General features: G+C 37.7%; 2 protein-coding genes and 1 pseudogene across 8 annotated transcripts; all 3 read right to left on the bottom strand.

Annotated features, from left to right (window-relative positions):
• Positions 1 to 24,794: 24,794 nt before the first annotated feature.
• Positions 24,795 to 29,307, bottom strand: LOC113732703 (uncharacterized; annotated as a pseudogene).
• A 13,687-nt stretch (positions 29,308 to 42,994) lies between these two features.
• On the bottom strand, positions 42,995 to 55,111 carry LOC113723668 (phytyl ester synthase 1, chloroplastic-like). Of its 4 annotated transcripts, XM_072080733.1 has the most exons (8): positions 54,402 to 55,111; positions 54,156 to 54,207; positions 52,424 to 52,479; positions 50,875 to 51,033; positions 50,665 to 50,769; positions 44,673 to 44,779; positions 43,459 to 43,581; positions 42,995 to 43,239 (listed from the first exon to the last, which is right to left on the bottom strand). In XM_072080733.1, exons 1-7 carry the CDS (start codon positions 54,829 to 54,831, stop codon positions 43,504 to 43,506), a joined length of 987 nt encoding a protein of 328 aa, XP_071936834.1. In that variant the 5' UTR covers positions 54,832 to 55,111; the 3' UTR covers positions 42,995 to 43,239; positions 43,459 to 43,503. The 4 variants fall into 4 exon arrangements, 3 of the variants coding, with proteins under 3 accessions (XP_071936834.1, XP_071936835.1, XP_071936833.1); XM_072080734.1 differs by lacking the exon at positions 50,665 to 50,769; XR_011840889.1 differs by lacking the exons at positions 42,995 to 43,239; positions 43,459 to 43,581; positions 44,673 to 44,779 and adding an exon at positions 48,715 to 49,015 and having other exon boundaries at positions 49,333 to 50,769; positions 54,402 to 55,110.
• Positions 55,112 to 56,637: 1,526 nt separating this feature from the next.
• LOC140003739 (uncharacterized) lies at positions 56,638 to 71,826 on the bottom strand. Of its 4 annotated transcripts, XM_072080729.1 has the most exons (20): positions 71,541 to 71,803; positions 68,627 to 68,736; positions 67,766 to 67,924; positions 67,367 to 67,432; positions 67,179 to 67,268; positions 66,694 to 66,996; positions 66,414 to 66,511; positions 64,467 to 64,502; positions 63,409 to 63,529; positions 63,065 to 63,301; positions 61,859 to 61,954; positions 61,673 to 61,738; positions 61,425 to 61,463; positions 61,218 to 61,352; positions 60,412 to 60,773; positions 59,904 to 59,997; positions 59,019 to 59,207; positions 58,121 to 58,270; positions 57,878 to 57,967; positions 57,108 to 57,239 (listed from the first exon to the last, which is right to left on the bottom strand). In XM_072080729.1, the coding sequence occupies exons 2-18, from the start codon at positions 68,723 to 68,725 to the stop codon at positions 58,172 to 58,174; spliced, it is 2,289 nt and encodes a 762-aa protein (XP_071936830.1). In that variant the 5' UTR covers positions 68,726 to 68,736; positions 71,541 to 71,803; the 3' UTR covers positions 57,108 to 57,239; positions 57,878 to 57,967; positions 58,121 to 58,171. The 4 variants fall into 4 exon arrangements, with proteins under 4 accessions (XP_027107501.2, XP_071936830.1, XP_071936831.1 ...); XM_027251700.2 differs by lacking the exon at positions 57,878 to 57,967 and having other exon boundaries at positions 56,638 to 57,239; positions 71,541 to 71,826; XM_072080730.1 differs by lacking the exon at positions 57,878 to 57,967 and having other exon boundaries at positions 71,531 to 71,656.
• Between the last annotated feature and the right edge of the window lie 263 nt (positions 71,827 to 72,089).

The following is a 72,089-nucleotide window of genomic DNA, read 5'->3' as shown; positions in this document are numbered from 1 at the left end:
GGAAGGCAACAAGAAGCCTGTTCCTTCCCAAGGCTTGGGGGCTTATTGAGGGTGGTCATTTCGGCTCGGCTCCGCTAAGCAGACTCCGCCTCCTTTAATTCCACCTCTGCCTTGTCATGCCGACTAGAGGTGAATATGCTTGAGGGTCCAATATCCGTCCCGATCACCTTGGCTATTGCGGTGGCCACCATGATGTTCCACTGTGGCTGATAAGATAGCTAAAGTCAGGGCACAGACTGACACCTGCTAAGGGACAAGACGCCTGCTAGGACCTGTCTGGCACAGACCCACCAGGACAGACTGACCTGTCTGTCAGGTCCTAGGAAATTGAACCCAATTGTAATCCTCCCAATTGTCCCCTATAAATACAAGAACCTCACTCAGAAAAAGAGAAGGATAATACTCTGTAAGAAGCACTATACTTTTAAACTCTTTTACAACATCCCTCTTAATCTAGACTAACTAGATCGTCGGAGGTAAATCGGGGAACTTTACCCCACCTCTGATAATTTAGGCAGGTGACTTCCGTGGGGCCGTACTCGCTTCAGGAGAATTACTCCGGCGCTCAGGTACCGCCTGCTGAACCTGAAAATTACCTCTTTAATTGGCGCCGTCTGTGGGAAGCTGAAGACATTGAAGAATGAAGCCTAGGTGTTCTAGAAGCAAGAAGGTTCTCACTATTGGGGCTGAACTCAGTGCTACAGCCCAACAAGATGTTTCTGAAGGACAGGGGTCTCCTGAGACCCAGCCCACTAACGGAGAAGCTATGACCCGAATGGCTGAGTTCGTGGCTAAAAACCCCAACATCTTTGAAAAGTTGGGAAGATACTTCAAGAGGCAAGGCAAACAAAAGGCTGAATCTTCCAAGAGAAGATCCGAAGAATCCCCCGAGATCTTATTCGAGGAAGAGTTTGATGGGAAACATTCCTTTAGAAGCACCCCGAATCGAGCCTCATCTAAGGCTACTTCTAGAATAGCCTCTATCTCTAACGCTCTTTCACGGGGATTGTTAGGGAAACGAGTTTAGGAAGAACCTCGGCTCCCTGGAAGGTTAGAAATAGACTACATGAAAGTTTCGCCTTTCACGGATGACATCAACGAGAAGAGACTTCCCTCAAACTTCAAACTACCCGCCATACCATCTTATAATGGGCGAGGTGACCCTGAGGATCACATTCACGCGTTCATCTAGGCTTTTTCAATTAGACTGTATTCCCAACCCCGTTATCTGTCGAATTTTTCCGGTATTCCTACAGGGGACTGCTCGAAAATGATTCTGCGGTCAAGAACCTAGGAGCATCTCTACCCTGAGAGAATTGGTGGACAAATTTCTCCATCGATTTATATCCTTCCGGCCGACGGCGAAGAACTCGGCATATCTGCTAAATATACAGCAGAATCTGGGGGGATCCCTCCGTGCTTATGTGCAGAGGTTCCAGGAGGAGAGCGCGCAGATACCTTATCCCAACGAGCCGGTAACTATTGCCGCCTTCACCAATGGGCTTATTGTCAGAGTGTTTAATACCGGAGTGCACAAGAAATATCCTCGCACAGTCCGGGAGCTCTGGTAGAAGGTCGAAAAAGGGATACAGGCCGAAGACCTGAACCGAATAAAGAAAGAAGCTCAGGTAGTTCGCTTGGGACATGATTCAATCAACCCGAGGTGAAACTGGCTCTACTGGAGGCCTTCTGAGCCCCAACCGAGATCGAAAGGATCGCCGAATTATTTTTGACAGAATTGCTAAGAGCAAGTCAGCCATCCCTGATTCTGATCTCACCCCTCTAAACATCAACCGTTCTCACATCCTAGCGATCATGGAGCAAAATCACCTCAGACGTGTTCCTTCCCGAATGGCCGGAAGAAGGGAAAAGGGAAATTCTAACTTCTACTGCGCCTATCACTGGGACATCGGGTACGAAAATGAGGACTGTAATGATTTGAAGAAAGACATCGAGGATTTAATCAAGCGGGGGTACCTAAGGCAATTCATCCGCAGAAATGAGGAATGCAATAGGGATGACACCCGCCGTGATCTCCGAGGTAAACAACGCCGAGAAGATAAGCGGGGGTCGAGGAGTAGTTGTCGACCCCCTGAAGATCCTAGGGAGTCAAGGAGGCCTTTTCGAGATGGATCCCCTGGTTGTGGGTCAGGTTACAGGCCGAACATAGCCTAGATTATCAATACCATAGCTGGAGGTCCGATGGGAGGAGATAGTCAAAACTCCCGGAAGAGAACCTACAGGCAGGCTAATCCGGATCAGACCGAGGCAAGCTCTCGCCTTACGGAGACAATAACATATGGTCCAAATGACCCCGTTCCAACTGCCTCCAACAATCACGAGGCCTTGGTGATTGAGTTACTGACCAATAATTACATAATGAAGAAGGTGTACGTTGACCCCGAGAGTTCGGTAGACATCATGTACTACCGGATTTTTGAAAGTTTGAAGTTGACTAGGGATCAACTCGTACCTGTGAAGACTCTTCTAGTGGGATTCGGGGGACACGTTGTCTACTCGAAAGGGATGATTACGCTGACGGTGACAGTTAGAAGACACCCTCAGTTTAGAACCGTCCCTGTCAATTTTGTTGTTGTCAAATCTGATTCCCCGTACAACCTGCTTATGGGGCAGCCCACCTTGAATGCATTGCGGGTTGTGTACTCAACGTATCACCTAAGTTTCAAATTCCCCACGCCTGCAGGCATAGCTGAAATAAGCAGCGATGTCTACGCTGCACGAGAATGCTACCTCGCTACCCTGCAGGCCGCCTCTTCTTCAACGACCGGGCCGAAGACCGAGGGCACTAGATCTAACATTCTCTCGATAAACTGTATAGATCCTCGACACTCCGGGAAGCCTTAAAAGCTGGAGACTGGAGATGAGGTAGAAGAAGTTCCTCGGGATCCGTTAAACCCTGATCAGATCATCTGCATCGGCACCAACTTATTCGAACCTCTCTGAGGCGAGATGGTAACCTTGCTCAAAGAATATCAGGATGTCTTTACTTGGACCGTGCGAGCAGGTTATGGGGGTACCCCACCACCTCATGTTGCATGAGTTGAACGTGGACCCTAATGCAAAATCTGTTAAGCAAAAGAGGAGGCACTTCGGCTCCGACCGCAACAAAGCTGTAGCCGAAGAGGTGGATATGCTCCTGCCAGCTCGTATGATCAAAGAAGTGCAATATCCCACCTGCCTGTCTAATCCGATTATGGTTAAAAAAGACACAGGGGGATGGAGGATGTTCGTAGACTTCACTAATCTAAATAAAGCCTGCCCGAAAGGTTGTTACCCTCTGCCAAGGATCGATGCTCTGGTCGACTTGACAATGGGATACGAGATCCTCTGTTTCCTCGAAACTTTTAAAAGCTATCACCAGATGGGAATGAGTGAGGAGAACCAAGAAAAAATGACCTTTTAAACAGATTAGGGAATCTACTGTTGCACTACCATGCCCTTCGGATTAAAAAATGTCGGGACGACGTACCAGCGTTTGATCAATTAGGTGTTCAAGTCCCAGATATGCAGAAATGTTGAAGCCTACGTGGACGACACTCTCCTAAAAAGCAAGACCACTTCGAATTTTCTATTCGATGTAAGAGAGGTCCTCGAGATTCTCTGTGACACTAGAATGATACTCAACCCCAAGAAGTGCGTATTCGGTGTCATCTCGAAAAAATTCTTGGGATGCTATGTGTCACGCCGAGGTATAGAGACCAATCCTGATAAGGTGAAAGCCATCCAATAAATGTTTTCATCCCAAACTCTCCGAAATGTGCAAAGACTCATAGGCCGGTTGGCGGCTCCGAACTTGTGCTTGTCCCAATCTGCCACCAAGGCATTGCCTTTCTTCAAAGTATTGAAAAAGGTTGACAAATTCTCTTGGATCGAAGAATGCCAACAGGCTTTCGAACAAATGAAGGATTATCTGCACCACCTTCCCACCCTTACTTCGTCGAGGTCAGGAGAGACGCTTTACCTTTACCTCTCCGCTGTTGAAGAGGCGGTAAGCGCAGTGTTGATACAAGATGATGGTGCCCAAAGACTGATTTATTACGTCAGCCGAGTCCTCCGCGGACCAGAGACTCGGTACATCCGAACAGAAAAGCTCGTGTTAGGGCTAGTTCATGCGGCCCGGAGGTTGAAACCTTATTTTCTAGCTCATCCTATACGCTTGAGGACAGATCAGCCCATTAGGCAGATCCTGTCATGTCCCGAAGCTTCAGGATGCCTCACCAAGTGGGCCATCGAGTTGGGTATGATCTGACCTACAAACCTCGGACTACCATCAAGGCCCAGGCTCTGGCAGATTTCTTGGCCGATCTCACCTTTTCTATAAGCCAAGAAGCCATTCTAGATGACGTTGAGCTGCAAAAGTGGACTTTATATGTTGATAGGCCATCTAATAGTGATGGTAGTGGAGCTGGATTGCTCCCCGAAGACCCTCACGGAGAGACATGTTCATATGCTCTCCGATTTGATTTACCGCTTCCAACAATGAAACCGAATACGAAGCAGTCATCGCGGGCTTACAATTAGCTCGGCGGCTGGGTGCTCAGCGTATTTTAGTCCACAGCAATTCCCGACTCGTTGTGTGCCAAGTCCTGGGAAAATATGAGGCCAGAGAGGAAACCATGCAACGATACCTCTCTAAGGTCCATCAGTTGGAAGCTTATTTTAAATCCTTTGAAATCCAAAGGATATCGCGGTCCCAAAACTGGCGAGCTGATGCCTTGTCTAAGCTAACCTCCACCTCGTTCTCTGCGTTCAACAAGGCTGTCCTCGTGGAAGTTTTATCCGAGCGGGGCTACCTGGAAGACCAAATCTACCCAGTGAGCTCGGGGGACACCTGGATGAGTCCTCTAGTCAGATTGCTGGGTCATGATGTTCTTCCAGAAGACAAAGCCGAAGCGAGGAAATTCTAGCGCAAGGCGGTCCGATATGCACTCCGCGACGGCAACTTATACAAGAGGTCCTATTTCGGACCATGGTTACGGTGCATTACTATTGAAGAAGGGGAGAATGCCCTAAGGGACATAAACGAAGGATTATGCGGTGTGCACGTCGGCTACCGGATGTTAGTCAAGAAGGCCTTATTTCTTGGCTATTTTTGGCCAACCATCCGGCGGGATGCCTAACTTCTAGTCCTTTGCTGTCCTTCTTGTCAGCACCACGTCTCGAAGCATCACCAGCCAACTAATCTCATGATCCCCATCACATTCCCGTGGCCTTTTGAGAATGGGGGACTGTGGAAAAATCTGTATTTTTGGGAAGTAGAATATTGAGTAATAAAATCGTGTAAATTAGGAGAGATTAATGGAGAGAAATTCTATATAACTATAACTGTGCATTAGTTGTAGAGGAGCTAATTTGGTGTAAAATTTTATTCCTAGGATTAAGAATATAATTGTGTATAGTTTCCTAATATAGGCTGAAACCTGTTGTATATATTCTTTTGGATCAATGAAATAATTATTCCCCTTATTCATTATTTTCAAGTTGGTATCAGAGCATCTTTGCCTGATTTTTTTTTCATTTTTCCTCCTTGTTTTTTTTACATTGTCCCCTGTCCTTTCATCATGTCTGAAACATCATCAGACTCTACCATTAATCCTCAAACTACTGCCTCTTCATCCAAAAACAGAATCGAATCCTTGAAAACTAGGATCGATTCTTACTCAATTCAGATTACTATCATTTGGCTGAATGGAGATAATTTTGTCCGATGGTCACAAGCAATCCGGATGTATATCAGAGGTCGTGGCAAGATGGGGTATTTAACTGGTAAAACAAAGGCTCCAATAAGCACGGATCCTGCTTACACAACATGGGACGCGAAAAACTCCATGGTAATGACATGGCTTGTAAACTCAATGGAGGAAGATATCAGTTCTAACTACATGTGCTATTCAACGGCACAAGAGTTATGGAAAAATATCAATCAGATGTACTCTGATTTGAGAAATCAGTCCCGAATTTTCGAGTTGACTCTCAAAATTGGATATCTACGTTAAGGGGAAGACATTGTCACAAAATATTTCAATTCGCTTAAGCGAATATGGCAGGATTTGGATCTCTTCAACAGCTATGAGTGGAAATCAACAGAGGATTTTCAGCATCATAAAAAAATTGTTGAAGATAGCCGAATCTTTAAATTTCTAGCAGGGCTAAACGTTGAATTTGATGAAGTTAGAGGGAGAATTATTGGGAGACAACCTCTTCCTTCAATTGGTGAGGTGTTCTCAGAGGTTAGAACGGAGGAAAGCAGAAGAAATGTAATGCTGGGAAAGAAGGGTCCTGGAGTTGCTATTGCAGGATCGGCTTTAGAGGTTGCCTCATCCTTTAAAACATCAACTTATCAACGTAGAACAGGAGAAAAATCCAGTGAAAAACCACAGGTCTGGTGTGACTATTGTAATAAGTCTCATCACACTCGTGACACATGTTGGAAACTACACGGAAAACCTCCAAATTGGAAAAACAAAGGAGGAGAGAAGTCTGGAAGAGAAGTTCCTACTGCTAATGAAGCTGATACTGGCCCTTTCACCAAAGAACAAATGGAGCATCTTCTTATGCTACTGAAATCCAGTTCTACCTCATCTGACTTTCCTGATGCTTCTATGGCTCATACAGGTATTGGATCTAAGGCTCTATTCAATTCTTTTTTATCTAATTCCTCAACCTTTTCTGCTCCATGGATCATAGATTCTGGAGTCTCAGACCATATGACAAATTCATTTAAACACTTCCAATCATATACACCATGTTTTGAAAATAAAAAAATCAAGGTTGCAGATGGAGGTTTCTCTCCTGTTGCTGGAAAAGGTTCAATACAGACCTCAAAAAATATTAACCTGAAATCTGTTCTTCATGTTCCAAAATTGGCCTGCAATCTTTTATCAGTTAGTAAACTAACAAAAGATTCTAATTGTTTGGCTATTTTTTATAAATCTCATTGTGTTTTTCAAGACAAGAATTCGAGGATGACGATTTGCAGGGCTAGAATGATCAATGGCCTTTACTGTCTTGAGGATAATTCACCTAGTGCTCAAATTGCTCAAGAGTCTAGTAGTAATATTTCTGTATCTGCTTATGAACAAATAATGGTTTGGCATTACAGATTGGGTCATCCTAGTTTTATTTATCTAAAACATTCGTTTCCTTTGCTTTTTAAGAATGTGACCCTCCTAAAACTAAAATGTGAAAGTTGTTTGCTTGCTAAAAGTCAACGAAAATCTTATGTCCCAAGGCCTTATTTACCATCAAAACCATTTTATTTGTTTCACAGTGATGTTTGGGGACCCTCAAGGGTTACTACTGTTTCGGGAAAAGGTGGTTTGTAACGTTTATAGACGACCATACTCGTTTATGTTGGGTATACTTAATGCATAAGAAGTCAGAAGTAGCAACCATTTTTCAAAATTTCTATAACATGATAGAAAATCAATTTCAAACAAAAGCAAGTATTTTGCGGTCTGATAATGGAACAGAGTATTATAATAGTATCCTTGGAACATTTTTTGAAGAAAAATGAATCTTGCATCAGTCTTCTTGCACTGATACCCCCGAACAAAATGGAATTGCCAAGCATAAAAACAAACATCTGCTGGAAGTCGCTCGTGCCATGATGTTTTATATGAACTCACCAAAATATTTTTGGGGGGATGCTGTTTTAACAGTATCATACCTAATTAATAGGATGTCTTCTAAGGTCTTACAATATAGTACTCCTTTAGAGTGCTTTTAAAAAAACTTTCCTGAATCAAGAGTTAATTCAGATTTGCCTTTAAAAATATTTGGATGCACTGCTTATTTGCATATTCCAAAGAAATCTCGGTCCAAGTTGGATCCTAGGGCCGAAAAATATGTCTTTGTTGGTTATGCTCCAAATCAAAAAGGGTAGAAATTCTTTAATCCTCTCACACGAAAAGTCTTTGTCACTATGGATGCAACCTTTTTGGAAGGTCTTTCTTTCTTTAACAAACCTTTGATTCAGGGGGAGAATTCTAGTGAATCAAATTTTTGGGAAACTGAAGCTTTATCAAATATAATTTTTGAAACAGATAAGGAAACGAAGATCCCTCAATTTGATAGTGCAGAAACTGATATTGGTTTATTAGATATGGAAATATTACGACGAGAGAAAAATCGTTCCAATCTTGAGCCTGTGGTCTACACTAGGAAAAATACTTTTAAAAAGGGTGAAGGTCCATTGATGAGTCCAGCTCTTGTTCATGAGAAGTCCTCAAGTGAAGTCTGTCCAAATACATCAGTTAATATTTCACCTTTCTTTTCTTCTGCTGTTCCAGAATCTGACCCAGTTTTAAACTTTATTCTTCCTACTCAAGAATCTGATCTTGATCTTCCCATCGCCATTAGGAAAGGAACCCGTACTTGTACTAGACATCCAATTTCCAATATGTGTCCTATGATAACCTTTCTCCTAAATATAGAGCCTTTACCACTGAAATTTCAAAACTTGTGATTCCTAAAAACATTAAAGAAGCGTTGGATGATCAGAACTGGAAATCTGCAGTGTTTGAAGAGATGGAAGCATTGAGGAAGAATGATACGTGGGATGTGGTGGAGTTGCCTAGAGAGAAAAAGATTGTTGGGTGCAAATGGGTGTTTACAGTTAAAAACAAAGAAGATGGTACTGTAGAAAGGTACAAGGCTAGATTAGTTGCGAAGGGTTTTACACAAACCCATGGAATAGATTATCAAGAAACATTTGCCCCTGTTGCCAAGATAAATTCTATTCGAATCCTTTTATCTCTTACTATTAATGCAAATTGGCCATTGTACCAACTTGATGTGAAAAATGCCTTTCTTAATGGAGACCTAGAAGAGGAGGTGTTTATGAGTCTTCCTCCAGGTTTTGTAGACAAATATGGTGTTGGAAAAGTTTGCAAACTGAAAAAATCTCTTCATGGACTTAAACAATCACCAAGAGCTTGGTTTGAACGCTTCGACAAAACTGTTAAAAAATTTGGTTTCTTACAAATTCAGGCTGACCATACTTTGTTTTATAGGCATTCAAAAGAAGGTAAAGTTGTAATTTTAATTGTATACGTCGATGACATTATTTTAACAGGGGATGATTGTGGAGGATTAGAGAATTTAAAGAAGTTTTTGGCCAAGGAATTCGAAATCAAGGACTTGGGAAACTTAAAGTATTTTCTCAGGATGGAATTTGCACGATCCAAGGAGGGAATTGTTGTAAGTCAAAAGAAGTATGTGCTTGATTTGCTCAAAGAGACAGGTATGATGAGATGCAGGCCAGCTAAAACTCCCATGGACCCAAATTTGAAACTTTAACCAGCCAGTGCAGAGAAAGTAAGAGACAGAGAAAAGTTTCAAAGACTAGTTGGAAGACTTATTTATTTATCACACACTCGGCCTGACATAGCATTTCCAGTAAATATTGTTAGTCAGTTCATGCATTCACCGGGCCCAGAGCACTTTGAAGCAATTCATAGAATCCTAAGGTACCTAAAGGGAACACTTGGCAAAGGTATTTTCTTTAAGGCACGAGGACATCTTCAAGTTGAAGCCTATACCGATGCGGATTAGGTTGGATGTATAACAGATAGAAGATCAACTTCTAGATATTGTACGTATGTGGGAGGTAATTTGGTAATTTGGAGAAGTAAGAAGCAGAATGTTGTGGCAAGGAGCAGTGCAGAAGCAGAGTTTCGGGCTGTTGCTCAAGGTATTTGTGAAGTGATATGGATTAGAAGAATATTACAGGAGTTGAAGGTTTCAGAAGTACTTCCTATGAAATTGTATTGTGACAATAAAGCGGCTATTTCTATTGCTCACAATCCAGTTCTTTATGACCGAACGAAACATGTTGAAGTAGATAAGCACTTCATCAAAGAAAAAATAGAAGGAGGTGTAGTCTGCATGACCTATGTGCCAACTAGAGACCAAGTGGCAGATCTGCTTACAAAGAGTCTTCCCGAAAAACAGTTTGATTTGTTAGTAAGCAAGCTGGTGATGAAAGATATCTTCAAACCAGTTTGAGGGGGAGTGTGGGAAAATTTGTACTTTTGGGAAGTAGAATATTGAGTAATAAAATCGTGTAAATTAGGAGAGATTAGTGGAGAGAAATTCTATATAACTATAACTGTGTATTAGCTGTAGAAGAGCTAATTTGGTGTAAAATCTTATTCCTAGAATTAAGGATATAATTGTGTATAGTTTCCTAATATAGGCTGAAACCTATTGTATATATTCTTTTGGATCAATGAAACCTGTTGCATTACTGCCGAAGAAGGGGAGAATGTCCTAAGGGACATACACGAAGGATTATGCAGGATGCACGTCGGCTACCGGATGTTAGTCAAGAATGCCTTATTTCTTAGCTATTTTTGGCCAACCATCCGGCAGGATGCCCAATTTCTAGTCCTTTGCTATCCTTCTTGCCAGCACCACGCCTCGGAGCACCACCAGCCAATTAATCTCATAATCCCCATCACACCCCCGTAGCCTTTTGAGAATGGGGGACAGATATTATTGGGCCCTTCCCTCGTGCCGTAGGCGGCTATGCCTATGTGGTGGTGGCCGTTGATTATTTCACAAAATGGGTTGAAACCAAGCCCTTACGGATTATATCCGATCTGGCTGTTCTGAAATTCTTCTGGAAGTGTGTCGTCTATCGCTTCGGTCTCCCTCAGGTCATCATCTCGGACAATGGAAAGCAGTTTTCGGACAACCCTTTCAAGGCATGGTGCGAGAACCTGGGGATCAAACAACACTTTACCTCGGTAGGACATCCCCAAGCCAACGGACAAGCCGAGAATTTTAACCGAACCCTTCTCCACGACCTCAAAACTAGGCTGCACCGGCTCGGATCCTCTTGGGTGGATGAACTTTCCAGTGTACTGTGGTCCTACCGAACCACGCCGAGATCCGCTACTCAGGAAACTCCATTTTCTCTAACGTATGGATTTGAGACAGTGATCCCCGCTAAGTTCCTCACACCAGGTCCTCGTATGGCTGCTTTCTCTATCGAGACAAATGAAGAGGAGCAAAGAATGGATCTTGACCTTGCCGAGGAGAAAAGGGATGCTGCGGCAACTCGAGTTGCCGTGTACAAGAACATTCTGGCTAGCTATTATGACGCCCGTGTCAAACACCTCTGGTTCACCCCGAGAGACCTTGTCCTGCGCAAGAATTCAGTCAGTCGATCTGAGCCCCAGGACAAGTTAGTTCCGAGGTGGGAAGGACCGTACCTTGTAATCGAGACTAGTCAAAATGATTATTGTAAATTGGCTTACCGGGATGGTACTCTGGTACCCCGAACTTGGCATGCCGAGAATCTTAGATTGTATTATCCTTAAATTATTTATATTTCATGTCGAACTACTTGTGAAATACCTTTTATTTACCTAGTTATTTTCTTAGCATCACTGTCTCGTGTTGTTAAAGAAAACAAGGGGACAAGTAGGGGTGGAATGAGTGAAAGAGCAAGTAGAAATGAGAACAGAAGAAATGACTTCATTGAAAATATAACTATTACAAGAGTAGAAAAGTTCAAGTACAAGATGTCGAGGTGAGAGGATCTTCTAAGAACCCCTCGCCTCGACCGAACCCTCTCCCTCTCCGGCGCCGGTCACTCCTCCTGCCCCGTCGCCGAGCTCGCTACCTTCTAGATTTGGCTCGAAGTCAGCCATCTCGCTGTTGAACTCCTCTCGCACTTCAGCCAAGTTCTTCCCGGCCTGAATGCCCTCAACTATGCGATCACGCAACTCCTTAGCACCTCATTGTAGCTGTCTTTGTCCTTGAGCAAGTCCAGTTGTTCTGAAGTGAGATGTGGAGCAGCATCTTGGATAGTTGAGGTGTAGCCGAACATGAAACTCGGCAGGGTCACCTCGCAGAGGTCACGCGTGAAGGCCTCGGGGATGCAGAAGGTCTCCACAGCCGAGCTCCCAACCTTGTCAATGGCCTCCTTTGAAGACTGCTCCTCTTCAACACGTCGGTTCTTCTCTTCTTCTAACGCGGTCTTCAAAGAGTTCATCGTGGCCTCAGCTTGCTCCGCCTCGGCCACCTCGGTGTCTCATTGTTTGAGGGCCTGATCTCTCTCCGTCTCGGTCAACTTCAACTGTTTTTTCAACAGGGATACTTTGTCTAAGAGTTCAATTGAGGGCTGGTTCTCAACCATATTGGTGTACCTCTGCATCAGCTCGGAGAAAAAGACCGAAATAGAAATCCAGACCACTGGAGCACTTTGCATCAGCTCGTTAGAATTAAGCCTTGTGGCAAAGGTGTGGTCCCGGGGCAGACTGGAATAGACCAAAAGATGATGGGCTACCTTGGGGTCCTTGCAACAATCATTGACACTGATGTCCCACCCGGACACTAGTGCCAATCGGGGTGCTTTTTGTCTTCTCCAATGGGTTGGAATGGTACGTGGTACCGGTTCCAAAGGAATAACCCAGTGACCGACACCTCGGTGGTTTGAAACTGCTTACCCCGACTCGACGGAGGAGCGGCAATTGTTACACCTTTGGTAGCCACTCCTTCAGGAATGACCGAGGTTCTCGAGGTGTCCTCGGGAACAACTGTAACCGGTGTGCTGGCTGTGGCACCCGAGATACCTTTCTTCTTTTTTTGCTGGGCTCCCGAGGTCTCGGCTGGAGCCTTTCGTTTTGTTGCTTCTTGGCCACTGTTGCCACTCCCGAGGTGATGCGATCGGACACCTTCGTCACTGCACAAGGAAAAGGGATTACTACTTAGAATCAAGGGAAAGAAAATATTAAGTAATGAATTGAAAAATACAATATTTTTTGAGCCGAGTAGAGAAGTGGGGGGACGGTCTGGGCTGATGAGGGCTCGGCTGATCCCGCCGTCCACGACGACCGCCTCAGGGTAAGCCCATCTGTTGATCCTGAGACCCGACCCGAGGAGTTTGCGAAAACTCTCCTATTCATGCTGATCCGGGGGAGGATCCTTGGTCGAGGTAGGTGGCCTCCACCAAAATCCCTTGGGAAGTCCCCGGCGGGGTCGAAGACAAAATTTCGTTTCCACTCCTTTATTGAAGAAGGAGAGTCCGCCACCAACTTCGGCACGCTCTTGCTTCGGTTGCCGAAATAGAACCAACCCTTCTCGCTCCCGCTATTTTTGATAGTATAACAGCAACGGAAGAGGCTGGCCGTAGGAGTCAACTCCTGTTCTCGGCAGAGCATCTGGAACCCGACGGAGCAAGCTGTCCATTCCCCACTCGTATTACTTCCATTATTTGAATTTCTCTCACAGCCATTAGTATTAATCACCCCTTCTGGCTCTCGATTGTTTTGCAGTAGATCTAGCAGATTGCTGAGTATTTCCTCTTTTCTTAGAAGTTCCAAGACAATTTGAAAACTTATACTCGGTATTACCGCACCTCAGACATTTTCCTTGCTTTCTCCAGTACTCTGTCTCAGCGTGATTAATCTTGCCACAGTATCCACACGTTATGTGAGGAGTCACGGCCTGATCAGTTTAAGAATTTCCTTTGTATTTCTTTTCCAGTTCTACGTTCTTGCGTAGCAAATCAATTTTCTCCGCATATTCTTACTTCCACCGTCCTTCCTAATAATCAGTCAATTTCTTTTGAAATTCTAACTCATTTCGAAGAATGTCCATTTTCTTACGTATTTCTTCCAAATTTATCATCTTACCAGTTGATTTAAGTCAAATGCTAGCCTGTCAGGTAAATCAAAGGATCAAAGTGACTAACTATTCACAATGAAAATTCTTGTTATATTACTCTTTCATTCTTTGGCTTATAGGTTACCCCAAAATATAAATCTTAACTATTCTCTGCTTAATATGGATGAGCTCTTGAGACTCCATACGATTACTATCATTACTTACAAATATAATAAAATATGGAGACCTTATTTTTCATGCCCTAGTTCACTCTCTAATACTCATCTACAAAGTTACTCAAGAAGAAACCCTAACCTCTTACTTTCACTAGTGCCTCATTTCATCCCCTCAAACCAATCTACTATTTTGAGGTTAGACCCTCCGTGAAACTTAGATGGGCGAACTTCAAAATCGCTCTATCCTCACTCCTCTCTTGGTTTAGGTTGGTTGATTGGTTTAGGCCTTTGGTGTTCAACTAACCACTCAAAAATATCTATTATTCGGTTAATGGCAGTAGCCACTTGATTATCCTCTTCATTCGCTTGTCCTTGGCTCGGACCAGTTGCCAATCCTTGATCATCTCTATGGGTTTCGGGTTGCCTAACCCCACGCCCTCGGTCTCTTGCACCTCCACGGCCGTTCATAGTTTTAGGTATGTCTAAATGCAAATTAAAAACAATTATACGAGAGAACACTTAAAACAAAAGGTAACATGAGAAACATTTGAAATAAAACCAACTTACATATACTAGCATTTCAAGGTTCATACAATTAGCAAGCCATGGGCATTTACAAAAATATAGCATGCAGGTGCTACAAAAGTACATTTAGTCAAGCATGTCAAGAATAGATTCAAGTTCTTCAAAAGGTAGGTCACACCGTTAAACAAAATACAATGGTCTTTTGAACTAGCACCACCCCAACTAATCCCAGCTACAAAACTACTAAAGTAGACCAGATCACTAGCTTAGTGATTGGCAGAGCTAGAAGTCTCTGTTACTTCAATAGGATTATTCTCACTTTCAGCACCAGGAGTTTTCCTCTTTCTTTTTTTTTCCGTCACGTATCTTGCCATTCACCACTTGTTCGACCAAGGTACACATCCAGCCATCGACTTATTCGTCCAGTTTCTAATTTCGTATACTACCCTAACAAGTCGGTTCTTAGCTTTTAAAGCTACTCACAATGAGCCCTTGTCTTTTCCTCACTCCTCAAGTACCTCAGTCTCCACTTCAGGAATTCTAGTAGTCTGGGCATCCACAATTGCCCTCAGTCCTTGATTATCCTCTCAAACTACTCTAGTTTCCTCAGACAATCGCCTCTGATCATCGCTTACCGCTAACACCACGTTATTTGGGTACAAGTGAGTCCTATGGAAATCATATGGAGTCCTAGTTCGGCGAGTTGGGTTATACCTCCAACGATCTCCCCTAGGCCCTTCTCGACAATAGCCCACCGGAAGGCGCCCCCAAGACGGCTCAATACCACCACTACCTTCCATAACTTACATTTAAAGTTAAAAACTTAGATAGGTCCAAGTACACTAAATAAACTAGATTTGATCATCTCGTACTATTCTACATATCTCTTACAAGATCGAGACTCCTAATTATCCATTAATTCAAATCTAGATTCTAATTTTCATCCCTACTAATGGTTACTTAAATTTTGAACCATTCCCACAATCCGGCATCCTAAACTTCAAGCCTAAGATACACTACAGAGATCTGAAGTTTAAACTCTGATACCAACTGTGACGCCCCCATTTCCCCCAAGAGCAAATCCAAGGGTATCGGCAGGACACCTGCCCAACTCTCGCCAGGACTCGATACAATTCCAATCCAAGCTTAAGGTAAATAACTAAATAATAAAAGTAAAAAATATAAAGAAAGTCGCTTCCATACACAAACGTTCAATCTTACATCACAGTTTTCAAAATACATCAATTTTTCAAAGTATACAACCTCCAAAAGTTGTCTTAACAATTACAATCAAAATCCCAACCAAAAGAGCCATCAAGTTGGCTTCTCCATAATTCCTTCCATTTCTGCTCCTGCTAAGGAAAACAAATCTAACGGGGTAAGCTAATGTTCGTGAGACCAAGAAAACATGCAAAACACGTAGTTCAAATAACAATATCATTTAAACAAGAATGAAAACTATAACATTCAAGTAGTTCACAATTTAACAATAAAACCCACTTGATAAGGATACGGGAGCTCTCAGGAGCTATTTTCCACTTGCCCGATCCAGTACCTCCACGAGTTGACACTCCGTCAATCGGGTAGGTTATAATCCGTAGAACTTCACTTACACGTTCTCTGTTCACCGTTACTCCCCCTGCTTCGGGCCCGCACTTCTTTTATATAAGGCGATACTACTTGAATATGCCAAGCGAGATCTCTCCAATAGATCAAACTTATACACTTTTTCCATGGCTCACCAATCTTCTCGACCAACCCCATGCCGGCTCGAGTCGCAAGGTCGGCCGGCCGATGAGATTTGGGCGTCCCCCATTATTATCACTAGGAGTCGAGAAGATTCACTCTAACGACATATGCAACCATAGCATATTTAACCATTTCAACACTTCACTTGATACACTTGACAATTCACTTCAAGCAATTCAATTTCACTTCACTTAAACGAGAACGAGTGCGATAAAGTACACACTCGACTCGGTATATTCAAAATACTCAATCAATAATAACACTTAAGCACGTAACAATTTTTCACACACTTGACACTCACCAAGTCAAGATAAAAGTGAGTGAACGAGCAAGTAAGTCGTTAGGCGTCCGCTTCGAGATTCTCTTACAGAGCTCCTTGAGCGCCTGGACAATTAACAAGTATTCTCACTCACAACCATGTATTTATCAATACAGAAGTTACACTCATTTAGGCTAGTCAATACCTCAAACAAATAACCTTAACCACTCAAAATAAAGGTTCAAAAGTGAGGTTTTATTAACACAAGAAAAACTGATTTCCTTCATGAAATCAAGTTTAAAATGGTCAATCAATATCAAAATAGGGAAGAGTTTCCAAAAACTCATTTCCCATCGAGTCGGAAAAATTTCAGTTTTGTATGTCAATTTAGAAAAATCAGAACTTGCACTCAGTAGGTCCAAAATTGGAAAACTTATACCGTTGGAATCTTGATTCAAAGTACTAAAAGTTCCCAAAAGACACCTTTCCAAGATTCCAAACGGAAGACATTCAAATTTCAGCTCAAAGTGGCTGACTTGAGCATACAAGACAGTTTCGATCATGTTTTTCGGCAAACTTTGGAAATTCGGCAAAATTCACAGGAAATGAACTAGCCTCTGAAATTTGTAATACAATAAGATTTCTAAACAAATTTCTAAACGCCACAAGCAGAACTAAATTCAGAGTTTTTAGTGCCAAAATATAGCAGCTCAAAGTTGGCCAAAATCGAAGACAGTTCAGTAAATTTTCCAGGTTTGAAGAACAACTTTGGCACATCATTTGGGTATTGAAATGGTCTTATAATAACACCAAATTGGTACCATTAAACTCTACCATATGAGGGCTATTACTCTATCACATTTCATGTAAAAACTTGTATGGGAAGGTAGTTAACAAAACTACCAAAGTTCAAGAAATTTCCCAAAGCAAATCTGTCTTCTTGTTTTCTTTCCCTTTTCAAACACTTTGCACCATGAAATCAGTCCCATTTTGGTTCATTTGTGAAACCAAGGTCCAAGAAATATTTCATAAGCAATTGATAGTTGGTTGACATCAAAATTTCAAAATAAAACCTCTCACAAGCAACCAAACCAGTCGGCCTGCCAAAAAGAAGGGTTTTCCAGTTTTGTCGCAGTTTTGGGAATTGAACCATATCTCACTCAATACAACTTGGAATTGAGAATGATTGATGGCATTGGAAACTAGAATCATAAGGCTACATTTCATCAAAAGAAGTCGTTTTGATAATCAGTTCATAGGTAGTTCGAATTCAAGCGAAAAATCGCAGCTTCTCACTGCCATTCGAACAGAACAGCAGAACAGAACAGGAAACTTTGGTGAATCACTACGGATCACTCAGTTTGAACTAGATGGCATATTTTATACCGTTGGAAAGCTTAAAATGTCTAGTTTCAAATGCCACAAATGGCACTCGATTTTGATATCTGTACAAAAAGATATGTTCGATCAAAGGGACACTATTCAACCTGTCCGAACACAGTTTCCAGATTTGATTAAATTTCAAAATTTCATGTTTTGCTCAACCAATTCAAACGATTTTTGGTAGAAACTTTCTACACACCATATACAACATATATACATCAATTTCACAGCAAAACAACCCATAAAATTTTGAAATAAAAGCACGGCAAAACAGGACAGATTCGGCCCAACATTCATACGCAATTTCCTTCGATCTTTCCTTCAATTCTCTATCCATAATCATCTTAAACAACACCTAAAAAACTCAAACCAAGCATTATATCATCATATCAGCCCATACAACCAAGGTGGGAATTCATAGAACCCACTTCAACCAATCCAATCCAAGTAATAGCAACAATAATGAAGCTACAAGTTTCAAAGCCAAGGATAGAACTCATTAAAGCCAAGAATGAAAGATTGGATGGTGTTGGATGGTTACCTCCTAACTTTGAGAGAAACCAGAAATTTTTGGCACCAAAAGCTCCAAGAAAACTGGCAAGAAGGTGTCCTGTTCCAAGCTAGAGTTGCTCTCCAAGTGGTGTGAAGATTGTATGAAGAATTTGGAGTGAAATGGTGGCTCAAAGTGAAGTGGAATGAAGAGAGTTTTTCTTCTTCTTCCTTGGAGGGTTTCGGCTGAGCAAGATGGTGAGGAGAGAGAGTGTGTGCTGATGAATGAAGCTTCTTGGAGAAGCTTGAGTGATTTGTGGCCAAATTCCTTCAAAAGTCAACTAGGAATAGTGTTCGCGCGCACGCGTTTCGTGTCCGCTTTCTCTCGGGTTTGTTTCACTTGTGCACTAAACCTCCAATGTACTTCCTTTAACACTATAATTATTCACTCTTAGTAGTCAAAAATAAATTTCTAAAGTCCTTCAATTAGTCGCACGTGCGAAAATGCGAACTTTCGATTCGGTCGCGATAAGGCAAAATTAAAAAGCAATTCGCATAACGATAATATAATTAACTATTATTCTGGTAAATAATTATAAAAATAACTATTTTAAAAATAAAAACATGAGTCCTCACATATTTTGATTCCTCAAGTCTCCAATTTGTCGCACGATGCGACTTTCGAGAAACTATCGACGCACGTGCAATTTAAAAGCTTTATTCAACTCAATCACATCTAATCCCTCAATTAACTCTTCTTAGTCCATTATTGATCACCTTTTATTCTCCAAGATAATTGCACTCTCGGATCGGATATCACCTCAAAACACGTGTACTCGTTATTCCTTACTAAACGAGGCTTCGAAAAATTAAATTTGCCAACGGGGCGTTTTAAAAATATAATTGAGACCTTGTTCCATGTAAATGGATTTAAAATGGTTGGAAATAAATTATTTGGAGAAAACGGGTAGATAAACATTTAAATAAGTCAATAATATAATATAAAATAAAAGTAAGAAAATTCGGGTCCTCACATATTCAACTTAACCTAAGCTTTTGTCTTCTATATCATTTGCTTAACATTAAAATGTTCTAATGTTTTGGACTAATTTCTTTCCAATTTCATAGAATGTAGTGCATGGTGATATTACAACTGATAATCTCTTGGTAGCTGCTTCTGGGATTGTGAAGATTGGTGATTTTAGTGTTAATCAGGTTGTTAAGGTAATGAACTGCAGTTTTCGCAATATTTTTTCATTAAGATGGATCCTTACTTGGTAGAAGAACTATGTCTCTATGCCTGCACACTGACATCTGGATGTTGTTGTATATTCCTCTCTATAAGAGCTCTGTCTCACTAAATTGACTATAGCTTTTTCATCTTGTACATCATGCCCAGTTATCACCAGAAAGACAGAATTTGAAAAAGGTTATTTTTGTTGTGTGGTTGTTGAAGAATTTCCAGAATGTCTGATCATGATTTTGGGTATAATTAGGTTCAACCTATCATACCAAAGTTGCTGACATGTCGGTAGTTGGGTTCATACACATGATAATGTATTCCCATTGCCTCCTCACGTAAAAATGTCCTGTAAAGAACAGGAATGCTTGTTATTCTTTTTGTGCCTTGTTCATTTACTGGTTTCTATAGTCAATTGTAATTAGAGATTTGCACTTTTCGCAGATTGTTAATAACCCCTTGTATATCCCTAATGGGATGAATCCCCTGCTAAAGGACTTGATTGAGGGGCTTTTCTACAAAGGTTTGTCTCTAGATTATTAGTGCTCCATTTCTTTGATTAGCTGATAATGCTTAACAGTTGATTTCCACACACATACTGCCATTCCATCCTTGTGTTCTCTTTTCCTTCTCATATGGTTTTGGTTCATGTGAATCATTGAAAAGGAGATTAGAAACTTCGAAAACAATCTTTTTTCTACAAAACTTTTAAAAGCTGATAGTTTTAATATTTGTCCCTGACCTTTTGGTGGTGTATGGTAAGGTTTGTACTTGATGGTTAGATGAAATTTGGCCACGACCCTTGAGAAAGAAAAAAAAATAGGCTAGAGAAGGAAAAAATATGAAATTAAAAAAGAAGGGGAAAAAACATAAAAGGCTAGAGAAGCTTTGGAAAAAAGAAGGAAAAACAGCAACTGATGGCAGGTTTTTCTTTTTAATCATTTCGTGTGTTTTCTTCCAAAAATGTTTGTTGAATTCGTAGCTCACAAAAAGCATTCTTTTTGGTTCCATGTATTTTTAAGAATTAGAGAAATGAACCATTTTTTCATGATTGTTCATATAATCTCTTTTTTTTAGCTCTCAAAAGTTTCTTCCTTTTTTTCTATGGTTTACCCTTGCATCGGAACTTATGATTTTTTCATTAGGTGAAATAGTTTAACTTGTTTTTTCATATTCTTGGAAAGTTTTATTTCCTTTTGATATTGCCAGCAACTCTTTACAATCAAGAAATTCAGAGTAAAAGGGTATGGATTGGCTATTTCTCTTAAATTGTTTTAGTTAGTTGGTAATGATTTTGACATTTTTTGTCTTTTTGCTGCCAACTATTTTATACTTTTTGGGCAACAATTTTTGGCCATGTGGGTGAAATTCCATCTTGGGGCCTACTTTGTTGGATTTGGATCAATATTTTTTTAATGGGAATAGAATAGATATCAAAAGTTTGATTAAACAAGTAGTAGCAAAAAATTCAGTAATTCATGTAATTTTTGTGAATATTAAATAGGAGCAACGCTGATACAAAATTTAAGACCAATTTTTAAGATGAATATCTTTGATTGCCTTTCACTTTACACTTGCTTATTATTTGCTTTCTTCTTGTTTCTCTCTTTGTCAGTGCCTATTGGTTGTTCTACTAAGTATCTCTATGATGATTTGTTTTGCTAAGTTTCTCTATGCCCCTGGTCTTACTGTAAAACCCATGTAAATTGATTGAGTAAAGTGATGATTTTGGTTATATGCTGGTTTCATAAGGCTGAGGATGTAGAAATGGAAGAAGGTTAGTGATGTTGAATGCACTTTAGTTTCTTTTATGGGTATCTTTGATTAGAGCTCTATGTTGTTAGGATGTTTAAATACTTATAAAGCTAGCAATTTCAAAAAATTTGTGGAATTCAACTAACATTGATACTATATAAGTCTGTCACACATCATAGATTTGTTGAGAATGGTCCTTACTAGAAGGCAAGGAATTTTTGACGGTTTCTTGACAATGAATGCTCAATTTTCTCAACTCCTGTTTAGTTGTTGCTTGGGTTTTTCAAAAGGGTTATTATCACTTGAACCCCTTAACGTTTGGTGTTACTATCAATTTCCCCCTTAATGTTATCTTTTAGTCACTTTACCCCCAAGACTAACGGTCAAACTTAACGGAGTTTGTTAATTAAAGTGAAAAGACATTTTTAACCCTTAAAATTATTATTACTTTACTCCCATAAAATATAGTTTCATTATCAATTTATCCCATAAAGTTATTTTTTAAGCAATTTATCCTACCATTAAACCAACTTAACAACTTAAAAAACTTTAGAAGAAAATACCCTCCTCTTTGCATAATAAAAATAATAAAAAATTTATAGTGACTCTTCTCCTTTTTAGTATCAAGAAAAAAGTCAAAATATTAATTCTATCTTCTTGGCAATTTTATTAATATTGAAAAAAATAGAAAGATGGAGAGGGGGAGGGGGAGAGGGAGCTCAATTCTTTTTTTAAAAATTACAAATAAAAAAGAATTAAATACTTTTATTATTTTAAAATTATTTCACTTTTTTGTTTACCACCAAATTCCAATTCTAATCTCGACAATCTTAAAGTAATACGATAATGTTAGACTTTTATTTATTTATTTATTTATTTATTTTGCAAAATCTAACTTTTCGTCTCCTTTTTTCCTTTCTCTTTTTCTTTTCCTAGTATTAATAAATGTGAAAAAAAGAAATTTGAGAAAATCGTTTATTTTTATGTTTTTCGATCTCTTAAAGTAAAAAACAAAAAGAATAACCATTCTAAATTTTTTATTTTTAATTATATATATAAAAAAGGGTAAATATATTTAAAATTTTTTGACCATACTAGTTAGATTAACGATGAGGTAAAATGCCTAGAAAATAATGTTAGAAACTAAAGTGATTGTATCACTATAATCTAAATGAATAAAGTTATAATAACAATGTAGTAATGCTATAAAATAAAAGGGTATTTTTGTCCAAAATTTCTTAACATATTGAGCTGAATTACTTATAGGGGTAAAGTGACTAAAAGATAATATTAGGGGGTAAACTGATAGTAGTGATATAGTTTAAGGAGGTAAAGTGATAATAACCTTTTTCAAAATAACTGAAATCATCAATTTCTTGGTTCTTGTTCATGTCTCTGCCTTTGTATTTTTCACTGGTATACAAAGAATAAAATTGCAGATGAAATAATGGTTATGAGGAAATAATTTTGAAGTGGTATAAAGTGGTATTGATTCTGTAACACTAACAACTTACAGTGAGGTCTGAACTAACATTATATGTTCTCAAGAGTACCAATGTCAACATTTTTTTTTTAAAACAACTTTCAAATTTTATTACCTTTTCTAAAACTTGAACTCATATCTTAAACGTCAATAACTTTTGCAGCATCATTTTGTTTTGGGAATTTTAGTTGTGCTTCAGTTCAGCCGTCAGTTGCTCCTCCTACATATAGGTTAGTTTTTCTAGCATTATTTTCTTATCTTGCTAGCTTTTTTTTTTTTTTTACCTGTTTTGAATATAATTTGTTACTTTATGCTTAGATGTAAATTTTGGGAGTTGAACTTCTTAGGAATTTTCGTTTTGGCTGTAGCTATGTTGGTTCCAATATGAAATCATCAGAAAACTTGTAGACCAAAATAAGTTCATGAAATTGAAATATAGCTAGGTAAAAATCAAAGTTTCATGCAATTAATTGTGGCATTTGACTATTAGTTGCAGTTTAGTTTGAGCATCAAAGACTAGGTAAAGGGATAGTTGATAAATCAATATTTTTTTATTTTTTTTGCCAGATATCATGCAAAAAGTCCAGTCTAAATGGATGTGTAATCAACTACAATTCCTGATGTATTCTAACCTGCCATATAATACATGTACTATTCAGCTGCTTATCTTTTAAGGTAAACAATTAAGTTAAAAATTACAAAACATTAGCATATTAACAAACATTTTGTTGCTTTTGTACTCCAATAAATGCCTGCTGATTGGACATTGCCATGTGAGAGAGGCTTGAATCTGCAACAACTGCTGCTTTGAGCAATATTAAGCTTTTAAATAAAAGTAAATCTGCATTGCCTGCTTGGCAATGGCAGCATTCCCTTTATTTTTTGTCTCATATACAATAATTTCTGCTCTATGAGCAAATGTTACCAACCAGCACTTGGGGAAATATTAGCTACTGGATTGTGGCCAGAGTTAATGAGGTTTCTAAGATTAAATTACTCCATTACTCCCCAAGAACACAACAAAGTAGAACCTTTGAATGTCAGTTTGCAATTTTGAATTAGTATTATACACTTGGAGAGTGGATATGATTTACTTTGACATGAAATGGGTAACTTTTTGTTAAAAAATGACTCTGTCACTTAGCCATGAAGCTAAGATTATGGAGCACGACTCCAAGTCCATGAACACTCAATTGAACTTGTAATACACATTTGTCTTTTCCTAGAAGCAAATTGCAGGAAAACTCGTAACTGCAGCAGAAGCCAATGGTTCTTCAAAAGTTTGCCTTTGACTCGCTAAAAAGTTCGATGGTACAGATAATGTGGAAGGAGATGACTCTTAAAATATGGACAGCTACTCCACCAAGAAAACAAGATTAAGCTGAATTCATACTATTCAACTTTTGTACAACTCGAACTTCATACTTTTTGCCTTCTTGATTTGCCATTCTAGATTTGACAGATTGCTTAGAACTTTTTGAAAGGATTATTGCTATATCTACGAATTGTGTACATCTGTGTGTGGTTATTCCTTAGGCAACTTTTGTGGCAAAGGCTGAACTATGTTTGGTCTCAACTTCGTATCAATTTTAGATCTCGTTCAGAAGACTTTGCTCCGCCTCGATTATATCTGTCTTTTTTGTTTGTTCTATTTTCATTGTATGCAAAAACATGTTGCATCTCACATTTTACGCACAAACAAGGAACATCTTACATTGTATGTAGAAACAAGGAACATCATAATGATCTCAGTAATCTTCTTATTATATTGTCTTGCATTTTTTTAACAAATTACTTATTTTCATTGCTTAATAAAATTACAAAATCGCAAAGATATTACTATAGCTTTATGTAACTTTTCATACTTAATATCTATATTTGAATAACTGGGCATTTTTTATCGAGCCTAACAATTACACTGCACATCGCGGTGTTTTCCTCCTAGTACGTACCAAAAGCTGAAAAACAGGGAAACAAAGTATATAAAAAAAAAAAAAAATAGAAACAGTCTACGAGCAGCATATGCATCATTAGCAGAAGTCGGCAAGAAAAAACAGCAGTACAAATTTATGCTAGGTAAAAAGAAAATTCGCACCATTAAAACACACAAGAACAGATTAAGCATTCTAATAGTTGAAGTCTCAACGAACATTTTTTTCAAATCTAACTGCTGAATTCAAGAGAATTACAAGAACGCAAGACAACTCTTATTAGAGCATATAAAGAAAACCAGCAGCAGCTCGAAAAGCAACAGCTAGCCACTCTTACATATTTTAACCCACTGGACCTTCCCTAGCTTCATCTAAAACACGATCCAGCCTCATACAAACATCACCAACTCAGGCCTACTGTATACATTGTTTTCTTCATCATCCAGCATCGGATAAGCAGCCACAAGGGCATCCTGAGCACCAATATACAGTGAATTGTAGATTTTCCAGTACACCTCTCTCACCTTCCTTGCTGGATGAAATAGCCCCTGAAGACAGTAATTAAGAACGATTGCTGCTCCAAGAGCCAGCCTCATTCCTTCAATGGCTTCCATAACCGCATTAATAACATGTGGTGATGTCTCAAAAATATTTGGCCAGACATAATTCATTAAATGAATCAAAGCATCCTCACACCCAAGTCCAGCAACTCCTAAAGCCATGTGCTTCACTGCTGAAGCAGCAGTTTGCCGGTGGACCAAGTCTCTATCCATGAGAGCATCCTCCAGCAATGGAGTAACTGCATAGATATAGTCCTTACCCATTTCACCAATATACTCAAAGAGGAAAGACAAGGACTTCAGAACACCATTCTGAACATTAAGCTCAGGTACACGATATTCATTCATCAGCGCAGGTAAAACTGTAAAGGGAGAACAAGTTTCAGCAACTATAGCAATTGCGACAGTTGTGCAGACACGGTTCTGACGTTCCTGAACTTTGAGATTATTCAACAGTGTTGCAAGGACGTCTTGTGGACCAATAGCTTTTGCAATATACCCAAAAGTGTTGACTGTTGCTCGACGAATACCCTTTTTGTGGGCTTTCAGCATCTCAAGAAGCTCAAAACAAATCCTCATCCATTCTCTGGCAGGAACAAATTCTGCTCCGCGGTCAGCAATTCGACCAACAAGATCAATGCAGTTCTCCTGGACTTTCTCATGACGATTTTTCAAAATTGGAGTCAAGCGAGGAAGTAAATCCTTTATTGGAGGAGTCATTTTAGTCATACCAATGACATTAACAATAGCTTTCAGAGCACCCAATATTGATCCCAGAACTTCTGGGTACTCTTCCCCCAAATACTCATACAAAACGACACCAAGATGGCCCATGAGTTGTTCTTCTCCACACTGCTTCATCACCACAGCAATCCTTGATATAAGATCTGCAGCTTGTTGTCTGACCTTTGCACTCTTATTATTTAAACGCCATTTAATAGTCCCACATATTTGCGGAAGGTAAGGCTTCACTCTCTGCCCAAGAGCATTAACAACAGCTCCAAAACCATTCAACATCACATTTGCATCATCACTGGTTTGCTCTTGGAACGCGTAGAGAATCCCATCAATCAACAGCTCTTCTAAGCGAGCATCAATATCAGACGCGCCCAGATTTGCAACCACCTTTTCAATTGTCTCCATGACCATCCTCCTATAAGGTTCACTCTCATCCTTGAGATCTTCAACAATCCTACCCACTATATCAGCAACCCCAACTTTGTTTGCTATCTCAACAGTAGTATCAACAAGTTGCCTGTAATTTCTGCGGTCCAAAGCCATTCTTCTCACCCAGAAGTTGCGGAAGAACTCAGGGAGAATGTCATTCCTGATGTAGTCTGGCTCAACACCTTCAGTGCTCACACACTGCTTCACAACTTTTAAAACAATTTTCTTCATTTCTTCATCAGGCGACTGAAACTCACGGATCAGTATATGCATCACTTCCTTGGTATAGTAACTAGCATATATAGCATCCATGAGAGGGATGATGAAACCAATGGCTTTCAAAAAGGCTGCCAAAACCTTCCCTCGGTGAGATCTAATACCCTTCCAGAGAGGCTTCAGCACTGAATCGAAGCTCTCAATACCATATGGGGCAGCTGCCTCAGCAAGAGCAGCAAGGGAAAGAGCTGTGATAGTTCTAACCTTCTGATTCTCATCATTAAGACCATGTTCTATGATTTCTACAAGAGACCTCAAGTGTGGAAGAACAGCACAACCAATCAAAATAGCAATCTGCTGAACAATTTTGATACCTGTGTGACGGGCTTGCCAAGACTTCTTACTCTGACACACTGCCTTCAGAAAAGGTAACAAAGCAGGAATTCCAAGTGCAGAGGCAACAACACTGAATGCTCTTGCAGTAGTGTTTCTTACATACTCATCGATATTGTCAATATCAGGGCGCATTGCAGCAATCATGGTTGCCAACCCAGCAGCCTTGCTGAGATTGGAGATAATTTCCCTACCTTCTACACGGGCATAATAATCCTCATCAATCAGCAACGGCTCGATCACCACAAGAATTTTGTGCACATATGGACGCACCAACTCATCCAATTTGTAAAGCACCCTATCAATGACCTTCACCAGTAAATGTCTTTCTTGGTCCTCCAATGTCGGTTGCATGAGCAACGGAAGAATCCGATTGAACAGTGGCCCAGCACCAAACTCTCTGGCCTTATCAGTTAACTGCCGCAGAGCTGTTTTCCTCTGAGGTGGCGTGCCATTCTTAACCTTGAGCAGTAGTTTCATTATCTTTCGTTCTTTCTGCTCTTCCAGAGACAATTCCTCTTCGTTTTCTTCATTCAACAGTGCACCAAAATATTGATAGTCTTCAGGCTTCATGAAAGGCAGTCCACCAGGCATCTCTTTCGGCACATCAAACTGCTGACCTCGATTTTCTTCAGGGATATTATACAGAGGTGTGCCAATCGGCGTTGGGGTGGCAAGAAGCTTCCTAGCAGGAGTTCTAATTGGGACATAGGAAGCTGGGGGCTCCAAAATTTTGTAGCCCTCCTGGGGAAACATAGCATCCAACTCTTCATCGGTCAATGGACGATTCCTGTCCTCAATATCCTTCTCCCACCTCAGCAAATTATACTGCTCTGGCGTAATTGCACCCCGCAGATTAATAGCACTTGGAGTTGGCGTAGCAAGATCAGCTCCTCCAAAGGGGGTCACACCAGGGGTTGCTGCCGCAGCAGGGGTAGCATTGGACATCGGTGTTGCACTACCCATAGTAGCAGGAGTCTCATCCCACCTTGATCTCTGCCTTTTAGGTGTAGGGGTCGCTAGCCCAGCCAGCTTTGGAGTTGCATCCCAAGTCATCCCAGCAGGGGTAGCACCAGGAGTAACTCCCCCAGCAGGGGTGACATCCGAATCAGCCAATCTCCCAGGGGTTGGAGTCTCATCCCACCTATTCTTCCTCACAGAAGGAGTCGCATCCCCAATCCTCCCGGGTGTTGGAGTCGCATCCCACCTACCACTCCCAATTCCAGGAGTTGAATCCGGCAAATCCCAATCAGAACCTCCCTTAGCTTTCTTTGCACTAGTGTCATCCTGCGACTGATCCCACCGATTTCTCTTCTTGGGTTTCTCCGCTTCCTTCTCTTTGCTTACTGGCTTAACTGCTTCTTCCTCCTTCTTCTTCGCTATTGCTTTCAGCACATCATCCTTCTGCCTCTTCAAAGCCTCCTCCTTCATGACATCAGCATACGACCTCATGTCCGGCCCTGGGGTTTTATCCAGGAAAGGGTCAACCCTCTCCGGAGATATCACCCGGTTCAACCTCCTCTTCCTATAATCATCCTCCCGGTCAATAATTCTGCTCGGCTGCTTAAACCCGAGGTCATCCTCATTCCCGGGCCTCGGAGCATCCTTGAAAAACTCTTTTGGAGCAGTATAAGAATTCAGCTTCCGAGCTATCTCGTTATCAGGACCGTCCGCTGTGTCGTCACCGTCATTCACCGGAATTGACCTCTCATAGCCCTCGAAACGGTCAGCGCTGTACAAGTCAGTATCAAACGTAACCGACGTGAGGGAAGCCAGGTCTTGCTCCATCTTCTTCCTCTCCTCTTGGGTTCTCTTAATCTCACTACCTTCTGAGTCCATCTCTTCAAGTTATACAGAAATTGGAGCTTCAATAATAAACCCTAACCCTAACCCTGATCGAAACCCTAACCTAATTCTCACAATACGTCTCTCTAAACAAACAAATCTGGAAGTAATGGCGAAAATTAACCCACGATACGCAACTGAGAATAAAGAAATACAAAAGATTCAGCAAATTTAACAACGCAAATCATGGTTAAATAAACATCAACTGAAAATGGAAGAATGGACGAAAAGGCAGAGCTGTATGGAATTTTGCATCGACCAGAATAATAGAACCAGCTACAAGATAATCAAAAGGATTATAAACAAAACTAGAAATAAAGAAATAAAAAAAAGGAGAAACTGACCTTGAAAATGGATAATGGGTGCAGAGCCAGAGGTAGAGTGCGGAACTATGTGGCTGTCAGGAATAGGGACTCAATTGCAATTGGATCAGAAGTTAGAGGGGCATTAGTGTAAATTGGCGTTTGGAGCCAAATTTATTAAAAGTTAGTTATAACCGGCTGCTGAAGTAGTTAGTTAGTTCATTTCCATTTCTGTACCAATACGATCTTGATTCATCATTGGATGGGTATAAATCTAAGGCAGTGTAATGGATTTGGGGACAAGAAAAGTAATTCCATTGATTCCCTCCCAATTCTCTCTTTTTTTCTCTCTCTCTCCTTCCCCTTCTGCCTTTCCCTCTTATTTCTTCTTCATTCAAACCTCCTCCACGTCTGCTGCTCTCAACCTCTCTTTCACCATATTGTTGAGGGCCTGACAAATTGGTATCAGAGCTGACCGATCCTTGGCCAGCTACTGAAATCCAAATGGCAAAAAACACTCGATTCAAAATTCTGTAAGATCATCTCAAGAAGCAAGAACAGAAGCTGCAGGAAGTAATGGAGGATGTCAGAAGTATCCAGCAACAAGTAAAAGAAGAAATGACTGGAAGAGATCAACGTATGGATTCGATTGTGATTGGAATGGAGCAGAAGTTCGAAGCACTCAGTTCGATAATGAAGACACTGTTGATCAAGGAAAAGAGTACAGGTGATGAGGCTAAAATGGGGAGAGATTGAACACCATTACTGCCAACACCACCTAGTCATCAGAGGTTAGATCTGGAAACAGATACTGAGGCGAAGGACTGTGAATTCTTGGGTAAGCTCTCTGGCCACTCCCTTCCTAAGCTTGAATTGCACATGTTCAGTGGAGAGAATCCACGTGAGTGGATCAGGAAATGCAACAAATACTTCATGTTGCATAGAATCCAGGAAGACCATAAGCTACTGGTAGTGGAGATGTTTTTGGAAGGGAAGGCTGATATGTGGTTTTAGGGAGTTAAGTTGGAGAAACCGCGGTTGTCATGGAGAGAATTTGAGGAACTGCTTTGTCAGAGGTTCAAGGGGACCTGTTGTAGGGACATTGTGGAGGAATTCAACAAATTGCAGCAGACAAGTACAATGAAGGCTTATCAGGAGAAGTTTGAAGAACTGAAAACACTGATGCTGATCCAAAACCCCTACCTGAGCGAAGAATATTTCATTTCCAGCTTTACCAGTAGCCTTAGGGGGGGAAAATTAAGCCTATAGTGCGAATGCTCAAACCAAACACCCTCTCTAGAGTCATAGATATAGCTCATCTGCAAGAACAGGCCCTCAAATTGCAAGGGAGGACAGGAAAGGAGGGTAACAAAGTAATGGCTGAACCAAGGTTTGGAATGTACAAGCATCCTACAGCTATGAATGGTGGAGTCAGCACTTATAAATTACCTCAGAACAACACACCAAGACCAGAGGCTTAGAAACCTGAATTTAAGAGGTTATCCCCACAGGAAGTGCAGTATAGAAGGAATAATGGTTTATGTTTTAAATGTGGAGAAAAGTTTGGAGTTGGACATCAGTGTAGGATGAAGCACTTGAATTTCATGTTGTATGAAGAGGAGGAGGATACAGAATTTCAAGATGAATTAGGGGAGCAGGATGAACTGACTGGAAATCTAGGGGAATCAGTAAAGGTATCTCTCAATGCACTCTCAGATTCTCTCAGGCGAAACACAATCCTATTGCAAGGGCAATTAGCAGGGGAAAATGTAAAAATCTTGGTAGATACAGGGAGCAGTGATAGTTACATCCACCACAGACTTGTGTCTGCACTAAAAATTCCATTTGAGCATGTTAAACCATTCACAGTCACCATAGGAGATAGGAGTTTGGTGACCAGTGGAGCTCAGTGCCCACAGGTCCTATGGAACGTCCAGAATTATAGGTTCAGTTTTGACCTCAGGATTATGGAATTAGGGGACTGGGATCTCATCCTAGGGGTAGACTGGATGTGTAACTATAGCCCTATCACTTTTGATTTTCACCAACTTAAAATATCCATGTTCCACCAAGGAGAGGCTGTCACCTTACATGGAGCAGTGAATAATGCAACAATGGAGTTGGTCAGGAGGAAGGACCTCAGAGGATTTTTGCAAGCCAAGAGGAGGTGTTGTGCTACTTGAGCACAGGTAGGCAAGGTGACTACAGAAGAAATACCAGGATCAATTACAGCACTATTGGATCAGTTTCCAGAGGTCTTCCAAGAGCCTACTCAACTGCCACCAAACAGGAGTTTGGATCACCAGATTCCCCTCAAGCCTGGAGCACAGGCATTCAAAATAAAACCTTACTGGTATCCTCACTCACAGAAAACAGAAATTGAGAGACAGATAGCTGATATGTTGAGTTCTGGAATTATTAAGCCAAGTAACAGTCCTTATGCCTCCCCAGTACTATTAGTTAAGAAGAAGGATAACACTTGGCGTTTCTGTGTGGACTATAGACACTTAAATGATTTGACCATCAAAGACAGATACCCTATACCCAACATTGAAGAACTCTTAGATGAATTGCATGGAGCCAGATTCTTCTCAAAAATTGATTTAAGGTTAGGATATCATTAGATTAGAGTAAAAGTGAAGGACATACACAAGACTGCTTTCCAACTCACCAAGGCCATTATGATTTCTTGGTAATGCCTTTCGGATTAACAAATGCACCTGCAACATTTCAAGCCCTGATGAACCAGGTGTTTGAGCCTTTTCTGAGGAAGTTTGCCTTGGTGTTCTTTGATGACATACTGATCTACAACACTAGTTTGGAACTCCATTAGAAACACCTGCAACAGGTGTTGGAAGTGCTCAGAAATCACCAACTATATGCCAAGCTCTCTAAGTGCTCCTATGCTCAACAGGAGGTGGAATATCTGGGACATGTGGTCTCCAATAGAGGGGTACGTATGGACATGAACAAGGTGGAGTGTATTTTGTCCTGGCCTTCCCCTAAGTCTGTGAAAGAACTTAGAGGATTCTTGGGACTTACAGGGTACTACAGACGTTTCATTAAGGGATATGGAGCAATCAGCAAGCCACTAACCAATTTACTCAAGAAGGATGCCTACAATTGGAGTACAGATGCACAAGAGGCTTTTAACCAGCTTAAAAAAGCCATCAACAGTGCACCAGTGCTGAGGCTCCCTAACTTTGACATTCTTTTTGTAGTGGAAACTGATGCCTGTGGTCAGGGCATGGGAGCTGTACTACTGCAGGAAGGGCATCCCATAGCTTTTGTCAGTACCCTTAAGAATATGGGATTGTCTATTTATGAGAAGGAACTGATGGCATTGGTTTTTGCAGTCACAAAGTGGAAACACTATCTGGTAGGGAACCACTTCATTATCCGGACAGATCATAAGTCATTTAAGTTTTTGTTGGAACAGAGATTAACCACAACTGCACAGTACAAATGGCTAACCAAGTTGTTGGGCTTGGATTATGAGATTCAATATAAGAAGGGCTCTGAGAACACAGTTGCTGATGTACTGTCTAGAAGAGCTGCCCCTGATCCCATAACTAAGCAGCAACAGCTCCTAGCAATAACCACAGTTCAGCCTGTATGGATGCAAGAACTACAGGACACTTACTTTGGAGATCAACAATGCCAGAACCTGTTGAGTCAGCTACTACCAGACCCTGAGCCACAGGATTCTGATTTCAGACTCAGCCAGGGGGTACTCAGGTATAAAGGGAGGTTGTATGTGGGGAATAGTCAGGAGATTAAACAGAAGATAATCAAGACCATGCATGAGTCCCCTATTGGAGGTCATTCTGGCTAAAGAGCCTATGCTCAGAGAGTGCAGAGTATGTTTTATTGACAGGAATGAAGAGAGAAATTATTCAGTTTGTGTAGGGATGTGAGGTCTACCAGAGGAACAAAAGTGAGCATGTGCCTTATCCAGGGCTGTTACAGCCTCTTCCTATACCAACTCAGGCTTGGTCACACATCACCATGGATTTCATAGAGAAGTTGCCTAGTTCCAAAGGCTTTGATACCATTCTGGTGGTCATAGACAGACTGACAAAATTTGGTCACTTTGTAGCCCTTTCACACCCCTTCTCAGTAGCACAAGTGGCTCAAGTTTTCCTGGACCATATCTATAAGCTACACGGTCTGCCTGACTCTATTGTAACAAATAGAGACAGAATTTTTACCAGTAAACTCTAGCAGGAGCTGTTCAAGTTGGCTAGAATCGAGCTACACTATAGCTCTTCCTACCACCCTGAGACTAATGGCCATAGTGAGAGGCTTAATCAGTGCCTGGAGGCTTACTTGAGGTGTATGACAAGTGAAAATCCAACTCAGTGGAGTCAATGGTTGAGTCTGGCAGAACTATGGAACAACACTTCCTATCACACTAGCCTGGGAGCTACTCCCTTCGAGGCTCTCTATGGTTATAAGCCACTGTCCCTACCTATTGGACCTTACCATGACACGGTGATACTAGCAGCCAACAATATGCTGCAAACTAGAGCTCAAATGCTGCAGAGGATCAAGGAGCATCTGCACCAAGCACAAAATAGGATGAAGGTGTTTGCTGACAAACACAGGACAGAAAGGCAGTTTGTGGTGGGGGATTGGGTTTTTCTCAAATTGTAGCCATATCGCCAGCAATCTATAGCAATCAGAAAGAGTTTGAAGTTGGCTGCAAAATTTTATGGACCTTTTCAGATCATAGAGAAGGTCAGTGCTGTGGCTTACAAGCTCCAACTGCCAGCAGGAGCCAAAATACACCCAGTGTTCCATGTCTCCCTTCTTAAACCAAAATTGGGGCCACATCAAGCTACTAATCCTACACTTCTAGAGCTTGACCACCAAGATCAGTGCTTATTACAGCCTGCTGCCATTCTGCATAGAAGGGTCATCATGCGAAATGGTGTTCCTGTCATCCAATACCTCATCAAGTGGCATCAGCTGGGAGAAGAAGAGGCATCGTGGGAAGATCAATCCTTTATCAATAGCCAATTTCCAGATTTCCAGCCTTGAGGACAAGGCGAGCCTTCAAGGAGAGAGTATTGTCAGGAATAGGGACTCAATTGCAATTGGATCAGAAGTTAGAGGGGCATTAGTGTAAATTGACGTTTGAAGCCAAATTTGTTAAAAGTTAGTTATAACCGACTGCTGAAGTAGTTAGTTAGTTCATTTCCATTTCTGTACCAATACGATTTTGATTCATCATTGGATGGGTATAAATCCAAGGCAGTGTAATGGATTTGGGGACAAGAAAAGTAATTCCATTGATTCCCTCCCAATTCTCTCTTTTTTTTTCTCTCTCTCTCTCTCCTCCTTCCCCCTCTGCCTTTCCCTCTTATTTCTTCTTCATTCAAACCTCCTTCACATCTGTTGCTCTCAACCTCTCTTTCACCATATTGTTGAGGGCCTGACAGTGGCTAATAAGAGGCTTGAAGCTAGTTTCGGGATTTTTCTGGCTCCTTTATCTTAAACTACATAAAGCGCGGAAGCTTCATCTACAGTTGATTGTGCCGGTTTAGCTGTGATTTTGCGGCTCATTTCGTCCTTTTTGGTCTTTTGGAAGGCTCCATGCAGCGGCTTTGGTTCCTAATGCGCTTTTCCTCATTTCTGCTTTTGTTCCCTTCTTCTGATTGTGCCCTTGCCCTAGTTTCTTTGTAATTTTGCAGTCAATTTTATCCTTTTGTTTCTTGTATCTTTGACTGCTGTTGTTGCTATCTTCAGTCATTTTCTTTGACTGCGTTTTTATGTTTATAATTTTCCGTACCCTTTTATATTTATTAGCTCTCTCCAAAATGTGTAATTGACCAAAATATTGATTTTCTAAAATTTTCTAAAAAATATACAAATAAGTGAAAATTCTGTGTGTATCTAATATATACAAATCAATGAAAGTTCTATGTGTATCTAATCAATATAAATCAATTGTATTACTTTGTATTAACATGCAAATCAATGAAAATCCTATGTGTATGTAATATATACAAATGAACAAAATTCTATGTGTATCTAATAAATATAAATCGATTGTACCGCTTCATATTAACGTATAATAAGTGTTATTCATATCAAATAATCATAATTTAAATTTTCCTTATAGATCAATCAATGTGATATATACAAATCAATGAAAATTCTATGTGTATCTAATCAATATAAATCAATTGTATTACTTTGTATTAACATGCAAATCAATGAAAATCCTATGTGCATGTAATATATATAAATGAACAAAAATTCTATGCATATCTAATAAATCTAAAGCAACTATACTGCTTTGTATTAACATATAATAAGTGTTATCTTATCTTTCTTAAACCACATAAAGCTGCAAAGCTCCATCTACAGTTAATTGTCCTGGTTTCAATGCAATTGTGTGGCTGATTTTGGACTTTTGTGTCTTTTGAGCCGGCTGTGGAGTTGATTCTCTGCTGTTGCTGCTGTCCTCATTTTGGATTTTGTCACCTTATATTCTGATTACGCCCTTTTGTCCTGGTTTCTTTGTAATTAATATCTCAAATTTGCACTTTGTGGTCTTTAGCTTGTCATATCTCTTTATTATTGTTTCTTTGCTTTTGTTTGTTAGGCCCGCAGCTGCTACCTTCAATTCCCTGATGAACACGCAAATTTTTTTGGCTATTCAAATCTAGATATATTAGTTGTGTCCATTTTTATATATATTAATTTTTTGTAAAATTTATATATCAATAAAAATATTGATTTTCTCGGCAAGATAAATATATGGCCGAAAATTTTGTGTCTATAAAAATATTCATTTTCTCAACAAAATAAATATATGGACGAAAATTTCCTGTGTGTCTAATAAATATAAATCAATTGTGTCACTTTGTATTTGCTTACATTGATATAAAAATGCTACTTCAACAATATTTGTTAATTATTTAATTATTAGCTTAAAGCTTTTACATTTTAAGATTGAGTGATGTAACATAGATGTAGTGAATACAAAGTGTTAGCTAATTAGATACTTGTCTATAAACGAATAAAAATGGATGCTTCTCTATAAAAATGATGATTAATTACATGCCTGTTTTGAAAAATGTAGGATCATTTTCCTCTATTTCAAAAATGTTAATTTGACAGTATTTCTTTAGGACATCACTTTTATTCTCTATAAAAATGACGATTAATTAGATGCTTGCTTTAAAAAATATAGGATAGTTTCCCTCTATTTCAAAGATGTTGCTTCGATGATATTCTCTCTTAATTATTGTTTCTTTACTTTTGTTTGTCGCAGCTGTGCAGCCGCTACCTTACATTCCTTAATGTAGACCCGAATTTTTTGGGCTATACAAATCTATATATATTCTTGCATCCTATTTGTGTGTCTTTATATATATATATTCATTTCTCCAAAATATATATGTCGACAAAAATAATGATTTTCTAGAAAATATATATATATCGACAGAAATTTTGTGTGTATCTAATAAATATAAATCAATTGTGCCACTTTGTATTAGCTTCCATTTATACGATCAATGGTTTTTAAAAATATAGGATAATTTACCTCTATTTAAAAAATGTAACTTCCATAATATTTGTTAACTACTGAATTATTAATTTAAAGGTTTTGCATTTTAAGATTGAGCAACATAACATAAATGCGGTCAATACAAAGTGATAATTAATTGTGTGCCCTTTTATATATATATATATATATATATATATATATATATATATATTCATTTTTTGCAAAATATATATATCTACAGAAATATTGATTATAAGTATAAATCAATTGTGTGCTTCATATTAGCTTGCATTAATACGACTAATTGTTTTTTAAAATATAGGATATTTTTTGTAAATTTAAAAAATGTTACTTCGATAATATTTCAAAAATTAAAAAATTAGAAAATATACCACTTAAAACCAAAATAAAAAAGACAAAATTTCCTCTAAAACTATAATAAAGATAACCAAACTACTAGAAATTTACATACAAATACTTAAAATCACACCCCTATATATATATATATATATATATATATATATATATATATATATATATATAGACAAAAACATACATGATGCAACTCAAAAAAAAAATCATATTGACACATGAATCACAAGACAAATAGGAATGCCACAAATATAACAAACAAACAAAACTAGAAAAGATAGACACGCTAAAACAATATTAAACAATCATACAAACTCAAATAAAATATTGAATATACATATATATATATATATACACACATAAAAATAAATCAATAATAAAAATATAACAAACAAACAAAACCAAAAAAAATATAAACACTAAAAAAATTAAACCACTATATCACGTAAAATAAAATACTAAACACACACACACGCATATATATATACACATACATATTACAAAATATATTGTATACCTATATCAATATATTAATACAAAATTCACTACAACTTTGAGTAACCTAAAATAAGTCACATAAACATCAAACAATAAATATTTAAAAATTCTACTGCAAATTACAGTGATTAAACTCTATAATTTTCATGTGCAATCATTTCTATTTCTTATAAAAAAAATTTATATGCATTACCTTACTTTCAATAATATCCATTTATCAATAAACTATTAATATAAAATCTCCTAGCTCTCAAAATTAATATTATTCTTTACTTATTCAGATTCTATTAATTAAAAAAAATACAACTTCCATCTATTTCAATCACATTCATTCATAACTACTAAATCAATATCATCTTTACTTATCGAAAAAAACCTACTTAATTAATAAACACATATTTTACCAAGCTATAATATCAAATTATTCCAAATTATTAATTTATCTCATCACACAACACCAAAACTATATCAAAATTTGCCAAAAAAAATATCTATTATCCATTTAATTTTTAACAAACTTCTCATTCTTTTATATCCTTTCCATAGACTTTTCCACTGCAACAATGCACACTCTCATCCTAGCTATCCAAATTATGAAAATATCATCATCCTAAAATACATAAACTACCAATGCCCAAAGTACAATAAATTATAACACTCTTAATGTAATTCTCCACCTAATTTTTCATCCTATCAACTTTAAAAAATAATATATATTCCATTAATTTAAATAATATTTACTTATCACTAAATTAAAATCAAAAAACAAAATTTTTTAAAACCAATATTACCCATTAAATTTTCAGATCATATTAATTTTAAAAAACACAATACAAATCACATCAATTTTACTATATCTATTTATAAATAAATCAATCCAATATATCACTCTTCTATCTACTATTCCAACTCTATTATCATACAAAATACTCTAAGTCTATGTTAGTAAATAAATCTTATATTACCCTAAGATAGTCAATAATGGACACCTCGCGGAACTGCGGGGCACCAAGCCTAGTTTATTGTTTAAACGCTCATAACCAACTGATTAAGTCGGTAATTAGTCGTTACCTGACACAAGGTGCTGGGCCTGATTGCTCAGAAAAGAATAGGTGCTGGGCTTGAGGCCTAGAACGGCGACCGTACAGTGCCCAATCTTAAGTCCCAATCTTAAGTCTCTTCAGATTGCTATTTTTTTGTGAAACAATTTTACGTTTCTATAAATATTCTTTTAAAATACGTATTTCTCGTTCACCTCTTATTTTATGTACATCATATTTTAGAAAAATACTACAGTAATTTTTTCTCTAAAAACTCTTGAAATGGGCCACTATTACTTTCTTTCTCTGTCTCTCTCTCTTCATTTTTTTTCTTGTATCATTTTGTTTATGAGGAGTAAAAATGCAATCTATATATATACACACACACACACACACATATATTGGCACACCGGCATGGGTGCTTGAAAAAGTGTGAAACACACACACACACACACACACACACACAGAGTGATGGATTTATCTTGAAACATCATAGCTAGTTACGAGTGATAGAGAAAATCATTTGTGCCTATTATCCACCCTTTCCCTAATTTTAAATCGGTGGAGGATTGTGGAGTTTTCAATTTTCCATTTTATTCTCAAGAAAATATCATAAGATGAAATTGTTTTCCTTTCTGTTATTTCTTTTTCTCTTTCTTCTCTCTTTCATGATTCCCAATAGAAAACTCCATTTCAACGAAAATTTTTGTTTTGATTTTGTAATTTCATATTTCTGGGTGAAGGTTTACAAGGCATCATAAACTAATTTTGATTTTTTGTATGATGCCACATGTCATAAATTTCAATTGATGATTATTAATCAGGTCACAATTTCATCTTATGATATTTTCTTGGGAATAAAATAAGAAACTAGAAAGGAAAGAGGAAAACCCAAAATTAAAAGATTGTATTTTAGGAAATTGATTTGAATATTTTTTTTAATCATTTAAGGAGAAGATAGATCTCTGCAATTCCTTTTTTTTTAATTTCAATCATTAAGGTGAAGATTTTTGTGGGAAAAAAGAAGAATTAAATAAAGAAGAAAGAGAAAAAGAAATAAAAGAAAGGAAAATAAGGTAAATGAAAAGTCAAAATAATGCAAGGGCAATTTTGTCCTATAGGGGGTTAAGTGAGCAAAATTAAAGGTTAGGGGGTAAACTGAGAAATGGGGTATACCTTAAGGGGATTAAATGTGATTAACCATTAATTAACAAATTCCGTTAAATTTGACCGTTAGTCTTGGGAGTAAAGTGACTAAAAAATAACGTTAAGGGGAAAATTAATAGTAGCACCAAACGTTAAGGGGGTAAAGTGATAATAACCCTGTGAAGAACGTCTCATGCAAAATTGTTTTGTTCTATTTTTGTATGTTTAGGTACCTCGACAAAGTTATTTTATTCATATATGTAAGTCTATTCTTTGTTGTGAATATTTTCTCACAAATTTTTGTGGCTTCACTTGTCTATTTCTTAGATTTTACTCAACCACTTGATCAGCACATATTTTATGAAAACTCTTTTGGACTAATTAGTTATGACTTTCCACAAATGATCATCCATTTCAAGAAATGAAGCACCATCATCCAGGTATGGTGCTCTGTTTCTTTTCGTCATTCTTTCTCGTTTAACTTTTCCTAAAATTAGAGATTTGTGTTTTCTAATTTTCCTGATAATTTTAGTTTCAAAGTAAAAAAAATACGAGTAACAATTAAGAACATACTACGTTAATCGAAAGATCTAACTAAGTGAACTGAAAAACAGCAAATTGTAATGACTAAATTACCCAAAAAAATTGACAAACAAATTAAAAAGACTTTTGTTAGTAAAGAAGAGCGAGAAAGGCCAAATCACAAGTCCATTCTTTCGCCATTTCAACCAAGAGAGTCAAATTTGGCTTCCAAAAAAAGCATAGACTTATTCCCTTTGACTAAAATGAATAAGATTTTTAGTTTCCAGGTTCTCTTTTTTTCTTTTTTTGGCAAATCTACTCGAACTATGACAATATAATTTGAAAAGCCTATCCAAAGTTATAAAAGTCTAACACTTTTTGCCACTAAACTTATTTTCATCAAAGTGTACTCATCATAAAATATTTGTATAAAGCAAAATACGATCATACAAAATTATTCTACTCAAAAAATTGATCAAGAAGCTACTTTAATTGGCAAAAATATTAAGTTGAAACTAGTACTACAATAATTTTTTTCAAAATGTGCTTAACACATATACCAATGTTAACTTTCTAAAATTAACTTGTTTTAAAATATTCTCCATAAAAATTGTGGATTACATACAATCTATGTGTTATTTCATCTTTTTCAGAAACTCCATTGTGGCGTTGAAAATTTATATTAGTTAGCAGTTCTAGTTACTTAGAAGCTCGTTTTAATTAAAATTAAAGAACATATTAAGAAAGACTCCAAAAAGGACAAAGGTAAACCTTCCAGAGATTGTCTTTGACTTTGTAGCATTCAGCATCTATGTATTCTAACCATAAACCATGTATCAATTGCTAAAAAACAAACACCAAAGTTAAGTAGGAATGTTAAACATATATTTATTAGAAGTAATTAGTGTATTAAAGATGTGATTATCTATTATATCAATTTGTCACTTAGCATTCTTTCATTTTCTTCTATCATAAGTTAAAGCGATAGCTCCAGTAGTTTAATTTCCGTCTCTTACTCTTACTTTGGTTAACTTTTTTTATATTTCATTATCTTTTGATTATCACATCTCTTAATCTTATTCTTATTTGCACCTATTTTTTTCTTCATTTTCTTAATTGCCACGAGCAATTTATTTATGTTCTCTTCTACATGTTCCCCTTGATTTGTGAGTGAAGATCCCACGTTCTTCTCCAAGTTCAAAGTTTGAGACTATTGATTGAATTTTCTTGGAAGAAAACTTCAAAGCAATTAGATCATCAAACTTATATTCCAGTAGATAATTGTTTTGGTAGATGATCAACTTGTATTTTTTTAGTTCTTTTTTTGGCACTTGACTTTACTTGTGGTTATCTTTCCCTCCCCAACAAATAATAAATACTTGGTTATCGACTTGAAAACCCCCTATTTGACAATAGAAATATTGGCCTACTTCCACACCGAATACATCATAGTGTATGCTAATGTGCTCTTTATTCTTTATTGTTTTTCTCTTATTCTTTGTCTTGTTCGTCCTCTTTCTTTGTATTTAATACTAATAAATTATTCATAAGATTTTCAATAATTTTCTTGAAACCAATCTCGATTTGCTTAATCATGTTAATTGGTCTTGAAAATTCTCACTAGATGTTAAAGGTGTTCCTTGCATGGAAGAGTTAGATTAAGAAGTATTTAGAGAATGGGAAAAGGATGCTACTTTAGCAATTGGACTACATGATCAGATCATGAACTGCATAGGAAATAATGTTCTTTGTAAAAAAGAAATTGAGATGTCATATGGTCCTAATTGGTGACATTCCTTGCATGCTATTTTGATAGTAAAACTACACGGTCAGGTCTTGAACCGCATACACGAGGAGATTCTTTGCTGAGACGAAACTGAGATGTCTCTACTTTGTAAGAAGAGGGCCCTAATGGCAATTAGAACCGAAATTAATGATGGTATTGAAATTAGGATTAGAAGATGTTCATCCATTGGAAGAATCAGATTTTTGACAAAATTTTGTGTAACCAATCAAGAAAGATTTCTATAGAGTAGCTTCGTTAAGTGATATAGAACGTTGTTTTGATAAGGATGAGGATGATGATCCTGCCATTCGCAATTGGCAATATTTTGACTCTTGATTGACCATTTGGCATATCAAAATTATGTAATGATCTCATAAGATGTTGGTAGTGGTGGTGGTAAAAGTGCTAATACATTGAAAATTTAGAATAGAATTAGATAAAAGTTAGAAATTAAAAAAGAACAACAAAAGAAATCAATATTTGCCTGCATACATATTAGTGTATATACAAGACATTTATAGTTACCAAAATTATATTTTGAAATTTTCTGAATCAAATATTCAGTGTATATATAATTTTTAAACAACAAAGTACGTTCACAAATTAGTAATAAAAGTATGTAATACAAACAAAACTTAATAAAAAATATGCATCTTCATTTAGTTTAATATGCTGTGCATGTGCGTATATTGTATTATATATATTATATATTTTAAAGATCAAATAGAAACACTAACAAAGGTACAAAATACAAAATTACATACTCAAGCAAATATGCAAGGGATTTTTGTTTCAGGGCAAAAGCAACTGGTACCGATTTTTCAAAAAAGCAATCTGCAAAGTGGAATACCAAATCTTCCTAGCTACTTTGACTTAAAAATATCACTTAAGATATAATCATCAGGAACAGAGGGATTACATAACAATTCAAATTTGGAATGCTCAGCCTTGCCTTATATTGTCAGAGCACAGTCAGAATAGCCCAATGTCCCCACACAAAACTGGTAAAATTAATAGAAGGCTTGTTCTCATTTTCCTCCTTTACATTTATTTGACAAAAATGAATGAGAACATCTAAATGGTCAAGAATTGAGAAAGAAGGAATGCTTTGCAGACTCCACTAACTGTTGCCTGTCACTTAATAGAACCAAGCACCGTGCAAAGGAAAATTCTTAGACAAAATATATTCTTCATGATTTCTCTTACCCCTTGAATTTTCCTTCTTTCAGCCAAAAGTAGAGTCTGAAATGCACAAAAAGATGGGTATTCATACTAGTGGTACACTTTTCAACTACAAAGAAGGATAGAGAGGTATTGTTAAAGCAGTATCACAGGATGTCAGAGGATAAACACCCAAGCCGCTCTTAAGGTAAGCACTCCACAAGATAATCAAGCAAGCAAAAAACAGAACAAAGAAACATTATGCATGTTAAAGTTTGTGTACGTCAAGACAAGAGAAACCTTGAAAGCACTAGTACTTCTGCTGTAACAGCATGAAGACGGGAATTAGCATAACTGGCAGCCGATCTGAGAAGTTTGAGCTTCCAGAGGAGAGTTGTCCTTGGGTATTATATCAGCCAATTCCTGACAGAAAACAACTGAAATCAGACAAGCACAACTTAATGCTTCAAGTGTAAATGTGATTTCTCCTTTCTAAACTGATGTGCATCCGCAAGCAATGGGGAGCATAAAATTATAGAGTTTGGAACTCCCGAGTCAAGGAGTCCATTTGGGGAAACCATACAATCTATGACAATAATCTCATCAAAGTTCACCTTTGCTAGATTTTGATTAAAATACATGAATTCATGCTATGACATCTAGAGTATAGTTTTACTATTAGGACTCCTTGCAAATTGTGCTAAGTTTGTCACATCATAGTTTCGGGTTTAAGGAATACAAAATAGGAAATGTGAGAACAGATTTGATGTGGCTTCTTCCCTCATCTTCTCCTTTCCTTCTGCTTCTCTGTCTATTTTCCCTCATTTTATTGTCTGAGCTCTTAGCATCAACATCTTCTCTTTTACACAGTAATGAGTAAACAGCCTCTATTGCATCCTGACTTCCTTTTTCAGCCCCCTTGTGGCATAAACAATGTGTTGTTTCATACCCCTTCATTGCTCAACTTTGGCCACATTCATATTCTATTGCTTTTAAGGTCAGCTAATTACCTTGATCAGTTTTTTCTGGTTTTTGGCATTTTTTCGTACAATTCGGTATGTCATGGATGTCATTACCTCCAGGAACATATCAATCATCTAACAATATATGGCCTTAAGTTACTACTTAAGGAAATAAAGAGCATGAGGAACCCTTAAGCATTTCTCTATCATTCCAATGCTTTCCTAGATGTTTCTCAATATCTCATGAAATTCTCTGCCTCTGCATTCACTATTTGTGCCAACAAGTAAAAAAATTTTCAAACTGGATCCAGACTAACTTAAGAGGTGAGGCCAAAATCTCAAAAGCAAAGAAATTTATACATGGACATGAAACTCGTCAAATTAACAAACTATTGAATCCAGTAAAACTTTTAATTAACCTGATATGATGTGCAACAATTCTATAAGATATTAACAAGTAAAGCAAGAGTTGACAAAAAATTGAGAAAATGTGAAAAAGGGCTTCTAGCAGTAGGCAAGATACAATTAAACAAAAAAAATTAAGCAACTTACTGAAAGACGTGGTAACAAAGCTGTAAGATTGCCAGACAACCGTTCAAGACCTATTCGAGGAGGAAGTGTAGCATCAACAGTGACCATTGCCATCTTCACTGGTTCACCTAATACAACAATAGGATAGTATTTTATTTAGAGCCAGGAAAACCATACGAACTTGACATCGCCAACTAAAACAAAATTGAAAGGAAAAGGAAATTACAGAGGACGTCAAATGATCATAACTTTCAGGAGGAAGGATAACCATCGTGGCACCAAAAGAGACACAACAACAGCAAATTTAGAATGGTTATTTCTTCAATAGAAAAATAAGAGAAATGATTCTGAGAAAGAATTCATTTCTAACTCGAATCATCCTCATTGCTTTGCTGAACTCAAAGAAGTTAATGACACATTTCGGGGGATGAGAACATTTTGAGGCTCAGTAAAACTACAAATGATGTTAAATTACTCTTATGGATAATAATCATTAACCTTAACATCTACAGACATGCAAAACTAGGCATTTTGACGTGTGGTTGTGTACAATATCAATACGCTGTGGAAATGATGGGAAACCATGTGGATATGAGGTTACCAAAGAGCAAATAATTGAAACGTATATCTACCAGTAAGCCTGGAAGTTTTCATGTCTAGCAATTTTCAGAAATGTAACTCAAGTGAGAATCAGGTCGACATGAGGGGCAGATAAGCATAGCATATCTCAAGCATCAAACTATGAAGACAAAAAACTCTTTCTCTTATTCAAGGATGCATGGTCATGTCTGTTCAAGAACTAATATTCCCTTTGTACATCAAAGTAGCATGATAGACCAAAAGCTGACTCAAGAAGACAACATTTGCTAACATTTTTAAACATGCATTTTCACTTGTGTCTAAGCATAACTGTTCTTCCAATGCTAGCGTAACTAGTAAAACTATTCTTTGAGAGGCTATATGTGCCACTACACAGTTATGGTTTATTAAAGTCATAACGAGACATTTCTGGTGAAAATGCAACAACCTAGGAATTTTCATATATCAGTCATAAATTTCACAAGTAGTTTTTCTTGATTCAGTAGGTGTAGCTTAGAATGAATCCAATCACCTTAACCTGAACGCAACATATTTCATGCAACACGTACAATTTTGTAGTGAGCTACATAAAAGGAATAGTCTTAAAAGCACAAAATGTTAAAAGATGTCATTGTGCTTTGGGGTAATGCTTACGCGAGCAGCACATAGGACTATATCTAGAGAATGATCAGTGAATAAACCATGTAAAATTTCACATTCTATGCTGAGACAGTTGAAAAGTAAGCTTGTGTACTTAAAGAGTACTGTTAACCAATGTCTTGGGAGGAAACATCTAGTCACAGTAGTATGAGTGACCAACTAGTATTTATAGGAGTATAAACCTAACCAACTATTTACAAGAATACCCTTACTAATTTATTATCTACAAGAATACTGATATTCTCCTAACACTCCTCCTCAAGTTGGAGCACATAAATCATAAGCATCCAACTTGTCACAAATGTATTTTACCCTAGAGCCCCCTAAACTCTTGGTAAACAAATCAGCTAATTGATCTACAGACGGTACATGAGATGTCTTGATGACTCCGTCAAACAATTTCTCTCGAATGAAGTGACAATCAATTTCAATGTGTTTTGTCCTTTCATGAAACACTGGATTAGACGCAATATAGACAGCCGCCTGATTATCACACACTAAATTCATAGGTTGTTTATGCTCAAACCCAAGTTCAAGTAACATGCTCTTCAACCAAACCAACTCACACACAGTGTGAGCCATAGCGCGATATTCAGATTCTGCACTTGATTTGGGTACAACTGTTTGCTTCTTACTCTTCCACGACACTAAATTACCACCAACAAACACACAATATCCTGTGGTCGATCTTTGATCTGAGGCAGAACCAGCCCAATCTGCATCACTATATCCTTCAATATCAGTGTGTCCATGATTTTGATACAGCAACCCTTTTCCAGGAGCACTCTTAAGATACCTGAGAATCCGTATAACAGCATCCCAATGACTAGTACGAGAGGTATCAAGAAATTGACTCACAACGCTCACTGCAAACGAAATGTCAGGTCTCGTTATAGTGAGATAATTTAATTTACCCACAAGTCTTCGATATTGCTTAGGATCATCAAGTAATGTACATTGATCTCTTGCTAATTTCACATTGGGATCCATAGGAGTATCCACAGGTCGGCAACCTAACATCCCAACTTCACTCAACATATCGAGTACATATTTCCTTTGATATAAATAAATCCCATATTTAGACCGAGCTACCTCAATACCCAGAAAATACTGTAGATGACCTAAATCCTTTGTCTGAAAGTTTGCCTGCAGATTGGATTTAAGTTTCTGAATCCCCACAATATCATCACCTGTAATCATAATGTCATCCACATAAACAACTAATAAAATTTTACTAGCATTAGAATTTTGATAAAATACAGAGTGATCTACTCCACATCTTGTCAGATCGAACTCCATGACAACACTACTAAACCGGTCAAACCAAGCCCTTGGAGACTGTTTCAATCCATATAAGGATTTTTTCAAACGACAAACCAACCGCGGATTCTCTCCCTGAACAATAAATCCAGGAGGTTGTTCCATATATACCTCTTCTTCCAAATCTCCATGCAGAAATGCATTTTTCACATCCAACTGATGCAATGGCCAATTATAAGTTGCTACCAAAGAGATAAGAAGACGAACAGATGTAGTCTTTGCAACAGGAGAAAATGTTTCGAAGTAATCGATTCCATACACCTGAGCAAACCCTTTAACTACCAGACGAGCCTTCAATCTATCAATAGAACCATTAGGTTGTACTTTTATAGTGTACACCCATTTACAACCAACAACCGGCTTACCAGACGGAAGAGGGACAAGATCCCAAGTACCATTTTTCTCCAAAGCAAGCATCTCTTCCTACATAGCTAACCTCCAACCAGGATCATTGAGAGCATGGGTAATAGACTTAGGAATGGATACCGAATCAAGAGATGTAACAAAAGAAGAATATGACAGAGAGAGACGAGAATAAGAGACAAAATTAGAAATAGGATAAGAAGTACAATGTCTCTTACCTTTACGTAAAGCAATAGGAAGATCTGACTCATAGGAGGGCGTCATACCTGGATCTGAAGATTAAGAGTTAATTGGTGAAGTGCGTAGCATATCAGGAGCTTTCTCAACCATGGAACGACGAGAATAAACTTGAACATTAGGACGAGATAATCGATTGGTGGAATCTGGTGAACTCGATAACTCAGGTAATGAAGATGAAGGGACTGGTAAAATAGGAGGAAAGGAGGAACACTGGTCTAACTCACAAGACATACCTTGCTTCATAAAATAAGGAGTGGATTCAAAGAAAGTAACATCAGCACAACTGAAAAAACGATTTAAAACTGGATTGTAACATCTATACCCCTTTTGCGCTCGTGCGTATCCTAAGAAAATACACTTAATGGCACGAGAATCTAATTTATCCACCCCGGGAGCAAGTTAATGAACAAAACACACACAACCAAAAATACGATGAGATAATTTAAATATAGGGTCCTGAGGAAAAAGAATGGAGTGAGGTAGTTGGCCTCCAAGAATATCGGATGGCATGCGATTAATTAAATAACATGCAGTTAAAACTGCATCACTCCAAAATTATTTGGGCACATTTATGTGTAACAAAAGTGTCCGAGCAACTTCGATTAAATGTCCAATTTTTCTTTCAGCAACTCCATTCTGTTGTGGAGTGTGAGGACAAGAGGACTGATGAAGAATACCGAACTTAGTCATAAAGGTATCAAAAGGAGTGGAAAATATTCTTTCGCATTATCACTGCGAAGTATACGTACAGGCATACCAAATTGAGTCTTTATTTCTGTAACAAATGCACAAAAAATGAAATATAGTTCTGAACGATCTTTCATTAAATAAAACCATGTAACTCTGAAAAAATCATCAACAAAGATTACAAAATATTTAAAACCTAATTTTGAAGTGACTCGACTAGGACCCCAAACATCAGAATGAACTAACAAAAAGGGTTCCGAAACCCGTTTATTGACCCTAGGGGCAAAAGAAACACGATGATGCTTTCCTAATTGACAAGATTCACATTCTAATGAAGACAACTGACTCAAGGTAGGGACCAACTTCTTCAAATTTTATAGAGACGGATGACCCAAATGACAGTGAATTTCAAGAGGAGAAACAGTAGCAGGGCACGCAATCGGACCATTAGAGTTGAGAAAGTAAAGACCATTATGCTCATGTCATCCACCAATCGTTCTCTTTGTCTTCAAATCCTGAATGACAACAAAATCAGGAGAAAAAATAACTGAACACTGTAGAGATTTAGTAAACTTACTAACGGACATTAGATTAAAAGGCAAACTGGGAACGTAAAGAACATAAGGCAGCGGAAGAGATGAGTTAATTTTCACAGTGCCTAGTCCTTTAACTTTAGTTGTAGATCCATCAGCTAAAGTAACATGAGGGAAGGAAGTAGACTCTTGAAAATTAGAAAAATTTCTAGAGGTACCTGACATATGATCAGTAGCTCCGGAATCAATGATCCATGAGTCAAAATTAGATGATGTGGAGAGACAAGGCATAGCATTACCTTTTTGTGCTAAAGAAGTGGAGGGAAGAGATGCGTGATTTGCAGTTTGGTACTGCAGAAATTTGACATAATCTTCCTCAGATATGGTAACAGTCTTCTGGGACCCTTGTGCTAAAGAACTTGATTCAGGTTGGTCAGTGGTAACCGTATTAACAAACCGAGGTGATTTTCCATTTAAATCCCAACAAGTATCACGAGTGTGATTCTTTAAACCACAATGATTGCACTCACGAGTGCCTCGACCTCCACGACCCCCACGACCTCCTCTACTTCTTTCTCCACGAGAGCCACGTCCAAAATTAAGTTGCTCTGTCCGATTGTTGTTAGCAATTAAAGCAGATTTGTCATTAATTAGAGCACCGTCACCCTGTGCATTGTCCTTAGACGCAGAACGTAAGACCCGAGCATACGCCTCTGCAAAGGATGGTAATTGTTCACCTGCTAAAATTTGAGATTTGATTGGTTCAAATTCTGGCTTGAGACCAGCCAGGAATTTGAGCACAAGCATTTGTTCTCTTTGCCTCTGCATAACCGTGATATCACTTGAGAGAGGCATTACAGCATTTAATTCTTTTGAGACTCGCTTAAGATCAGCAAAGTATTCAGTTACTGTCTTGTTATCTTGTTGCAATTGAAAATACTCCAAAGAAATATCATACATCCGTGAGAGATTACTGCAATATAATAACCGGACATAATCCCAAACTTCTTTTGTTGTCTCACAATGAGAACACATGTAAGCAATTCGTGGCTCCATAGAATTCCATATTGCTCCAAGAATTTGGGCATCCTCTTGAATCCACATTAGTTTCTTGCTGTCCTCCGTAGGAGAGTCATCTGTGAGATAACGTTGCTTTCCTAAGCCTGTCAGATAAATCTTAACAGCTTTTGACCACTGTTGATAATTGGTATCATTCAACTTCCAATTTGTGATTTGAGGCATCACCATTGGCATAATATTAGTGGACGTCACAATACCTTTTGATAAACTTTCAGCCATAGCGAATAGTACTTCAAACCCAAGAAAGGGTCAAAACTCGAGACGAACAATACCGCGTGAACAGTGCGGTGTGAACAGTAACGGCGTGAACAGTGCCGCGATGAACAGTGCATAGTGAACAGTACTTTTGCTAGATGTTTAACCTGAACCCTAGGACTCTTGCTCTAATACCATGTTAACCGGTATCTTGGGAGGAAACATCTAGTTACAGTATTATGAGTGACCAACTAGTATTTATAAGAGTACAAACCTAACCAACTATTTACAAGAATACCCTTACTAACTTATTATCTACAAGAATACTGATATTCTCCTAACAAGTACAAACTTACCTAGGACAAAGATTAAAAGGTAAGGGATTGTAAAATGAAGTTCATTAGGTATAGCCTCCAAGAAAGGCAGCAAAGATTGCAGCTGTGACCTGTTAAATGACGTTGCTGAAAAAAAATGGCAGCAAACAAAAGTTACCACGAAACATGTAAATTTACTCAGCAAACACTCAAGAAATAAAACAGAATGATGAACTGTATACTTAGAAATACCTGGATTGGCTAATACTAAAACAAGATCAATAGCTGGATTACGTGCAGCAACTGCAAGTGCCAAGCATCCTCCAAATGAATCTCCCACAAGATATATTGGCTTATTTGGAGATGAAGCATGTTGATTCCTCACAGTTTCCTCAACAAAGATTACCATCTCTGTTTACAGTTAGGTTATTGATGAATAACACAAGCTGAAGAAATATCGCAGTCTCACTTACTATAGGGAGGAAATCAAGGATACCAGAGAATTTTTCACAGTAAAGCCAAATCTCATCGAGAAAACAAAAGGCATAACAGTGGATATTAAGGTCTCAAGAGTAAGTTGTTCAAAAGGTATCATTCCATGACATCTTTTGAATGGCAAGCACTAACAATTCAAACATAATAATAATGATACTTTAAAGAACTATTGTCACACCACCATTTCTCGGTATTTTCTGGGATTTTGCCTACATCTGAGAGGAAAATATTGTGAGTTTTTCTAACGAGTAACTCATTTAATCTCTACCTATACTTCCACTGCAGCCATGTATAAGGAACATCTTGATCATGGTAACTACAAGAACAAATTTATTTTGGCTTTTGACTTCATTATGGAATATAAATATCCCCAAGTTGTTTTATGGGCTGGCCCTAGCTCAATCTTACTGGTAATTCCTGATTGTGAGTCATCAGGAACAATCTACTCAATACAAAGTCCAATAAAGTTGCTCTTCCAAGCACAAGCAATTCTATCATAACCCACTGCTGAGGTCCATGTAACTGCATTGCCAAGCACAAGCAATTCTGGTTTTTCAGTCACTTGCAAAAAATACATCCCCAAAACTATAGTATTGGTGTTTGAGTTCACACTTTAAACTCTCCAAGATTCTTGGTTTTTTTAATGTCAAGCAGATTGTGGTCTCATTTAGTCATATAGAGAACTGTATTTGCACAAGAAACAGTTTGTGCCCCTAGGAAAAAGCTAATACATCCAAGTCATTTCAATTGCATGATTCCATACTCCTGCTTCACAACCAGTGTAGTCTTACAATGCAGCAGTGGTAGAATGAGATTTGTATACAACCTTGGTCATTTTGAATCTGACCAGTTCTTCGTCTGCTTTTCATAAGACTTAATACTTCTCCAATAAAAGACTCAGTTTTCCAGGATCCTGTACATTAGAGCTTTCTTTTGTTATAAATCTGACAGCTCCATTTGTCTATTGTTCAGAATTCTGAATCTTCATTTGGAGTATTGTCCAGGCTTAAATTTGGAGTTTTAAATCATCAGAGCAGAACTTACAAGGTAGGAATCCGTTCAAATTTTGCATTCACTCAAGAGTACGTGTTGGTGACATAAACAGAAGATAACCAGAGGATGGAAGAGTGTGGTGAGGATTATAAAAATTATAAAGAGCAAAACCTTATATCACCATGAGAAAATAATCTGATAAAGCAGCATAAATGAATTTGTAAATGTGATCAGAATGTGATCTTCTCTTTAGTAACAAAATGTTATGGGAATAAAAAGAAAAAATATCTCCAAGGAGAAAAAATTCAATTACCTTCAAATGGTGTTCGATCTTTCACAGGAATGTGAAGGCACCACACCTCAAAAACCCTGCAAGAGTGATCATCCATTAGTAATCCATATCAAAGTAGAGTAAGAGAAACGACGATGGTCATATAATTGCACTAGGTTCCAGAAGTTCCTCATTTGGTACATATTGGTCTGACAATCCAGTACCAAGATCATAAACCTCCTCAATACAGCAATGCAGATTGATGAACAGAAATCTACTAACTTCCACAATCAGATCTGCCAGATCAGGAGTTCAGACAGGTCCTGAATTTATAAAAAGATCCAGAACATAGATCATAAACCTCCTAAATACAGCAATCCAGATAGATAGATAGAAATCTACTATAGATAGATAGAAATATACTAACTGTCACAATCTGATCTCCCAGATCAGGAGTATCAGGAGTTAAGAAAGATCAAAAAAAGATCATGTTAACTATTGGAAGTCCTATTAGAATATCATATGTTGATTCAGAAGAAGGATATTCAAATGGAGAAAGCGCATAAAAGTCCCCCACAAAAAAAAGCTTTTTGGGCCAAAACTCAACTTGTATTGGTGTAAACATTGTTACAGGTGTGCAAAATCAGCTGGAGCAAATACCTCAACTGCAATAGACTGTGATATTCACAGCTGCAAGGTTTCAAAGCACTGTTTCTTGGTTAATGCATGAAACATAATCTGCCATTTTACTAGTAAGACTGATATCTGATCTAGGTACAAAAGAGGAGCACTTGTGAATCAAAGAAGTTAGAATATGAATATATAAGTCCCATTGCAACTACCTCAATTAGGGTACAATTTGAGACCAAGGGTAAGCGTACGTTTGACCATAAATAGAGGCATTGCAGATAACTGACAATAACAATTACTCTGGCTTCTATTGCAATGTTTAACATATATTCAATTTTATATATATATATATATATATATATATATATATATATATAGGATTGAAATTGATGATGCAGCAACTTGAATGCCAACAACCCACCATGTTTTCTCAGGTGTACCTTATATGATGAACCACCTAGGTAAAATGATGTTAAGTTCAAAACCATAAGACAACAATAGAAAGGGCTGACAGTGTGATAATTTAATAAGCCAAAGCATTACATTTTTGGATTGTAGTGAATGATAACACATAGCCGAACCACCAAATAATATATCCCTCTTCAAATGCATCTTATCCTTCATTCTGCACCATCTGTGTCCTTGGTAAAATGATGAAAGTTCATAGCCATGGGATGATAACAAGAAGGATGACAGAGTTATTAGTTGTATGGGCTGATCAACATGTACTCCCAAGGTTCAACTGCAGTACTTTTGGTCATTTCAAGTTTACTATCTAGACATTCTTTTTATTCAACACACATCTAACTACCCCATTGAGTTTGACAAGAAAATATGACTCAATGTCTGTGTAGCATTTATCAAGAAAAGTAAACTAATTCTCTTTGGACAGAGTTACTTTGACACATGGAAAGAAGAATGTTGTTTAAGCAAAGAACCTAAGAAGACATGGATGGAGTCCAAGTATGATGCAAGGTAATTGAGAAAGTGCCTACAAGTTTCAGTTCTTACTCCAGGAGTTCATGTATAGTGGTGTTAAACTGACTAAAGTGCTAGTACCAGTTGCTATTAAAATGACTGCTACAAGGCTAGAACCAGTTAGCTAAGAAACGCACAAGCAAGTATTTATACAATCAAGACTGACCTTCCTACAGCTTTGTGATGCAACATGAGCCCCAATCCAAGACCATCCATCCCTACACAAACCAAAGCAAATTTGCTAGTAAGTATCCTAAACTAGGAAATGCCTATTTAAAAATTCATTTAATTCTTCTCTACAGGCCATAAAAACATGAGCTAAAATCTAGACTAATCATGCATCTTCTATGCACTTTCTACAAAAGAAAAGTTGCAGATAAGAGTTCAATACTTGTGACAAAGCATCGTTTACCAGGTAAAAAGAGAAGAACAGGTGAATTCTTCAAAGGAGAGCCACATTCTATAGGCGAAAACCACCGCGGAGGTCCACCGTCAGGCTTAATAACATCTTTTGCCAAGTCAAGGTAATCCTTCACACTTCGAGTTCCATATCCATCATCCCACAACGGTTCCAGCTTTTCTTGCATAACTTCTTCCTCTCCCTTCTTCTTCTTCTCTCCAGTACTTACACCCGCAGGTAAATGACCATGCCCCCTATCTATCAACAGAATAGTTCTCTCCTGCTCCTTAGCTGAAGAAACTCCATTAAGTCTACAAGTGTCAGCAGACAAGATAGAGGACTTCTGAGCTGCTGAACATCTAATTTGAGCTCGGAATTGAGGCTTGAACTCTGTTAAAGCAAATGAAGAAGGAGCCCACAAATTACTCACAAGTGAATCCATGGTTTCCACAAACCAATGGCTTCCAACTTGATAACTTCAAGATTCAGACTTAGCAACGAATAAGCTTCGAGCCCAGAATTAGTTGTGTGCTTATAAGCAAACCAATCCTAATGTGGTTTGAAATGTACTAGTATGTACACAAACAACACTCGAGAAATAAAGGGCCACGTTCAAAAAATTGGTAGAAATCCAGAAATCAACTTGCAATAGCACAAAAAAGATGTAGAACCTCTGTATTTTCTGTTTTCTGCAGGTGTTTTTGTCAACGATGTAAATGTAATATAGACACTATTGGTTCAAGAAAGTCTAGAAATAGTGGGAACAACCGAACAATAAATTTTTCAATGGGGCTCCAGAGGTTCAAGAAGACAGAAATGGCTCAATGACAAGTTCATGCTGAACATGCAACGTGTGTGTGTGTGTGTATATGCATTAGGTGAAAGCTGAAATACGAATGCAGCCAGAACCAAATACATATGTCTATCTTTGTGTGTGCGCGCGCGTGTTAGGTGAAAACTGAAATATGAATGCAGCAAGAAACCAAAAACAAAGGATTATCTCAAACATGGATCAACATTATTGCTGACAGTAATGATATGAAAGTGGAGTTAATGGGATAATCTGTGTTTTAGAAACTGATTATTAATGAGAATATTGCTGCATCATTATTGAGCGTAAAAATTTATTCCCTGAGATTACCCAAAAAAAAAAAAAGGATTTATTCTCTTGTTCACAGACGAAACTTGTGCAACCTTCTTACTATGTAATGACAGTCCAGAAATATAGCCTTTCATGATCTTACCTTCTTTTGTATTTTTTTTTTCCCTCTTGCGGTGCAAATTAAATTATTGCCCACTTTAAAAATTCGGAATATTCAAAAAACACTTTTTTCAAACAATTTCTTATATTCTCAATCTTTTTTTTTTTTTGTTTCCTACAGACATAACTTCTTATAAATAAATTTTGTAACAGTCCTACAAGTACAGTTTGTCAAGTTTAAGAAAAAAACAAATAAATTTTGTTGCTTAGGAAAAAAAAAAGAATTTGTTTCCAAACCAGAGTGTCAAATTGGACACGTAAACTTTTATTAAAGTATGCAAAAGGTATGGTGGTCAAATTATTTATTGCAACCTAAATAAGAATATGAAACTTCTTGTTTACTTTTTCAAAGAAATCAATTGGTCTTTTCTTTCTTCTCCTGTTTTCTTTTTTTTTTTTTCCTTACTCTTTGCAATTCTCATGACACAACACCCATGTACCAACATGCACAAAACCAATGCACTGTATTTTCATGTCAAATGTCAATTGCTTAAGCCTAATGAATCATATTTTAACGTAGATCACTTAAAAATTAAACACATCACACCTTAATATTGATTTATGGCTTAAAAATCAACGTTAAATCATATTTTGAGGAATCAACTTCCCTTCTCTTTTCTCCCTTTCCATTTACTTTTCTTTTGCAATCTAGATGACATATTGACATGCCCTCTCACAATCAAAAACGAATACGTGCACCAACAAAAGCAACAACAAACAAGCAACACCACAGAAACACCAGCAGGTGGTGTCCCCCATCCCCCACCATCCCCTTCCCCAAGACACCTTCTTGTAACAGAATATGATTTCAACAAAAAAAAAAACACATTCACATGATAGTATTATATCTAATTTCAACTGAGCATAAACACCAATCACCAAAGATTTATGCTACAATTTCAACTCCAAATTGTTGATAAGCAACAGAAAATTGTCTGTAATCTATCATTGAAAGCGACAGAAGCAAAGGTGATGCCATTTGAAGAATAGAGTAAATGAATTCTTCTCATTGATAGGCCTCGCAATTGATTGAAATATTACAAAAACAATAGAAAACAGGGCAAAGATTTTATCATCCACTTCTAGTGTTTAATTTGAAGTGAAGCTAAACATTTTATTACCAGGCAAAAATTTCAACTTCATACAGTGAGGTCATTGAAAAATACTGCATCAATACTATCCCATCCCAACCAAATCTACAAAGCTTTCGGAATCATCAGCTGAGCTTCTCTTAAGGTTAAAAAAGGACCAAATAGCTAATGCTCTTCTTCTTCAAAGGAAGAGGGGTAAAAAAGAAAGGAGAAAAAAAAAAAAAAAAAAAGATACTTCATCTGCCTTTACAGAAGCTGAGCTCAGAATAGTTTCCAAATCTGCTGAGAGCTTGAAGTTGCTTGCCAGCGCCAAATTTATAATTACCAACCATCCAACTAGGAAATCACAACCAAGGATTCACTGAATTTTGCCGTGTCTGATTGTTTCCCAAATATACAAGCAACAAATAAGTATGATTTACGGCAAACACTTCCCGAAGAGCTGTGCTTTAGATGCACCAGAAACCCATAGAACAGGTCACTTGACTTGCATCAACCCTATAAGGAATCAAAGAAAAAAGACTGCTCAAACAAGTGAACAACTAAATTTGATACATCAGCGCATATAATATAAGCAACCAAACAAGAATAGGTGCCCATGGATCAAAAATGCATTGCGGAACAAACTTCTGCATATCCAGAAACAAGTCTTTACAGACAAAGCAAGTGGATATATCTAAATAACCACATATCACTTAGGTTATACTGACAATATCCCCGACAGAAGCAAGGGAAGAGGTCTCTATTTGTTGCTTTACAATTTAAGTTGCAAAAGAATTAAGGGGGCCGATTGACATTAGAAAAATCATATAAAGCTCTGAAGGTTAAATCGCAATAGACATTTGCAAGAAGGTTTCCAAAACTCGACTAAAATGAGGGAGCAGAACTCCACAACAATACAGCTATGACTATAATATCTACATTATAAACTCCCATGCATTTCCTTGATTCCAACTAGGACATGGGACTCCAATTTCACTATGATAAAGACTATTACTAACCAACCATAATGAAGAAGGGACTGCTTACAGGAAAAATAAAAGTACAGCAAAACCACCTACACATAAAACCACCAAAACAAACCCAGACTGAAGGCCAGCAAAGCACTTTATATCCGAATATATGTAAATACATACTCCTTAACTAAATTGCTAACAATCCCAGAGAGGTAGATCTCCAGAGTTACATTATTGAACTTGGTAGCTTTTCCTTCAACTCTTCATAAGCTGCAAACAAAAAGGCTATTACTTTCTAAAATCTGGATCACTCAACCACACAACCTACGGCCCCTGCTGCCAGGTCCCCCAACTGAATGGGCAATAAGCCACTCACAAAAACAGGGAAAACAGGAAAGTGAATGAGGATGGAAATAAGCTCACATGCAATTTTCATTTTTTTTGCTCAAATGCCCATCAACGTATGGGCTTCCATCACCTGCCCTGCACCACTCGGTAGTTTAGCACTAGATCTTCAGGTTTTTTCCATATATATGTCCGGACAGTGGCCAAGCTCATGTCAGGGGATAAGACCTGGCAAAAGGGAAAAAAATGTTCCTTTAGTTCAGAAAGCCAATAAATTTAACTAATCAAGCAGAAAAGTAGCATTTCTGAGGAAAAAGGTTAAATTCAAGGAACTGCAGTATGTAAAGAACAATCTGCAAGCAAAGAGGGAAAATACTGAAAGTGAAAGAAGAATATTATCACTAAAGGAAAAAATGCTATGACCACTTTCCGTCGCAATTCTTGGCTCATACAGAATATTATTTTTTGTGGACTTCTTTAGCCCTTTATTATTGTTGCACTCCACTTTGAATGGAAAGTGTACCAATTTTCACCTTCTCAGATTATTATATGATATTCAAGATTATTCAACAACTTCACTCATGTCTCTATACATTTTCAAGAGTTCACCTATCCTATGAGCACACATGGAGATATCTGTATTACAGAAACTAATTTCCTTGTAATTTATAACTATCATTTTTTTCGCCTCCTACTCTGCTGCCCTTGTTTTTCTCCTATAAGTACAGCAAAAAGATCCTAAAAGTGATTATTCTTTCATTCCACTTTAACTATAAAATCTATAATGAACTGATTATTTAATTTTGCATGGAATATGACACGTGAAAATGATTTCCAATTGATAATTTAAAAGGTTTGGTTTATGCCCCTAAAACAACATAACAGGTGGGGTTTCCTAAATAAATAAACTTACGTCTGCTTGGAGCATATTATCTGGAAAATTTTCATCCCAACTTCACCCAAAAGATGATGATACCTGGTTATTGCACAAAATCTCTATACAAGGCTTCAGCTTTTGCCAATGTTTCACCCCTGATCGGAAAGAACCATCTCCTCCAGCAGCTGGATGCGGCAACTGCCCTCCAGCCACAGGAAACATTCCATCTGAGTTCATATTATCAAGCGGCTTATCAAGAACCATCTTCTCTACAACATAGTTGACAACCTACAAACATAAATCAGATTATAAGCTGCTGGGACTCAAAACAACCCAAAAGTGGGAATAAAACACACAATTTCTGAAAGAAAACTAACATACTATTTCAAACTCAAATTACGAGGTAGTCATCCAACACATCATCAATTGTTTTTACTACCTTAAGCTGCAAGAACTCAGTTTTGATTCTTATTCTTGAGAGAGCATCTAGTGCCCTCAAAAAGAATGTAACAATGTTCTACGAGGAAGACAGGAAGACCAGGACAACCTTTTGGTTTATTTTAAATGAAGATCTTCCGGACTCAACTGGCAACGAAAACAGAAAAGCCTAATTGCTTAAGGTGCAAAATTCTCAATCATGATGAAGATGCTTGATATTAAGCCTAAAAACTAGGCATAGAGGTCATCATGTTCGGGTAACAACCAATACAACAGGGGATGGTGCTACATTTTCTTCTTGGCCTCTTTCCTCAGTACAAATAGGAATAATTGGCTTTGGAAACTGCAACAACTCTGAAGGCAGAACATACTATGAAGATGACTACAAGAAGTATAGTTTTACATTTCTGCATGAGCTTGTAACTAAAAGACCTAATTAACCAAATGCAATATAAGTTCTATGAATTGATATTTAACTTGATAACCATTAAACAAAAAATCTCATACACCTAGGCAAAACTCTAACCCAGTCCACCATGTTATTACCTTATGTATCCGTAAAATACGGGGCGCACTCAGCTTTCCTTGTGTTAAGATCTGGACGGTTGAACCTTCACACGGATGTAAATAAAAACTACATCTGTCATGAATTAAATTAAAGTTAAAGGAGTCAAATCTCCTTGTCCTAAGTAGTATCTGAACATGATAATAAAAAATGTACAAGCACTGTGATGTAAACCAAGTTAAGATTCAAGCGAAATAACCAACAATCTGAGATCCAATAGCTAGTGAAATGAGAGAAAAGGTGGAAGCAAAAAAAGGATAGCTTGAAGAAGTTAAAAGAATCAGTAGAAAGCTAAATAAAAGAAAAGAAAATTGAAAGAAAAAGAACCACCAATCAGTAGAAAATGTTGTTCAGAGATTAACAAGGATGCTTCATCCCAAAGAGCAGATGTTGGAGAGCAAGATTACACGAACTAAAAGCAAAATAACCTCAAACAAAATGCCTTATGACAATTTCAAGGTCAAAAGAGAGTTTAATGTAAGAAATTACTTGGTATTTTCCCTGGGAGGAAGGCGATTATTCAATACACAATCCAAGACCCACCAGGGGAAGTCTTTCTCGTCTTCACTTCCATCTAAATCTGTGATTTTCTTTCTCCACGGACCACCTAGAGACCCCTCAGTAATAATAGAAGGAGGTGCAGCTACTGAAAATTCAAATGGCGGATAAACCATTGAATCATTTTCAGCATTTCCATCAACCTCAACTCTTGATAGGGTAATACTCCTAGAAGATACATCTTTACCAGATTGAACTTCCACGTTTCCCGAAGCCTGAGAACCAAACCGTTGCCTTCGTTTGGTTAACCAATGAGCTAACAGCCCTTTAAGGGTTTCCCGGGCTAAATTAACCTATAGAACCAAATAGACAGAAAAACACGATGAGAAAACAAACTTGTCCAGAGATATGCTATTAACCATAGTCAATGTAAGCATATGAAACCATGACAAGAACCAAAAACTCAGTCACACTAAAGTGCCATAGAAGCACATCAGTAATCTGAAAATGGGAGAAGGTTAATCACAAATGCAAAAATCAATTCACTCCCAAGAGAGAATATTTCATATGTGTCTAGTAGTCTTCAGACTTTTACCAGACATATGATTTGCAAACATTTATGTTCCAAGACATAAAGCTCAAATGACACAAAAGAACAAGTGATGACTCATAAAAACTTATAATAAAAACCAAATTAAAGGCACAGTAAGAAGAAAGTGAGAAACAGAGGAAAGTTCAGGTAAGGTAATCATGCCAAAGAAAAGGTCAAAAAACACGGAAGTCTATTTTTTAAATACCTTGTCATCCTCAGGTTTTCCAATGATGTTCAAGTCAGCAGAATACATCTCCGCAGAAAAACATTGTGGTGTATCCAAATGAACAGCCAAGTTCCCAAGCCTCGTATCTACAGTGAACCAAGCGGGAATACTTACCTGGAGAAAAGAACAGAACTCAAATAAAATTCAAAAATCAGCGGAATGATGATACAAGACACAGATCCTTACCATCTCAAACAGTTCTTCTTTCTTCTTCTCAAACGAAACCTATATTAACACCAAACAATTTAGAAAGAATTATCACATTTCGGCGTCAGAACATAATACTAAAAGTAGTGTCTAATACTTTCAATTTTCAATATAGATTCAGGATCTAATATACAGGCATGCGCCCTGCCACTGAGTTATGATGTTCATGAAATTCATTAGAGGCACAAACTGGCACAGGTTACCATGTTAAGAAACTTATCACTAACCTCTCCATAGTTTTCAATTACAACACCCCTTGTGATTTCCCATAATTTCACCATACCAGCAGTATCCTGACACAGGGATGTTGCACATACAGTAATTGTTATATTGAACATGAAAACATGTTCATGGAATAGAAAGATAATGGAAAAAGTCGAGTAGTCCAACACAAGACAAAACTATCATAGTACCTTTGTTAGGACATGTCTACGATTATTCAAAATATCATGCTGCACTATTCCTGCAGTGCCAAGGATGCTAAACGATGGTTCCTTATAAACAGGCACCTGATCCATTGTAAAAATGTTAAAATATGGGAATCAAACTCCAAAATGCTGTACATGGACACAAGGAAGAACAATAATTTAAAAAAAGCAAAGTCCCTAGGAAATTGCATCAAGCAAAGGTACTGAGACTTAGTTGAAAACCTTATAACAAGTCCCACACAAAAAAAAGGATAAACAGGGTTCGAACAAAAGGAGAGATGACTCAGACGCCAGCCCAAGCACAAAGAGTTGCCAATACCCCTGCTGTATTATAGTCAATTTATAGTACATATAACAACTAATTGCGCCATTGCAGGCAGATTGAACTCCGCCATTCTCTAAGGCCAGAACAGCCAGACAAAATGTTTCCTTGACAAACATGTAATTGAACTAAAACAATAATCAGAAGAAAAAAAACACATCTAATGCTGCTGACAGAAACAATCATTTTTGCCTTCCACTGATAACAAGAATATTTTAAGACAATGATATGATAAGATGCTGACATATGACTCAATACAAAATCATGACAACAGTAAATATCAAGAAATGAATATAGTTCTTTAGTTACAGTTACAGCATGGATTTCCACAAGACGAAAGTAAATAAATCCCACAATCAAGACGTTGGCTGAATCCCATCAAACCATTTCATAGATTCTTCTTGCTACCTGCCTCAGGTACTAGTCTTTGATTGCCTTTCCATTTCCAAGGATAGGACCTCATAATAGTTTTGCATGTGACAGTAGTAATTAATCAACAAATAGGTCTGTCCAAAAATTTGGTTTCCATGTACCTACATTTCAAAATATTCTCCCTGGATGTCCATCAGAAGTGAGGATATCCACAACTCTTAGACCATTCCCGAGTTACTTGGAGATAAAAACCAATAGACCCACACCTGAAAATATTTAGCTTGGTACTTGTGCTGATTACAAAGTTAGGCTGCAACTCTATACAGCACCTATTGCTTCATCATTTGAAATTTGGAATGCAGCTTCTCTCCTTTTAGCAATTAATTAAAACAACTAGATTACATGACTTGTGCGTCCGTATCCTCGAACATTATAACAACAAAAGAAAAGGGGCCAAATTACAGCAAAAGTTAAACCAAATGGAAAGAATGACTCACCGGAGTTGAACCCTCTAATGAAATCCTTGCCCTTGAAAATGACAAGTTGCCAGCCAAAAATGAACCACCTCTTTGGAAAACTTTCTGAGGATTCCGTCCCTCAGCTGGCCATCTATGTACAGAAGAATCTGTCGTTGCAACCCAAATCCCATCATCATGCAATGCCAACTGCAAAATAGGATGTTCCTTTGTACAAAGCAATACACTTTCTCTTGTTGCCAAGTCAGTCAAGTATAACTGCAATCCAAACCTTTTGCTTCAGATGGATGAGCCACTAGAGATTAATGTCCATTGGCAAGAGAAGAACAAAGAAAGGAAACTTAAAAGTTCTGAAATGCACTAACCGAAAGGTCTCTTCCGCCACTGTAAACATGACTAAAAGTTGGAGTGCTGGCAAGTGCCCAAACAGAATCAGTATGTACAGCATAGGAATGGATACATCGTTGCTGACCAAGATCCCATAGTCTGTAAAATAAAGAGGATGGTTATTAACAAGAACAATGACAAAAGAATGACTAGATATCTCATTAACAATCATTACACCAGCTCATGGAAGCAGAAAAAACTGAACAGATGCTACAAGCTGTGGAGAGACATAAAGCACTCTCAAAAGTTAGAAACAATAAATTACCATTATGGAGATATATAAAGCAACAGACAAACAAAGCTTTCAAATTTGAATATTTTATGTGGATGAAAAACCACTAAAACCTAGACGAAAAGGTAGGATGAAATTTTTGGCCGAATTTCTGAAATTTTCTACACTCCAAGCAACATTATCTGATTCAAATGCTGAGTAAGGCTCTTTGATTTGACATCCCCACGGGCCTATGCTGCCATGCATTTGTGGCCTTACCTCCATACTTAGAAGAGATTAAGAACGTTCATCTTCATGCCATGTATATCTGTGTGTTTCATTCGTACTTGGCATGTATATTCTATGTATATGACATGTATAGACATAGTACATGCAGGTGGTAAAAGTCAAAATCACCTCAAGACTATTAAATCAATCCAGCATTGTAATTCCAAAAATATCTTAAAAAGAATCAACCTAACAACATAATACAGAACCCACTTTTAATTTCCAGCTTTTCAGAGAAATAGACTTCTAGGTGCACAGCATATATACATGCACCAAAGCATCTCTTTCTTGCAATTTCCACAGCATGCAACAAAGAGAGAGTAAAATAGACAGAAACATATCTGCTCTGACAAGACAGGCAAATGCAATGACACGTTTGCAACACTGCAGTGCCAAACTTATCTATCCAAAACCGAATATAAATATTTCTGTAAAGTGGTTCAGGCTGCTACTTGCTCAAAAAGTTTAGCTTAACAATGACATTACATATTTGTATTCTCAAAGTCACAGCATGGAATCAGAGTTTTTTGTGCCTACCTGATCATTGAGTCAGAAGATCCTGATAAGCAAAATCTGTAAAATGACGGTAGAAGAATTAGCTTAAAAGATCAGAGAACAGCAGTTCGTTCAAACTTTGAACCACACTACCTCTGCCAAAATAGCAACTACCTTCAAAACCAAAAATTAAAGCAATCCATAAAAGCCAGTATGATCATATTCACATTTACAAACTTACAAATAGGAAAACTAAATCTGTTGCAAATCATCCTTAAAAACAAGCAGTCAAAAACAATGTTGAACCTATAGTTTAAAAAAATGCAAATTTCAAGCTAGTATTAACATAATAAAACCTCCCTTCTTGAGAATGTAAAGGCCATGCAACATGGACTGAGGTGTAGATGTTGGTTGTTAAAAGGTAACAACCACAAGATTAACGAAAACAATGAGATTTTTTGACACGGAGGCAGAGGTGCAGGTTTGTGTCGAATATGTTCATATATAGTCTAACAGGTTAGCAAAATATGAGGACACACAAATTTACGTAAAAGATGCCATTGAACCATATCATCATCAAAATATTTGTTTCAGATCACCCAGTCAACTCCTAAGAAACAAATTGTGGTCTAACTGTAACTTATAGCCATTAACTCCAATTTTAATTTAATCTTCGGTAGGGGGTAATTGTCTCGATTTTTTTCTCATTTTCCTTTTCTCCATTCCATCTTCTCTTGTTCTTGCACCCACTTCACCAGGACCACCCCACTCTCCACAGCACCACCAAGCCTGCCGTTCTTCCCCACTGTCCCATTTCCCCATTCTTATGTAACCTCCTCCATTTCCACTCTTGCTGGCACAAATCTTTCCTCTGACTACTCCACCTGTCAGCCTTCAGGCACCTTTCCCTCATAACAGATTTATTTTCCTCACAAGTAAAAGAGCAAACCTCCACAAGCCATTACTTCAACTTAGGAGAAATGGGGCTTTTATTCAGTGAAAGGATGTCAATCATGTTAACTGAACAAGGCAGAAGTTCAGAAAGGAATTTGAGGCATGAACTCTGAAATGTGGGGATAATCAGTTCCCAAATTAACACAAGAAAATATGTTCTTGGGTACTATATGCAGTTTCAGTCATGACAATGCAAATGCTTTTGTGTGAGATACATTTATCATGTCAGCGTGATGAGCTAGAATGCATTGTCCTGGTAGAAGAGGAAGAGCATGAAGGGGGCTTGGGGTGCAGCGGCAGTAGGGTTGCAAAGCGCTTTGGAAAGTAGAAGAGAATGAGAGCTAGTGAGGGGTATTTTCATTCTAACTGCAGGAAACAATCATAACACCGCAAACTTACGCTTGCAGAAGTTAAATGACGATTTGTGATAGACGATACTCTGGTATCAAAAATATAAAAGGCCTCCAAAGTTCTCTAGGTCTTCTAGCTGATGTGATGGCTTCTTTTAGGCTGTATTTACATCCCATTATGACATTATGATCTGCTTTATTTAGTTTAAAGCACCCTAACCCTGGGTGATTATTCCTAAAAAGTTCTTGGTCGAATTCCTCGATATCTAACTCCTCCTTCTCATCTTACCCTTTCTTCCTCTAAAATTCTTTCCATGACAAAAAGGAAAAACGCTATACAGGATAAGATTTTTAGTGGAGGAGAACCAATAACTAGCCTGGAATATCCTGTTTGTTGACATGCATCCAAGTTTCAGCATTGTATATCTCTACAGAATAAAGTCCCATCAACCAACATCTAGAAAATGACAACTTTGAGCAATGTAAAGCATGAAAGATCGGCATTGGATCAACTTCTGAAACTGACATTCCTGAGCTATCCCTATAAAGATTACTACATAGATTCTCCAGTTCTTACTACAGCTTGCTTATTCACCTATGAACTCTTGACATGAAATTTTAACTGTGTCTTAAAAACCCTTTCATAGAATTGGAAAGCACCAAAAAATTTCTTTATAAGACAAACCTGCCAGTAGAATCTAACAGCAGAACCCTAATATTATCTGTGTGTCCTCTAAGTTTCATGGTCTTCGAACCAGTCCTTGGGTCCCAAACACGCACAACCTACAACAAATTTGTGGATTTGATGCAAAAATGAAATTACATCAGCTACTGGACAATTGAAATGACACTTATGTTAGTAAAAATTTAATAAATTCCTTTAATCAAAACAAACAATTGTCCAAAAGGGGGGAAAACACTAACAAACTGAAAGACAAAAAAATAACCTATCATATAACATATACCTTCTCAGTTCCACCAGAAACAAGAAGTGTTCCACTTTCATTCATGGCCAATGCATAAACTGACTCTTTATGGCCTTTGGCAGCAATAGGAACATACCCTTGAGACTGAGTTGTGTGTAAGGAAATGCTATTGCTTGAGTTAATGGGTCGAAGACTAACTGGCAAGGAACTTCCCGACCCACAGACTCCATTTGAACAGTCATCTTCAGTTGCATCGCTTGACTTAGAATGTGGAGCAAGTGCAGTTTCAAGATCCCATATGAATACTTCTCCACCTAACCCACCGGAGGCAACAATATTGCTCTGTGGTCACGTTAATCAAAAACATGAAAAAGAAAAAGAAGAATCAGAATCTGACAGAAGTGCAACACAATCTATGTTCAGTGAGCTCCATTCAACACTAATTACCAATGGAGTTGAGATGTGAAAATATATTGAACTTCTAATTATCAACAAAGGGAGAAAATGTGGTGAAGATAGATTACATTTTTTTCTGCAGCGGCAAGGCAAGTGACATAGTCAGTGTGCTGACGAAGGGTCCTCACACATGTTCCATCAGACAAGCAATTCCAGGCCTGATAAGCACAGCATAGCCAAAAAACAAAGGGTGAGTAGAATACACATATACGTTATTTGTTTATGTATTAGAACAGAAAGCTGATGGCATCTATACCTTAACAGTTGTATCTGAGGAGCAGGACACAAGTGTGTTTCCACCTACAAGGACAGCATCATTGACCTGCAGGAGCAATAAACATTTGAACATTATAAGGAACACTCAGAGCACAGAAAAATGATGGGACGATTATTAATATCAAACAAAATCTCCAGGTCTTGTTTCTTGGAGGATCTGGGTTAAACAAATTCCCTTCATCCTCTCCCAACCAACACTACCTCAAAATTCAAAATGAAGAACACAAGATGGAAACACAGGAAACAATCCTGTCAACTAAAAACAAATGAATCACTTTAAAGCAGCTCAGCTGGTTTCCAAATTAATCCTGCCAGCATCAATCGTTGAAGAATTTAAATTATATAAATATATAACATTTAACACAAAATGATGACTTACCCAATCAACATGTGATTCAAAAGTAGTGGAGCAGGTAGCACCATCTTCAGTCAGTTCCCATTTCTTTAACGTGCCATCGCGACTCCCAGTGAAGAGGTGGTCAAGCCCATCAGGCACTGTAGGTTTTAGCACAGCCAAACAATTGATACCTGCACAGTGCTGAAAGATCAATTTCTATCAGTATAGAGTGTCCGGAGAAGAAGATAGAAGAGAATAACATACAAGCTCCTCTAGCAGTAATGAACATAAAAATATCATTGCCTGTCAAACAAGTGGGCACCAAAATCAATTTAAGAACGTGCTATATTACTTATACATGCAACAGGTCAAAAATAACAGCATGTCTAAGAAGCAAGTCCAAGATTTGATTACTTGTACCTTCAGAAAAAACAAAGAAAGCATTTGTCACTTTGGATGGTTTAAGGAAAAAGAAAATGTTAAAAACAAAATTGCAGCAATACAATTAAAATATACCTAGAAAACCATCAAAAAGAGTAGAAAAGTTTATTTGACAACTCATCGACCTATCTGCAACACAATTTCAAATTTAATGAAGACAACTCATTGCTCCAACCACGTTCCTCCATTTACACCAAGAATGGATAGACAGACAACAGGGTATCCAAAATGTATCACAACCTACCAAAGCATAATTGATGGCAGTTTTATTGAGTCGTAGTTCTAGGACAAGTCTAAGGTTTTTGAACACGTAAGGTTCATAGAAAAGAGTACCATTCCTGCTCAAATCTCAAAAATGCAATCAATATACAACTGCCAGAAGTAGTACCTATTCCCACAGATTAATAGAGTTAAACATCTAAATTATTCAGAATTTGGAATTAACAAGGTATTAAGCCTCACCTTTGTGTCATCTGCATCATTCAGAACATAAGTCAATCTCTTCTCTTTTCGGGGCCGAACAGAACTTGACGTATTCCCTGCACTCGCTACACGGTGCATGGCAAAAACTCCTAAAGCACATATAGATAAACCAATAGGTCATCATCTATTACAATTCAATCCTACAGCAACGAAATGACAATTCTTTAGGTGATTGAACAGCTGGCATTCAGAAAGTTGTACTACTCAATTTAGACGAGAGATTTCAGACACTCCTAAATGTATTGATACATGGAGCCTCGTATAAAAAGGACCAGCTATAACTTTGCAAAAACCTCCAAGCCATAGGAGTTAGATATATAAGACCATTTGGAATTTTACGAACTGCACATCTTACTCATACATAATTCAAATCTTCCAGACTTCACGACAACAACACACTTAGCTACAAAAAATGGATAAAAAGAGACAGGTCAGCACATTACGAAGATGTAGGTGGCAAACTAACTCTAACCTAACCAGATTCTGAAAATAATACAAGTAGATACATTATCATCTTAAGATTATTTCCTATTAGCTGATTATTCATAGCAATTATTGTGGTTAAACGGGAAAACCCACTCTAAAAACCCAAGGAAAGGCTTCACAGCAGTCATAGGAGGCATTAAGACCAGAGCTTTTTTAAGTGATAAAAGGACTAGTGACTACAGGTTCTTTTATACTATAGAGTTACTGCTCAGGCTCACTATTTTTTATTTTATTCTCCAATATTGATACCAATCAGAGGTAGGCAATCAAGAGGTAAGGACAAACTGGTGATATTTACAAAAGCTCCTTAAAAGAAAAAATGCTAATTGAAAAAGAGACTTCGGAGGGACTAACGGTAATACAAGAGAATTTCAAAGTAACAAAACCCTAGAAAGTCAATAAAATGCAAGTGCTCCATGGAATGGAAGCACTGGGAGCAGGAGGGAAGTAAAGTTCTCAAAAGACTTTCTATTCTCAAATAAAAGAGTTAGAAAATATCTAATATCCGCTAGCTCACAAGAATATCTATTATCCACTAACCCACTAGTCAGTGGGGTTACCTAAAGCCCTTTAAATCACTGCTGGATCATGGACTAACAACGAGAGGGAAGCCCCCTCTTAGATTTTAAAACATGGCTCTCTGGCAAAAGTTTTATGCTCTTACTGGGGCTCAGAGCAGAAAATTCTTCATTTTCACATCACCAGCAAGAGGCAGAAGAGAAAAAGCTTTTGCAGAGCAGAGGTTAAGTTGATTGTTTCTTCTAGAGCTATAACAGCTTGAACATGAAGGCAAGAAGGATTGCAAGAATATGAAACTGATAGGGTTAAAAAGGGAAAATATGTATAATGGCTTCAGGCTCAAGCAATAGGTTGGAGGCGACAAGAAGAATTCTACCCTTAGAACGAGACAATTAACCCCTATATAAAAAAGAATGGCATATATTCAGTGAAGAATCATCGTTATTGGGAAATTTAAAAAAAAAGAAAAAGAAAAAAGGAGTAGTCATCAAAGAGAAGCAATCATAGTGAAGATCTTCTGAATTTACATGATAGCCTGTGCTCTTAGACAATAGTTGAATCAGACATTAAAGGAGCTAGTCTGAATAGTTTTCTCAGCACAAACTACTGAGTTGGAGATGCCCATTAAGGAAGAACATCCACAGTTGTCAATTATTGCAAACCACTGGGATAATGCCAGAGAACTATACCAACATTCAGTAAATTTAAAGAAGCATATCACAAGAGCTTAGTCTTTCTGTATCTAATTGATACCGCAGAAGGACACAATCCCAAATCTCAATATCAGGGCTTTCAGACCTCCAAGCATATCCATTTTTGTTTTTTTAGGTAGATCTCCAAGCACATGTAAGAATGAAGCAAAATTTTGTACACAGGATAAGCAACATTTCCTGTATCCTAAATGAATCAGCAGGAAAATCTTAGATGGAAGCCTTATATGACAAAGCAAATTCCAACCAAACACAACAGCTTGTTAAATTTAGAGAAGGACAACGATGACATGTGGCAGTTGCTTAGCATATTGGAAGCCTAGCTGTTTTCTAAAATTTCATCGTGCTCATGGAACACACAGTACACTTTAGCAGCACATAGCTCCAAGAAAAGAATTTTCGAGGAACTCTACATTAAAGGGAGTAAAATAACTAGTTGTCAGTTTCAGGATAAAACCCTCAGTATCTTATCAAAATCTCTCCCTACATGTAGCACCATTCAAAGACACTACCACCTTATACTAATCTAAGATGCTTTTGACAGCTAACACCATTATGAGTGTCTATTGCAATTTGCAAGCTGAGCTAAGAGCAAAGGCCTTCAAGAGCTTAAGCTTAAGCACAAGGGACCAAAGCAAAGGCAAAAAAAAGTTGAGTTGAACATGCTACAGAATAACATTAAACAATTAAAGATTAGCAAACTGATAAACTAACTACGGACAAATCTTAATTGTAACGTCAAAACCTCATAAATAATGTCCAAAGGGATAGTACATTTTAAGTCATTCTTTTCCAAAAATTTCCATGATACATCAGAACAACCTTTTATAGGAAGGCATTGCAAATATATTCAATAAAAATCACTGCTTCCATAATGACAATTGCTATTATTGACCATAACATAATTCTCTTCCCATACGTGAAGCTAAAAAATTCCTAATACGGCATCAAGAAATGAGTCATTCAAAGAAGAAAAAACAAAAACTTCACAAAACACAAATCATATTACCCGCAGAAAAGCTTCCTCCTTGATAACAATTCAACTCACCCAGCAATTCAATGAAACATAAACAATTAAAACATGTCCAATACTCAATCCTCAATCCAATTCGCTCCCGGAAATTAAAAACCCAATATTGATAATCGTCGTACATAATCACATACATACACGAACAAACCTGAGGGTTGCCAAGGAGCTGAATTGAAAGAGAATGTTTTCGATCAAAGAAAGAAGTCCGGACGGTGTGGTCAATGGCAGCTGGGAGCAGAGAAAGACTCACTTCCGATAATTCAAATCAACTCAATGGTGGCGGTGGTGGTGGTGCCGATGGGGGCGGTGGCGGTGGGGGAGCGATGAGGTGGAGGCCGTCTCCGACTGTATTAAGTCCGACTAAAAGCTTAGGGCTTTGGAGCTTTGAAAGAGAAGAAGAAATGGTAAAACCAAGGACAAAACTAAAGCTTCTCCCATGGTAAACGCCCTGAATAATTAAATATTTTAATTTTTTTTAAAAAATTTTCTGTTTTGGGGGACAACAGTTGTTTATTATAATATTAGTAATTAGTAGTACTATTTTTTGCTTCTTTTCTTTTTTCTCTGACCGAGGGATCCGGGAATTCAAATAGATTTGGAAAACGGCAAATCTCATGCTATGTAATTCACAACCAAATTTTTTTTTTTCTTTTCTCTCTTTTTTTGTGCTTCTTCCTAGCTATCTATATCTATGAAA

Source organism: Coffea arabica, chromosome 2e (assembly GCF_036785885.1).
Source record: "Coffea arabica cultivar ET-39 chromosome 2e, Coffea Arabica ET-39 HiFi, whole genome shotgun sequence".
Lineage (NCBI taxonomy): Eukaryota > Viridiplantae > Streptophyta > Magnoliopsida > Gentianales > Rubiaceae > Coffea > Coffea arabica.
The sequence above is the reverse complement of the archived record's forward strand: the minus strand, read 5'-3'. Positions and strand labels throughout refer to the sequence as shown.

What these genes read in the sequence shown, in the direction of transcription:
- LOC113723668 (XM_072080732.1), bottom strand. Translation starts at nt 50,332, where the DNA reads ATGGCTGAAAGTTTATCAAAAGGTATTGTGACGTCCACTAATATTATG. An exon ending in CACTTCTTTAGCACAAAAAG is followed by an intron (nt 49,016 to 49,332) that starts GTAATGCTATGC and finishes GTTGTCATTCAG; the next exon opens with GATTTGAAGACAAAGAGAAC.
- LOC140003739 (XM_027251700.2), bottom strand. Translation starts at nt 68,725, where the DNA reads ATGCACCGTGTAGCGAGTGCAGGGAATACGTCAAGTTCTGTTCGGCCC. An exon ending in GTAGACATGTCCTAACAAAG is followed by an intron (nt 61,739 to 61,858) that starts GTACTATGATAG and finishes TCCCTGTGTCAG; the next exon opens with GATACTGCTGGTATGGTGAA. An exon ending in TAATTGAAAACTATGGAGAG is followed by an intron (nt 61,464 to 61,672) that starts GTTAGTGATAAG and finishes GTGTTAATATAG; the next exon opens with GTTTCGTTTGAGAAGAAGAA.